The following is a 72,089-nucleotide window of genomic DNA, read 5'->3' on the forward strand; positions in this document are numbered from 1 at the left end:
GAGCTTCCCGCAATTAGCTGCTGTGTGCTCTGGAACTGTGCTCACCGCCAAGAATCCTCACAGGTTGTTGTGGGCTGCCTGCTGCTGCAAAAAACCCTCTGTGGCCTGCAGAGGTAGGAGCCAGGGACCAGGGGCTCAGGGTGCCCCCGGCAACACAGCTCTAGGTGGGTGGGGCAGGCCCCCAAGGCACCACAGGTTGTGGTCAGTGGCCCCCACCAAGTCAGAGCAGCATGCACTCCTGCACAGCACACACAAACGTGCCAGGAATGCCCCGTCCGGATCACGCAGGCGAACAGCTCCTGGCCCAACATTCCCAGGAAAACTCCCAGCCTCAGCCTGTCCCAATCAGCCGCTAGCAGATCAGGCTGAGCAGCCCGCCACCCAATCGCCAGCCTGGCAAATCAGCACGTGCAGTGCAGAGACCCAAGGCGGCTCGCGCACTCCCGGGTCTCAATGAGCAGCCTGTTAGAGCTGGAGCACATCAGTCAGGCATTTCCCTGGCTATGCAGCACAAGCAGTGTGGAGGGTGAGGACCCAAGGCCACATGTGTGAGCACACACAAGCACACCTGTGCCAATTCCACCAGACCAACGCAGTCCCGGACTTGAGCCTCTGTGGGAGGGCCCAGCCCTGAAAAAATGGTGCCCTCCCGTACACTACTCATGTGCAAGCTCCACACCAGGGGAACAGTGGTCCCAAAACCCTCCAGCCCCCGTGCCAAAGGCACTCAGTTCAGTCCTTCCCGGAGGCTCTTGGGCCTCGCTCACAAAGCCCCTCCCTCCACCAGGAACCAGGTGAGTGCTCACCAGCGAGCGAGTCGGTTTCCCGGCTCCACTGGTTCTCCAGCTGCCCTCAGCCTCACCAAGTTGAGCAAAGAGAGTCCTCACTATTTTCTACTTCCATCTATCGTGGGACTCCTCTTCCCGGCAAAGTAACTCTGGGCTGGTGAGCGCGGTGTGGGGCTGGAGGGTCTCTCCCCCAACCGGAGAAGCCTCTCCACCACTGAGGTGTCCCTCACAGGGTTCTCTGTCCTCTGTCTGTAGGCCTGGAGTCAGCTTGCCTCACACCTCCGCCCCTCCTACCAGTCTCGACATGGCCTCCTGTTTATATCCTTCATTTAGAGGTTCTGTTCATCTAGTGTTCGGGGGACTTCCAAGGTATAAATTATTTGTAATTTCAGTGTGATCCCAGGAGGCAATTGGCACAGCATCCATCTATTCCACCATCTTACCGGAAGTCCCTCAGCTATTTATTTAGCTATGTGATCTTAGGCAAATTACTTAACTTCTCTGAGCCTCATGTTCTTCATCTGTAAAGTAAGGATATAAACATCTGCAAGCTTATTAATGAAGTCTCTCTCTCTCTGTCTGTCTGTCTCTCTCTCTCTCTCTCTCTCTCTCTCTCTCTCTCTACCTCTACACACACTCACACACACACACACACACACACACACACAAATACAGTACCAGGAATGATATCCAAAGCAGTTTGTAATTCCAATCCTTTCCTAAAAACAATTTATATTAACATACACAGTTGAATATTGATTAGTAACTTGCCCTATTTTTAAGACATTTTCAGAAAAACACTTATTTACAAAGGCTTAAAATATAGTTTATGATCAAGCCAAAATTTGTATCACAGGAGTAATTTAATTTCAAAAAATGTTTCTTTAAATAATCCGTGAAATGTTTACTAAAGCAGGAGCTCTCTAAATGCCCCTGCTGAGCCAAGAGTGGGTCTAGTTCTAAAACAGGGAACAAGTGGGCATATCTGGATGGAGTTTCCATAAAGAGGCATTGGAACCATCCAGTTCTGGACAGCCCTTGCAACAACTCTAACCTGTAAGAAAAGAATGTGGCTTGATGGGGAAGGAGATTTTTTAAAAAGGGAAGGAATGGAAAGATAAAAAGAAGGGCACCTAACATCTCTCTGCATTTGCTACATTTACTGATCTTTCACCAGGAAAAGAAATTATCTTACTTAATACACATCCAAATTGGGAAGGCTTTTCCCAGCGATACATTGCAGTTTGGGCTCTGGGAAGATTGCCTCTTCCCATCCTCTCCAGAAAGCTGCCTTGGGACTAATTGTGACAATTGCAAATTGACCCTTTTCTCACCCCCCAAGAAAATTCTCTGCTTTTAGCACGTCTGCCTCCCTTGACCTGCCCTCATCTTGAGAGGTTTAAGCCAGAAACATTGCTCCAAGGCAGAGTTCTTTGACTCCATGACTTGGCATTTGCGTGTGCCCCGCCCCCCTTTTTTAGCCAAGTGGCCTTAAGGCTTCATTCTCAAAATAGCTTGCCAAGAGCCCCTTGTTTATTGTACATTTCCTCCCAATTCCTTCCTTCTTGTAAACCTTCCTTCACTTTTAGTGCAGTCTTTGATTTTGGTGGGTTTAGTTATCGCAATAAATAAAAATGCCCCTCAAATAATTCCTCACTGCAATGTCATGCAAATCACTGCCCTCATTCACCTTAGTGTTTAAGCAGCTGTGTATCATTCATTGCCAAGGTACTAACAGATGATGACTGCACCGAAAGGGATTTTTTTCTTAAAGAGCTTGAGAAAGAAAAAAAGTTGCTCATAAATTGTTTAGATCCTGAAAAGGAAAGTCGGACATTTTCTGTGGCTGATTACAGTAATTAAATAAAAAAAAATTAGGGGGGGGGTGTAGTGGGGGAAAGAAAGGTCTCACACTGTGAAGAAAACTGTGTGGCTTCCGGAGATTTTATATTCTTCCCGTAAGGGCAGAAAGAGCTTAATCTAAGGAAGATTTTGAATTAGACATGAAATCATATCAAGGCTCCACTTACTGTGGAACTTGGTTAAGTCAATTCGCCCATCTGCACTTTTGTTTATTTATGTGTAAAATTGGGAACAAGATCTACTTCGCAAGACTTCTGTAAGGATCACGTGACATAACGTACACAAAATCGCTTCAGTACATAGTAAGAGCTCATTAAATGCCAGTTGGTGCTACTGTTGCTTCTCAGATTGGGCCATTCGCTCCTCCAAAATTCCAGAAACTTTGTTTTCTACAGTTTAACACCCTCGGCTGCAAAAGGATGAGAAGATGCAACTTTTATACCTGGGGCTCACTTATTTAAACAAAAACCCGCTTCAATCTTTAGATAGGCAAAATACACTTAACTGGTGGCGGGACCCACTTTGAAAGCACCCCCACCCAATTCTCACTCCAGTGGATTGTGGGAGGTGTAGTCCCGCGCTCCAGTGGCTGGAGCACAGAAAAGCTGGTAGGAAACTACAATTCCCAGGAGGTGAAGTAGCGGGACTATTTTCCAGTCGGGCGGTAGCGCCATGGGAGGGAATTGGCAATCTCTCTGCCTACGTGGGACAAAAGGGAGGGTTGGGGGAGGTGTGGAAAACCTGAACCTGAGCCGCTGCCGCCTGAAGAAGATTTGGTGGGAGGAGAAGTAGAGGGGAAAAGACGGGTGGAGGGTGAAGTGAGGAAGGCACCTGGGGCGCTGCTCGCGGCCGGCACAAAGTTCTTGGCGATGTGGCTGAAGCCTGAGGAAGTGCTCCTGAAAAATGCGCTGAAGCTGTGGCTGATGGAAAGGTCCAATGATTACTTCGTGCTGCAACGGCGTCGGGGCTACGGGGAGGAAGGCGGAGGTGGGCTCACAGGTAAGCTGTGTCCACCCCCACCCCTTAGGGCTGTGGTCGCTGGTACTTAAAAGGTGGTGATAACAGCCGTCGCCACCCGCCGCCCGAACCATCCTGAAACCTGGGTGGAGGGACAGGGGTTCTTCTCCCGCCACCACCTTTCCATTGCCCTCTCCGAGTGCTGAGAATGCCTCACTGGACCAGCAGTTGCTCTTTGGGTGGGACAGGGAAAAGGAGATGTTCTTTCTGAGGCCAAGTGCCAACCCTGTCCCTTCCCATGGGGGAGGGGGCTGATAACGAGTGTTAGAACTCGACCGGTCGCATTTAGCCTGGTGACTGGGGCCAGTTCGCAATTGTGGACTTAACTTTTTTCACAAAACCCACTATCGATAATCACCACCCTGAGGAGTGTAGGGGGTGGGCGCTGAGGGGGTGGGAGGATGGTGAGAAATTACCGCAATCACATCCTGAGGGACAGGCTTCAAGAAAGAGATTAGGGAGGTTGGGGGGAGAACGAAGGAGAGGACCCAGAATTTCTGACCTCTTCCAATTTAGCATCTTTTACTTAATCTCCAAGTTTTCAATCCTTGGGATCCCCACTCAAAGTAACTGTCGTAATTTATTTCTGTTTTGAGTGGCGCTGCCCTTTCTGTCAAAGCCATGGTTGTAAGCAAACCAATTAAACAAACAGACGTTTAACTCTTCCCGCTTAATCCAACCTGCCTTCAATTCTTTGATTTACAAATCAATAACTGTGCCTTGGTCAAGTGTTTTGAAGCCATCATATAATTTTATTTTGAGACCACGCGTCTCAGGCAGGGCATTCAAACTTTTAGGCAGTGGGGAGACCAGGTCTCTTATTTGTGACAATTACTAGTTTGGTGATGTGGCCTGGAAGTGCTGGACCAGGCTTAATTTAGGCAGCGTGATGTAGCAAGAAGAGAGAAGAATCCGAAACCCTGCATTTTAGTCCCATTCTCATCTCTTGTTGAATGACATTTGACAAATTATTTCATTTATTCAACCTTAAGTGCCTACTATGTGCCACATGGCATGCTAGGATACAAAGACAATTAAGATTCAGGTCCCTGCCTTGAAGTGCTCATAAGATCTCCTAAGAATGAGAAGGTGGGGTTAGGGGGAAGTAACCAGTAAACCAGGCAAATTATAATTATAACCAGTAACTAGTAACAGGTAAATTATAATTAGAACCAAATAATTGAAGGATTGGATAAAGGTTCATGTAAGAGATTACGTTGCTTTTCCTCATATGTAATATGGTGTCTACCTCATAGAGTTGAGAAGATAAAATGAAAGATATTAAGTGCCAAAGCAATGTATGTTGTTAAGATGTGGTAATAAACATGTGCCGTTATTTCCTTTTTTTCAAGCCATCCCCAAGGTGAAGAAAATTCTGAGGTTCTACAGGACATTTTTTTAAATCTTGCAAGACCGATTCATCTTATCCAGCTTCTAAAAAGGCCCTCTTGAAAATATGGCAGTGAAAAATTGTCTCGTTAAAATTGACATTTTGTCATTTTCTGATTTTTAAAAGTTGCAAGTGCTGTTTTGTAGAGGAATATTTCCATTTAATAGATGCATATATTTTCCAGATTTAAATTTGAGAATCAGTGTTCATAATCACCCAGTGATATAATTTATCCTGTTGAGTCCATTGAGAGCAGGGCAGGATATATTTAAAATAGATCTTACAGCTCCATGTTACAGCATAATATTTTGGTTCCCCATAATTTTACTTGACCAGAGTTTTTCTGGTGCTCTTGCCCATATTTACCCATATTTGCCCACATTAAGAAGTGTATTTCGCCTTGTACAACCCTGTTCCTGGAAAATAATAGGCAAATCAGATTCTTGAGAATCAAATCACTGTGTTGTATTAAATTTTTTTTTAATTTGTTGCACATTTCCTTTAAATAATCACTCCTTGTTTTCTGTGGGGTTTTTTTTCATTTGACATGTTTTCTTAAAGCATGGACCAATTGCACCAGTTTCTTTTCTCTATCCCACCCACTCCCCTGAGATATGCCTGAAGAAATAAATCAAGATTTCTACCACACATATATGTTGAGAATAGCCATAGGCCCAATTTTGTGGTCAGTTTATATCTCTGCATGATTGTTTTACCTGTAGTATTGTCAAGATGCTTGAAATTACCATGTGAGAGCTGCCACTATATTTCATGTAAATTAAACAATGGATAAGAAAGAAGCAAAGATGTTTTTAAAGTTTGGGGTTGTTTGGTTTGTTTTTGTTTTGGTCTAGAGCTAAAGTGTGTGCTGATTTTCATGGCTGTTCAATTACTGCATTCTTACTTAAAATTGTGAATCCAAGAGCTTTGCTCTGCTTTACCACAAATCCACATTTGGATTAGCTCTCACGGAGTTTGACTGTATGCCAACATAATCTTGCCTTTGCCCATTTTGTGTTCTAAAATCTAATATGCTACTTCTTTAAAAGATTCATTTATACATTTTGTTTAATGAAGAAAAGATAATGACCATCTAGAAGTGTTAATAGTTGTACTTTCTGTAAGATTTCACTTTTTTGCCATGTGGTAATTAGCAATAACCACCAGCAATGTAATGACTTTCACTGTAGAGTTGTTGACTCTAGTTTGTAGTTTGTTTTTTGTTTTGTTTTTTCTAATAATGGAATCGGGCAAAAGAGAACCCTGTTATGGTTATAACAGGAGACTAGTTGGGAAGTTAGAATTCACAGGTCCTTTTCTAAATTCTGAAACACGTCTAGTGGCTATCTGGTAGATTACTTACCATTTGCCAAACTTTATCTTACTTAATTGTACTTGTTCACAACAGGGTGGAATATCTTGTGAAAAAATTTGTTATACATAAGATTATTTTACAGATACAGTGATTTCTTTCATTTAGAGAATTTCACCAATCTGGATTTTTGCAGTTACCTTACATTATCCCTTGTTCCCCCGGCCTGATTAACGGTAATGGCTCTTCTGTGCCATCTAAATTTAGCACCAGATTTTACACGATTAAAAATAATTTATGCATATTTGGCTTACTAAGTAAATCAATTTGCTCTGCTTGGCAAATGGGAGCTACTACATGAGTGGAATTATGGGGCTACGTTCTATTAAGTACTCTAGTATATAGGATTTAGGAAGATCTGCTAGTTGGAAACACAGTGTGATTTGCCCTCCTCAGGGGTTACCCTATGAGATTTTCTTTTTAATAGGTTAACTATAAACCACCACACACAAATACGTAAATATTCCACCAAGTCCAGTGATTGCACTTACCCCATCAACCCTGCTTCCTTTATCTTCCCTGATTCTTTAATATCTTTATACCTCTATTCAGTTGTAATTGGTTTTATAGTGGCTTTTTTTCCCTCATCTGTACAATGGAAACAAAACTTATCTTCCCTACCTTACAGCATTATTATGTGAGTCAAGTGAGTTTTGAAACCTGTGAGCAAATATATAAATGTTTGATATTCATTTCTCTATTATAAAAGGAGTAAGATAGTAAGTGCCATTTTCTGTACATGAAAACCAAATGAGGATCTATATTTGTACCATTTTCCCTAGTAATTACTTTTCCCATATTGTATATAGAAATTGATTTGGAGTAGTAACATTGAGTATGTCCAATATGCAACAATATCACTACAAAAGCAAAACACTGATAGTTAATCATTCAAGAATTTTGATATGATAGTGATTGTGCATTTATGTTTATAATCAGAGTAATGCACAAAAACTAGAGTAAAATATCACAGCAGCATTTCTTTTTGATCTATGATTGCCCCAAACCTAGAAATTCTCAAACATAGCTTCTATAGATATAAGTATCATTTGTTGTCTTAATGAGTGGTATTGAAGAGTATGTAAAGCTTTAGTTATCTTAGTTATATTTTTCAAAACATAATACTTAAAGAAGAAATAATGATTCCACTGTTGAAAATATATGCTTCTGGTGGACAGTTGTGGAAGGACTATGGATGTAAGGTAAGCTAAAAATTAAAATAAAATATAGGACACTATAATGTTTGCCATGCTGTTACATGAGTACATCTATGACATGGATTTTATATTACCATTATGTTAGAAAATGTACCCAGTTTTCAACTTTTTGCTGCTGCTATGGAAGCACAAAAGGAAATGTGATGGTACAAGATATGTTGATTCAACAGATAATTACAAATGCCTTCTAAAACCAAACACTGTTTTAGGAGCTGGAGGTAACAGCAGTGAGCAAAACAAAATCCGTGTTCTCATAGGGCTAATGTTTTAGTTGAGGGATATAAATAAACAAATAATATATTATATGGCTGGTGGTAATGAGTGATTTCAAGAGAAAAAAAAGTAAGGTATAATGATAGAGAGGGGAGGGGGTTGGAATTTTAGATGAATTTGGAAAGGGAAGTTCTCTTTAAGGTGACCTATGAGCAGAGACTAGAGGGACAAGCAGATATTTGGGGTCAGAGTGAATATACATAATAATTTCTAGGACTTTTACTGTGAAGAGAAGCATAGAAATGGGGGTGGTAGCTGGCTACTGTGCTGGATGTTTGGTATACAGTGGTAATGAAAGAGAAGTAGTCTTACCCTCACAGAGTTTATAATCTGGTGGGACAGACAGATAATAAGTAAGCAAACAAATCTGTAGTTACTGTGGTCAAAAAATAATATCAGTCTAGTTTTTTTTTTGTTTTTTTTTGTTGAGCCATCCTGCCACCTGTTGGCAGCTCAGCTCGGTCTGGGACTCGAACCGCTGTTGCTCAGAGCTCAAACTCTTGAGCGAGCTCTTAACCAACTGAGCCACTCGGCCAGCCCTATATCAGTCTGGTTTTAATGGCTTCTAAGTAGTTATGAATAAGGGGCATTTCAAACCCCCAAAGCGATTTTCCAAGGCCATCTCTGGTGTTATGCTTATCAGATGTCCTGTTAAATGATACAAAGATTTCCTAGAAGCAGTGATTAATAACAATAGGTGGTATTCTGCTGGCAGAATTCCTGTGTGACATCTGTGGTGCAACTTTCCAAAGACCAGTTTGGATTGTTGTTGTTGTTTTTTTAAATTAAATCGTTCATCTATGAGCAATAACATTATCTGGGATGTGGTGGATACAACATTCTAAGTGGGAGAAATAATATGATAGTATAAAAGCAAAAGAAAATGGCAGTTGTTGAGGACTTAGCAAGTATTCTAGATTCATTTATTTATGGTTGAAAATATGAGACTCAAGAGATAGTGCCCTTAGCAACTAGAAGATGCTGAAAAGCAATGACCTCATCTATGGAAGATGAAAACCTGAGGTAGAGAATTAAAGGGACCTGAGAATTAAACCTTTGTTATTTTTGGTCTCCACTGCTCTTTCAACTCCAGCCTAGTCTTTTTTCTCCCTTACTCCAGTATAAAGAAGTGAAGTTTTAACACAAGGAATAATCATATATGTTGATTTTTATCATTATATTAGTTGTCCTCTTGTTTTAAACTTACCAAAATAATAGCCAGCCTTACTACTTCTAAATGTTTTTAAAGTACTGTACTAATTCATTTATTCATTTGCTGCCACACTTGTGTGTTGCTTTTCACCTACCTAGGAATTCAGATGTTGTATTTTGTTTAATTTTCTGTGGACTACTCTTTTTGTACATGGATGCATAAGTTTTAAAGTATAAGAAGGTGCTATAAATAAAGATGGTAACAATTCTCATAGTTCCCTATGTTTTAATCTTTAGAAATGTAGCTGGGTTTGATTGATAGGTCATGTATTGTTTTTGTTTTTTGGGGTTTTTTGCCCACATGCCAATGCAATCTGCCATTTGTAGCGTCAGTTATTTCCCTACATTTTAAACAAATCCTTTAATGAGCAAATATTTCAATTAGGGAAGGAAAGAAGTGCTTATATATTTCCAGTTTCCAAGTAAATGTCTTTAAAAGAATGTATAGAGAGGGGAAACAGGAAAAAAGAAGAATTATTAACTGTTTTCCAAAGCTCTTAGTATAAAGTTGGCAGCTTTCAAAATGCCAACTGTGGCTATTTGATGATTCTAAAATAAGCATTCACAGCTCTGTTTTAAGGACTTAGATCTGGTGGCAAAAGCAATAGATTTAGGAAAACCCACAATCTCTACTGAGAACACTACTTTCTCCTATTTGAATGTATTTCCTACTAAGTGTGTTGGCAGTTTACTAATTAGTTTGTTCATGAACATTTAATGAAGTTGAGATTATAAAAAATTCAGTAAAGGTATACTTGTTTGGCTTTGTCAACATGGCAATTTATGACAAGATACAGAATCCACTGTAAAGTTCCAGCAATCATTTCTATGGCCAAAATTTATAATTGAACATTTTACTTAGAGTGGAAATAAATCTTGTTTGTAATTAGGAAGTTCATTTAAATGATTCTTCTGTGGCTAGAGCAGTGTTGCCTTACACAGTGCCCTCAATCTAGTTTACAAGCAGAAAGAGCCACTTGTCAAACTAAAGTGTACTAAACTAGCACATTGATAATAAGTGCCATTTTCAAGCCATGCTGTTTTAGTGGCCTCTCCTCCAACACTCAGCCCTTGGTCCTACCTGATCATCATTTTCATTGACATAATACAAAAAAAGGAATGTTTATCAAATTTGCAGGTGTCTGAAAATTGAAAAGGACAATTAATACCAAAGATCAGTTTTCTCAACACTGGCTGCATGTTAGATTCAATTGAGAACCTTTTAAAACAAACTAAATGATGCTAGAGTATTTATGGGTAAAGTGATATGATGCCTGGGATATACTTTAAAATAGTCTAGGAGGGGCAATGACAGAAGACTGACAAAATGTTGATAATTATTAAAGTTAGGTTGTGGGCACATAGAAGATTCAATATAGTATTGTCTTATTTTTTTTATATGTTTGACATTTTTTATAATACAAAATTAAGGGGAAAATATAATACCCAGGCCCTACTCCAGATGAATTAAATTACAATCTCTGGACTTTAGTGGTTTGAAAACTTGAGCTTGAGTAGTTTCAAAAACACCTCCAAATGATTCAGTTTTGCAGTTTGGGTTGAGAATCACTGTCATAGAAGATAAAATCAGGATTCAGAAAGATCTTTATAAGTTTAGAATGGTCAGTTGAAATCAGTGAGATAAAATTTAACATGAGTAAATAAATGTACATTGCTTTTAGGTTTTTTAAAAATCAACTGTATAGGACAGAGTACCTAGGTTGGTGCTTGATTTGTGAAAAAGATGAAAGAAGCTTAGTTGATCACAAGCTTAGTATGATAATATGATTTAATAGCTTAAAAAGCTACTATAGTATGATCTTAGACTGCATTAACAGAACCATGAAGCCCACAGTATAAAAAACCTGCAATTGTCAGACCATATCTGGTATTCAGGTTTGAATGACATATTTTATAAAAGACTGACAAATAGACAAGGGAATGGTAGAAGAACTAATAAGAGGTCCAGACAATCTCATACAACAAAACAGTTGAAAGACCTAGGTATATTTTAAGCTAGAAGAAAATAATAATAAACAAGGGGAGACAAGATAGCTATAATCACATTTGAAGACCCATCATGTTCAATAGAGTATAGTGTGTTTTGTATTGCCTCCAGATTGCAAAGAAGTAGCATTGTATTTATCCTAAAAAAGACCTTGCTTGTTTTAGAGTGAAAGAAATAGCTTTATTTTTTCTAAAAGGTTAAAAAATGTTTATTGTAAAAATTTCAGGAAATATGTATAAGTATAAAGAGAAAATAATGATCACCCCATTATCCCACTGCCCACAGATAACCACTTTAACCAGGATCAGCTAATTGTGGGGCCCAGTGCAAAATGAACAAGTAGGGCTTTCTGTTTAAAAACTAAGAATTTCAAGATGGTGACAGCAAAGCATTTAACCAAGCCATAAGGGCCCTTCTGAGCATGGGGTCCTATGGGCAGGTCACAAGCCCATGAAGCCAGCCCTGACTGTAACATAAGGATATATATATATATATATATATATATATATATATATATATATATATATATATAAATCCTTTCATATTTTAGAAAGCACTTTCTAATTTATAGAAATTCCCAACAATATGGGCTGCCTTGGGAGAAGTAAAATCAAGTTATAAAGGAAAGGGGAGGCTTTCTGTCAGGGATAATATAGGGTAGATGAATGTGCTGGACATTGGGCTACATGACCTTTAGGATATCGTTCATCTCGAAAGTCAGTGGTGCTATATCTCTATTCAGCCGAAATGAATTGGTTCTTGAACAGTAATCATTACCTGCAAATTGCCTATTTTTTTTAAATCATAGAACCTTGCTTTTTTGTTATCTTGCTATGCTGTTTAGTAAAAAGTATTTCACATCAATGATGGTGGTAAATTTCCTTAAGAAGTTTGATGTTACTGGTATGACAGGATGCTCCCAAAACCCTATCAACCTTTACCAAGGCCTAGAACATTGGTACCTTACTCAATTACAGACATTCAATGGATGATTTGAATTTCTTGATATTTTTAAATCTCTTATTTTCTCATGCAGCTGAGAGACAGTATCTATTCTCTTTCCAATTTACTGTAGCTATAGAACTTCCCATGAGTAGGCTGATTCATGACCTTGGATGTTCAGGCTGTAAGATGGTAAACCTCTGTGTATAATGGAAAAGCAGCCGAAGGTTGTCAGCTTGTTTTTTTGTACTTTTAGAACCCAGACGTTGGCACATATTAATTCCTGAATGACTTGCAAAGACTTAACGATTATAGCTTAATGTGCTGCAAGATTTCCCCAAGTGACAAGAAATGTATTCTAGAACTAGCTTCCCAATTATTTGTTGCATAGTTTTATACTAATTGCCTGATTTAATGCACTTACACAAACTGAACAATTTCCTTTGTACCTAGTGTACGGCACTTACCTTGTAAACATTTCTGCTGCAAAAAGAAATGACCTTTCCTGCCAGTAATTTCGACCACTTTGTCCCCAGTCTCAAAACTTTCTGTCAGAGAACTAATGGTTTTGATATTACTCAGGAATGATTATCTGTGGCCTCTCCATTCCTCTCTGCCTCCTTACATGTCCACACTCCCACTAGTATCTTTCAGAGTGAGTCAAACTTTTCTTTATCTCTGTTCTTTCTCCTGTTCTTCTAATATTTATTACTTTTTCTAGTGTATGTAAATAAGGTAATCAGATTAGAGCTAGTTTCATTTCAAATGTGGTAAAGGTAAAATGATTTTCCTCACAAATTTGAAAATATTTTTTTGAAACCTTTTTTGGAATTTAGGTTCTTGGAAGGCAAATCTAACAGCTAAAATAGTGCTGTGCTTAGTAAGTGCTTTTATTTGACGTTATAATTGCTTTATTTTGACAATTTTGTTGAGTTATTATATATATATATGTTTATGTACGAGGTCAGACAATTAAGTTCTCGAACTAATCCTAGAAAAAGTGCTACATACCTCATTGCTGAATATCACTATGGTCACCTTCGAAGAACTCCCCTTGGGAAGCTATGCACCGATGCCAGCACGTAGTCCACCCTTCAAAGCAATTTTGGAACTCTTTTTCTGGAATGGCCACCAGAGCTGTTGTCATATTACCCTTGATGTCCTGAATGTCATAAAAATGTCTTCCTTTCAATATTTCCTTTACCTTTGGGTAAAGAAAGAAGTCATTGCGGGCCAGATCAAGTGAGTAGGGAGGGTGTTCCAATACAGTTATTTGTTTACTGGCTAAAAACTCCCTCACAGACAGTGTCATGTGAGCTGGTGCGTTGTCGTGATGTAAGAGCCATGAATTGTTGGTGAAAAGTTCAAGTCGTTTTCATCCAACTTTTTCATGCAGCCTTTGCAGCACTTCCAAATAGGAAACTTGGTTAACTGTTTGTCCAGCTGGTACAAATTCATAATGAATAATCTCTCTGATATCAAAAAAGGCTAGCAACATCATTGCCGCAAGTTCGTGAACTTAATTGCAGACCTCGTACACAGTCATACACTTGATTTCTATTTTCAACCTGAAGAAAGTTAACCTCTTTTGGTTCTGTTTTTTAAACAAAGTCTTAATTCATACAGTAACCTTTTTCATATCAGATAACTTCTTTTCTCTATAATCTGCACATGGTGCCATTGCCAAATCTTTTTTCTTGATATTTTACCCCCACTATCAAAATCCTCTGTCAGGTTGCTGATTAATATTATGCTGCTTTTGTGACCCCTGTTTTTAGTTTTTACCAATTCCTACATCCACTTTTCCACCCTTTCCTTTTAGTTGAGCCAAATTTCTCTTTATCTCTTTGTTCTATCTCCTACTCTTCTCATTTACCTCCCTCTATGCTTATGATAACTTCCTACCTCCCATCTGCCAACCTACCTATATTCTCATTCAAAGCTTGCTTGAAATCTTAACTCCTTTTAAGTGGGTAAAGACAGGAAAATAGCCAAAAGTCTGCTTTATAAATGACTTAATTTTTTTCTCAAAAATCTATATGCTAAATTAAAGAGAAATGTCTCATAAAGCAAAACCAACACTCAACCAATCAAAGCTTCCAGAAAAGGAAGGTCGATTTATATATTTCAGCCATTCCCATTGATAGAGTTAAAGTCAATAAATTTTGCTCCTGTTGTGTGCAGCAATATGTTAAAAGTTAGGGATACAAACCCAGAGGTAGAAGATGTGGTTATTGTCCTCATAGAATTGATAATCTAGGTAAGGAGATAAGCACTTAGTAAGTAGTTATAACTAGCCTAATAATTAAAATGATAGGTTGTGTTGTATAGACTTTAAGTGCTGTTAGTATCAAAGAAAAGGAAGGCATTATTGCTTGGGGTTGCCAGTGAAGACATCATAGGGGAAATGGGTCTTTTTTTTAAGATTTTATTGGGGAATTGGGGGAGGGGAACAGACAAGTTTCTGTCCTTTTGTTCTTCAGTATAGTTGTGGAGGACATCGCTTCACTGGCCCATGTTGGTATTATCATTGTGCTCTTCCCGGCTGAGGCAGATCGGTCGCTGACTTCTGGAAGGCTGCTCACGGGGGCTCTTGGCAGCTCACATCAGCTGCCGGCCACTCATGGCAGCTCATGGCAGCCCACTGCAGCTCTGCTGCAGCCTACGGCGTCACCAGTGACTCACAGCAGCCCAGCTCCATCCAGGTTGAGCTGTCATTCACCATCTTAGCTGTGGAATGGACTGCGTCACTGGCCCTCATGTGGGATCCAAACCGGGGCCCTGCTGCCAAGAGCCGGCATCCCAAGCCAACTCTTAACCAATGCGCCACTCAGCCAGTCTGGGAAACGGGTCTTGAAGAAAATGTTGAATTTGAATCAGCTGGACTGGCCTAGAAGGCATGTGTTAACATTTCTAGGTAAAACGAGAATTGCTTAGCAAAGACCATAAGGGAGAAATTAGTTGGTTGTTTAAGAAAACAGCCAACTTTGTTCTAGTGAGGAGTAGCAAATATTATCAGATCATTAAATTGGAACTAATTGATCAAAAGCCTTGAATTCCCCATTGAATTAAGGATTGTTAAAAAGAAAATCCTTTTACCTAATTATTTTAATTAATCACAGTTTTATCTTGTTTAAATATCTAAGATTTTCTTATATAATAGTATTAGCTAACATTGAGTGTTTTCCTATGTGCTAAGCATTGTTCTAAGTATTTTATATGTAATAGTAACTCATTTTATTTTTACTATGCCAGGATTCAAACCTAGGTAGTCTCTGGTACCAGAATCTACATTCTTGTCTGCTATACACACAACCTTGTAAAGGAGGTATATAAGTGCTGTAAATACATCGTGAGATTTGGACAATTGAACCTGACTTATTTTATTGAAAGATCAGTTCCTGAAGTACTGCTCACATCGAAACACTAATATCTTCATCCAGAATATATATATTTTTTAACAGAAGTCTCTATAAGGAAACTTTGGGCTAGAATTTAAAAAGTAAATCCATTGGGTTTTGGGGCTTTTTTTTTGTCATATGAAGAGCTATTGATATTATCTCTTGTAAAATCCTATGTCAACAGTCTCTTTATTACAACAGGGCTTCTCGTTGGGACTCTTGATTCCGTCTTAGACTCAACTGCTAAAGTAGCTCCATTTCGCATTCTACACCAGACACCAGATTCTCAGGTTTACCTGTCAATTGCATGTGGTGAGTATGATTTTTAAAACCTATAATTCAAACAAATAAGGATACTAATAAATTGAATCAATGTATTTATGTTCCCCGGTTGTTTTGATTTAGATGTGTTAAATGTGCAACTCTACTTTGAGAGAATATGAATACTTCTAATTGTTTATTTAAAAATATCACAGATTATTGTGATTTTAAAAAATTGATTAGTGGGAGGCACATGAAGCATGTGTTGCAGCAGGGCTGCTTCTGAGCAAATTTTGGTCATTGCTACTGCTGTTGACTCCTTTCTTCAGCTTAATTCTCCTGCTTCACTTAACTCCAGGGAAGATGAGAACTTCCACATGAAATACTTTGTTTCATCTGTAATAACTCAGTTGAGGAGAATCAAGCCCAAAACATAAACATCCTCCCCTAAGAAGGTGTAAGCCTGAAGAATTGAATCTTCTTTAGTTACACACATACTTTCTTACAAAAGGCATCATTTTTGTGACAACCCCCCTCCCCCAATCTGCCACCCCACTCCCCTCCATATCATACATATCTATTACAATTCCTTTGACTCCACTCCCACACTATACCCCACAACCCGTGACTATATATATATTCAATTATAGTTGATATACAATATTATACAATATCAGCTTCAGGTGTACAGTGCAGTGATCAAGTCTCTACCCCATCCATGAAGTGGTCTCCCTAACAAGACACGTGACCATCTGACACCCTACAAAACATTTACAACATTATTAATTATATTCCCCTGTCTTTCACATCCTTGTGGCAATATATGTAGTAACTACAGTATTGTCACAGGGACAGCTTACTGTGTTTATGATGCCATTATAATGTTGGTCTAAATTAGAATCCCAGATTTTTGGCCTTTTTAATATTGAATGACTGCTTTTTTTCTCTTTCTTTCTCTTTTTGCCCATTCTCTTCTCAAGTAGATATACTTTTTTAAAAATTCATGTGACTTTTGGATAGTTCATATCTGTGAACACATAGCTACAGTATACGATTAATTTTTAAAGATGTGTGGCTTGTTTTTTGCTACTCCCTCTAAATTCCCTCAGTGTTGTTAGTGAATGTTTTCTTCTCACTCTCTTAAATTGAATGGCATTTAAACAAAATGAAGAAGACATTACACCTGCTGACATTATGAGACGTCAGTAACTTCGGCTTTAAATCTGGTTGGTAGAAATTGTTTAGAAAAAAATGTCCCTTCTACTTTCTATTTAAATAATGTTTATATAACTTATTCCTCCAAATTGACCTGATGCAGAAATATAGTAGTTACCTACTAATGAAGCCCCCTTAGACATAAAGGACCAAAATAAAGGCCTAAAAAATTTCCCATGGCTTTTTTTTTAGAAATATCATAAAACATTTTTATTGTGAACACTGCTTCATACAATGCAAAACTATTTACAATGTGTTGTTTTCATATTGGTTGATTTTACATCGTATATATACCCAACACATGTCTTCAGCCAGTAGCTTCAGCCCAGTTGCACATTTTCCTTAGACTCCATAGCCCTCCAAGGTCCCTGGAGATTCAGGAAATCTATCCACTTACATTCTCCTTAGTAATTATGGCGCGGCAGGCATGCCACCAAAATCATCTGTAGCCCAGAGACTAGCAATCACTCATATGTAAAATGTGTAGACTAGCTTTTTCTCCGGTAAATACTAATTTGGCATTACAATCCATTTCCAGCTTAAGAAATTGTTTTCAGCTAGGAAAGCATTTTTTTTTCTCAGTGGAACTAGAGTGAGTAGTGTGTTTTTCACACTGGAACTGAGTTATGATGTTTTTGTATATAAATATAGCATACTTTGACCAGAAATATAATTTCTTGTTAAAGAGTTTATTTGCCTTCACACACCAGATTGCTACATACATTCCCAGTTTTAATATACTATAATTAGCTATTCTAGTTGTGCTTTAAAATACCAAATATTATTTTCATTAGTGCAAAGAAAATGTTCCATTTGACTACAGTTGGTCCTAGAATTATAAACTCCATAATAATTTCTAGGAAGTTCCCTCATTCTCCAGTTTCATCATTTGTTTTTTCAGGCATGATTTCCAGGCTCTGGCATTTTCTGTGCCTGGTTTATTCAGTCCACATGAAACAGCAGCATAATGGATTTGTTTTAGGTTCTCTAAGGTCTGGTTCTTGGTGTATTTCAAAAGAGCCACTTGTTCCTTTAGGATGGTAATATTCAAGGTAAAGCTCTCCACTGCTTTTTGGAGTGTTTGTTCCTTCAAACCTTCCTTGGTGGCTATGCTGTGCAAGTGTTCATGGGATTCCATGGCTGCCTTCTGACACTGCAGCCTCTTCACACACAGCGTCTGCATTTTCAATCAAGGCCTTGAGGGATTGTACCATCATGTCGTAAGTTGTTACAGCCTTCTGTAGAACCTCAGGCATGATTCCCTGCAACTCCATCGTGGGATACTGCTCGCTGAGATTCAGGACCACCCGGGGTGTGTTATCAGGCCCCAGAAAGCAAGGGTGGGTAGGACACCACCAACATGTACTGCATGAGATTGGCCACAGAGGAGAGGCCACAGAGCTTTAGTGACACAACTGCATGCTGCAGTGGCATCCCGTATAGGGGGCTGGGCATTCTTGAACACCTCATCTACAGTTTTAATCCACAGTTTTCTCAAAGGTGTACATTCCCTGGATTTCTTTTCAGAAAGGCCCCTTTTATGAGGTTTCCCTCATCTTCTTCAGTTAGAGATAGCCACATGGACAAACAAAGAGGCATGTGCTAGGACCTCTCCAGTCAATGACTGCAGGGGGACATGTTGGTAGCCTGTCCGTAAACATTCAAAGGGAGTAGTACACTAAGCAATAAATTCACCTCCAATGTCGTCATCATCTAGTACTACAAAGCACTCCACGGCCAGTTCCAGTAGGTTGATTTTAAATTCAAGGCTTTCATCAAAAATGGGAGCATCTCCATTCTAGTCCACAGTTTTTGTCCTTTGTTCTGCATATTTGGCAGGGATTCCATGAATTTGCACATAGACATAAGGAGCCACCATGTCACCTTTGACACCTGATGCTTTGGGTTTGGGACTGTTGATTGCTTGAAAACTGAACTAAAAGGAAATTGATTCCAGGTCTAGTACAAAGCCCATGGAAAAACCTCAACAAATTCTTCCTTTGTGACTTCAGTATCAGCTTGGTCCTTGAATTTGTGCAATTCTTTGAAATTAAGCTTTGTTTTGCTAGTTTTTAAACCAGGATTGAGGTTTTTTGATACACTGTACCATATTACACAGAGTTACGTGTCCAAGGGTATCTACATCAATTTCACTAAACATTTGTGAAACCCAAGAAGTCCTCTTGTTGTGTTAGCTACTTTCTAATATATCAAGTGTATGTTTTCCATAAGAAATTAGATATTGCAGTCCTGGGACCCAGAAGTTCACAACATCTGCAGAGTTGACAACAAGATCAAGTGACTCATAATTCTCACCACAGATGACTAAAAACACACGATCTTCAGCTATCTGGTCAGAAATACAATTGGTGTGGAATATGTCTGTATTTTTTCCTGTTCTCACTTCCTTGATGGTTTTAATGTCAATCTCGGCTTTTTCAGAATCCTTAGATAGTTCTCACCTCAGCCCCTGCATGTTGGGCATCCAGTAAAATATACCTATGGTAAATACTGGAGTTGGAGAAAACCTTTTTGAGTTCTGAGCCCTCAGCCATTGAATTGATACAATCACTTTCAGTGCTGACCTTCTCTTTCGGCATGCTACTGAATGACACTCGTTTTTGTTGTTCTTTTCTGTTTTGTATCATCCTTGAAGCTGCTGCTCTGGTGAGGCAGCCACCTGGTTTGCTTTCCTGGGGGAAGGGCAGGCGGCCTGGCTAGAGGTCGGAGCAAGCTCTGCCATGGGGTCCCCTGGTGGGGCTGGCCTTGCTCTGCCCCGCCTTTGGCTTTCAGGGCTCCCTTGGCACTGAGGGCTGGGCCTTGGGAGGTGAGTAGGGCCCTGCAAGCCGCAGCCCCCTCCCTGCACCACACTGCTGCCGTGGGTGCCCCATGACCCGCCAGCACAAAGCCTCATCCCCAAGTCCCCTCCCATGGTTTTTATTTGTGGCTCATTAAAGTTATACTTGGTATGGTGACTTTAATAACATGAACGCGATTCTAACTGAATTGTAGGAAATAGGCAAGTTTGCAGTTCCAATACATTTTTAATGTGTCACCTTCCATATATCCTGAAACACTAAGAAGTAAAGATAATTCTTTTGATTGAGATTTGTATAATTCACAATGCTGGAGAAATCTTAAAGGTTTGTGGGTTCTATGGAGAGATTGATATAGAAATGTTCTTCAAGCTGAAGCAACCCAGAGCTAATTTATTTAATTAGACCTTCAATAAGCCACCTAATTCTGATTCAGCAGGTAACATGGATTTAACCCTGCTACAGAATTTCTGACCTCTTTCATGAAATTTCTTTTTTTAATTCATTCTTTAATTAAAGTTTATTGGGGTGACAATGGTTAGTAAAATTACATAGGTTTCAATTGTACAATTCTGAGGGGCCGGCCGAGTGGCTCAGTTGGTTAAGAGCTCGCTCAAGAGTTTGAGCTCTGAGCAACAGCGGTTCGAGGCCAGCCTGAGCTGAGCAGCCGCTAAGCTGCCAATAGGTAGCAGGATGGCTCAGCTAAAAACAAACAAACAAACAAACAAACAATTGTACAATTCTGTAACACATCATCTATATATCACATCATGTATTCACCACCCAGAGTCAGTTCTCCTTCCATCACCATATATTTGACCCCGTTTACCCTCATCTACCACCACCCTTCCCCCGTACCCTCTGGTAACCACTAAACTGTTGTCTGTCTCTATGAGTTTTTCTTTCTTTATTTTTCTTGTCTTGTTCCTTTGTTGCTTTCAGTTTTATATCCCACATATCAGTGAAATCATATGGTTCTCGCTTTTTTCTGTCTGGCTTATTTCGCTTAGCATAATAATCTCAAGATCCATCCATTTTGTCGCAAATGTCACTGTATCATGTTTTCTAATGGCAGAGCAGTATTCCATTGTGTATATATACCACATCCTCTTTATCCAGTAATCCAGCAAAGGACACTTTGGTTGTTTCCATGTCTTGATCACCATAAATAAAGCTGCAATGAACATCGGAGCACAAATATCTTTACAGATAAATGTTTTGAGATTTCTTTGGTATATACCCAGGAGAGGGATTGTTGGGCCATATGCTGATTCTATTCTTAATTTTTTTGAGGCACCTCCATACTGCCTTCCATAGCGGCTGCACCAATAGTGACTAGGTCTTTTAATTTAAGGGTGACTCTGGGCAATGGCTTCATATCTTCTGAAATAGAGTTGCCACAGTTGAAATTCACAGCAAGCATAGGATTTTCACGTGCATGCTGTTTACAGTCACACAGCTTATAGGCACAGTACTATTTTTTGAAGTCTAAGAAATAAATTATGTATATTTGTGTTCTGGTACTCTATATATTATCTTAAAAGATACTCATTATTTTAAGCAGTAGTTACTGGCAACTTGTTTTCAGAATTTTATCTTTCTCAAGTTGTATTTACTTTTCTCCTCTTTCATTAGCTATTTTATTCTTTTTATAATATTTATAATGAAAAATAGTGTTCATGCCCACATAGGGATGAAGTAGAGAACAAGTAATACTTTTTTATGATCATCATTTTTGAAAATGGGCAAAAATAATTTTATTTTACAATTTTATTAAACTAAGCTTGTAAATATCAAGAGCACTTTCATTGTGGAGTTTCTCTTGAGTCTTTTATTCTCTTTCATAATTAATCAGGAGCCAACAGAGAAGAAATAACAAAACATTGGGATTGGCTGGAACAAAATATCATGAAGACCTTATCTGTGTTTGATTCAAATGAAGATATTACTAATTTTGTACAAGGAAAGATAAGAGTAAGTGGCATGGATATAATTTGTAGATGAAATACAAAAATATTTCTCCCACTTATTTGATGATCAAAGGCTTCATGAAAGGTCATTGCTTTATTGGCACCTTTCAGGATTAGCAGAAGCACACATATGAATGTCAGAATCAGGGCTAAAGAAAATTGTCATCAGTGGTTCGTCTTTGGTGCCCTTGTGAGTTGTCGTAGGGATATTTTCATTTCACTGTCTCTTGAGTTTGGAGTTTGAACCCTTCACTCAATCAAAACAATATTTATCACCTGAATTTGTGGTAGCTCTTTGTGAGGCATTAGAAAAAGCCTAATGATAAATTTAAAGAAAATCTGCTCACCTCTACCCTAAGTGTGTAATACATATACACATATATATGTGTGTGTGTGATACATGTACCTGCATAGACATACACAGTTGTATTCAATGAACTGTTTACATATAAAATATATTTTTGTTGGTAGGTAATGATTAATTTTCAGAAAATATTTTGTCTCCCTTAGGGATTAATTGCTGAAGAGGGAAAACATTCTTTTGCAAAAGAAGATGATCCTGAGAAATTTCGAGAAGCCCTTTTGAAATTTGAAAAATGTTTTGGTTTACCAGAGCAGGAGAAGTTAGTGACTTATTACTCATGCAGTTATTGGAAAGGACGGGTTCCTTGTCAGGGTTGGCTCTATCTTAGCACCAACTTTCTGAGCTTCTATTCTTTTTTGTTGGGATCAGAAAGTAAGTGGTTTCTATTGCTTATCATGACTTTGAACTTGCTGGAAGACCTGTCACCTCCTTGGTGGTGTTAGGTTATATATAAGTAATAGGATTGATATTAAGAGTAATTGACTTGTACATTAACATTTCACTTCATCTAGAGAAAGAATCCTTTTAAAGCTGGTTGCTTAATGTAGGAACCATTAGAAATATGTATAGAATGCCTTGCATATTGTGGGAAGTGAATGAATATTAAATGATGATGGTGATCTGACATGTGATTGTAACACCTTTTTTCCCTTGTTCTAAACTACCTGCCTTCTTCAATCCATGTTTTAATCCTTGTTTTAAACATACAGTATAAATATAGTAACCATAGTACCTAATGTCCCACAGCTACAAGAAGAATCAAACAGTATGGTTCATAGCACACATGTAGCTTTTATATCAGTGATTATGTAATTATGTAAAGTAACAGATTCAAATATTAAATCATAATATTTTTTTGAAATCTTTAAAATTACCATATTTTGCCATGTATAATGTGCTCCTGTGTATAACACATTCCCTCATTTTTGGCCCAAACTTGCAGGGGAAAAAATCTTTTGTTTTAATTTTTTAATTCAAATTTTTATTTGTTTACATTTAGGTACTTGTTTTTTGTATTATAAAGGAATTTTCACATTTATTTTTTAACATATTTTGGTACAAGAAATGTTATGTACCGGTAACAAATTTACGATATTTACACATCATAGAAGGCCAAGAACTCTTCATCATTGCAAGTTCTTCGTAAGTTCGACAAAACCGATGATATTCCAGGGTATTATTTTGCATACAGATATCATTATTGATTTCTAAAGTTACACTTTTAACATAAGCATAAATAAAAGAATTTAAAACATTTATGCAGATACAAAATTAGTACTACCCATGTATAATTCGCATCCTTATTTTTCCCTCACAAATTTGGGCAACAAAGTGTGCACTAGACACAGCTAAATACGGTATGTATCTATTCTTAGAGTTACCAATTATTGTATATTCATGGTTATGATTCAGAATTATAACTGATATTGAACGCAAGTATTTTAGTTGTTTATAGCATTTTTTCAAGTAGTTAAATATAGTTTCGAAAGACCTGATTGATAAACATTAATCAATATTGAGAAATTTAATTTATCTACTTATAACCCTTATTTGCAGTAAAACTCATTATCTCCTGGGATGCGGTCTCAAAACTTGAAAAGACTTCAAATGTCATACTGACAGAGAGTATTCATGTGTGTTCCCAAGGGGAGAGTCACTACTTTTCAATGTTTTTGCATATTAATCAAACATACCTCCTAATGGAACAGTTGGCAAACTATGCTATAAAGAGACTTTTTGATAAGGAAACATTTGATGATGACCCAGTCCTTGATGATCCTCTACAAATCACCAAAAGGTATTCAAAGCTTAATTAATACTTACTTTTTAAATAATTGTTTGACCAAAAAACAGTAGCATTGATTAGCATTAAAAGTTAACTGTTCTATATTACATGATAGTTTTTCTTTGGTATTAGTTATCAATGTGTGTGTGTGTGTGTGTTTTAGTTTATTCATATGCATTTCACAAATATTAATAGTATCCTCACCATGAAATTGAATCCTAAGAAGCAATAGAAGTTAGGTTTGAAAATTATTTCTTGAGATCCCAGTAGGATTTTCCCTGGAATGCTTTTTAAAATGTAGAAATGTGTGTGTGTTGTTAGTCTAACTCTAAATTTCTCTATGAGTAGTATAGATAGTTTTGGGTCTGAAATTGTTAAATGTATTGTTTTTAAACATAGTTTATAAAGAGCATCTTTTGTTGTTGTTGTTTTGTTTTGCTTTTTATGAAGAGGCAAGTTAGTGGAGTCAGTGGAGCCATGGGCTTTAGAATGAGAGTAGAACAACCCTTGGACAAGTCATGATCTCTCAGAACCTCTGTTTTCTCATCTGTCATTTCTACCTCAAAGAGCACCTGTGAGGAATGAGCAATATAATGTGTGAAAGCACTTTGTAAAATATAAAGCAGTAGATAAATGTTAATCATTATTAGTGCCTGCATCAGAAGCGTTTGTCCAATAGCGATTTGCCACTCTACTGGGTTTGCTGAAATTGACTCTTTTGTCCTGCTCAACACTCAGAACATTTGACTGAAATGAGTATGCCAAAGTGGAGGGAGAGAGGAGAGGATTCAGAAATAGCTAGTAAAAGCAGCTTCTGTCAAGGAGAATGAAGGTATAGACTAAATGGGAAAGTGTAAGAGGAACCGAAGCCACAGTCCTATGGATAAACCAGGATAAGTGACCTGGTAGGCTGTATGATTACTATATAGTCCTAACTGGGTATAATCATTCCTCTTGCCTATTCCTAAACCATTCCAAAACTGTATATCCATAAGGATTCCTTTGTGAGCCTGCCTACTTTTCTGGAAAATAGATCGAGGTGAACTTTTTACACCTATTACCAAAATTATGTCCCAGTGTGCATCACTTATAAATAGAACTCTAAAATTAAGAATCCTGTTTATGTTATAGTTGAGCATTTGTTTTCGTAGTTTGGGGTTTTTTTTAGATTTTATTGGGGAATTGGGGAAGGGGAACAGCATAGTTGTTGTCCTTCAATCTTAGTTGTGGAGGGCGCAGCTAGTTCAGCTCCAAGTCCAGTTGCCATCCAGCTGCTGGTGAGCAGCTTGTGGCGGCTCAGCTCAAGGTACCGTGTTCAATCTTAGTTGCAGGTCGGCATAGCCCACCATCCTATTCAGGAGTTGAACCCGCAACCTTGTTAGGAGCACGTGCTCTCACCAGCTGAGCCATCCTGCCACCTGTTGGCAGCTCAGTGGCAGCTTAGCTTGGGCGCAGCTCACTGGCCCATGTGGGAATCGAACCGGCGACCCTGTTGCTCAGAGCTCACGCTCCTAACCAACTGAACCACTCAGCCAGCCCCTCGTAGTTTGTTTCTTGATTGGCCACCATAAACAAACTTTTGGGTCGTCAGAAAAGTCATGACATATTTTTTTCTATGCAAAAATGCTTCATGACTTCTCTGACGACCCAATATTTAGCAGTTTTATTTCCCTTAAAATGTCCTCTAAGAGGCCATCTGTCAATGAGTTATTCATTACCACGATGGTATTTAAATGAGATCTAGGAAATCCATTTTTGTCTATGCATTTTTAAGAAAGCGTATTGAAAATGAAATATATCTAAATCCTTTTTTTATACTAAGTTGAAAAGAACAACAGTTTATTTAGACTTAGTCTTCAGATGACTTTTTTCTTTTTCTTTCTTTTTTTTTTAAAGAAATTTTATTGGGGAACATTGTGCTTCTCCAGGGCCCATCAGCTCCAAGTCAAGTAGTTGTTTCGATCTAGTTGTGGAGGGTGTAGCTCAGCTTCCAGTCCAGTCACCATTTTCAATCTAGTTGATTGGGGCCGCAGCCCACCATCCCATGTGGGAATCGAACCAGCAATCTTGTTGTTCAGAGCATGCACCAGCTGAGCCACTCAGCCGCCCCCAGATGACTTTTTTCTAAAATGAAATATCTTTATTGCTTTGACTTATTGTTTTTACAAATATGCATAACTTAACACAGAAATATAATGACAGTAGTTATGTTCAGTGTATATCCTTCCAAGTTTTTATTGCATGAATTAAAAAATATTTGCAAAAAAACATGAATTAGGTTAAACATATGTTCTACAATTTGCTTTTTTTCCACTTAAAATAATGTATCATGAACATCTTTTTATTGGTAGAAATAGACATACTCTTTTAAATAATAGTGAAATAGCCCACCAAATTACTCTTTAAGTGGGGTAAAAATTAATATGGTTTTCTCTTCATATCTATCAGAATTATTTTGAAAGACATAATGAAGTGCCTCCTATTCAAATAGTATATGCTGGAAGGATAAATTTAGTTTTAACTTTGTTGGCTTTGAGTTAGAATTTGCATAATTTACTTAATACCCCAGATGGCATTGCTGCTTAGCTCAAGTGTTTAGTGCCTCTAGAAAAATTGTACTATTTTAAGCAATTATTTTTTATTTATATATTTATATATATCACTGAACAAGTCATCTGTGTTTACTGACACCTATCCTGTGCCCAGTGCTGTTCAAGCAGTGTTGTTTTATCTTGCCTCTACTTTGGATTTTTTAAAACATTCATTTAAATTTTTGCTTCTCTTAGTTTTAATATTATCTTTTATGCACTGCTTTTCCTGTCTACATTTTGATGCCATACATTTTCATTTTATTTTGTTTGAACTGGTTAACTGTCTTGATTTTCTGATAACCAGATATAACAATTATTGTCTGCCAAGATTGATTTTAGCACATGACTATATAATAATCATATAATCTTACAGCAAATCAGCCCTTAACAGATGGTTTGAAGACCTACGTCATCTCTAACTTTTGTGCATTGTAATCCACTAATAATATAAAATTGGAAAAGAGAATAAACAAAATGAATTTTTTAGGAACCAGTGTGTTTCTTCCATTTCATAATTTGTTGAAGAATATAGCATGTAGTGTTTAATCTTTCTGCTTTACAGTGCATTTAGATTAATCAACATAGGCATATGTACACTTAAAATTCATTATTTAAGCTGCCCCCGCCTTTTTTTCTTTCCTGCAGAGGTCTGGAAGATCGAGCCCACAGTGAACAGTTTAATGCTTTTTTTAGGCTGCCCAAAGAAGAAACTTTGAAAGAAGTACATGAATGTTTCTTATGGGTACCATTCAGCCACTTCAATGCTCATGGCAAAATGTGCATTTCTGAAAACTATATCTGCTTTGCCAGCCAGGATGGCAGTCTATGTAGTGTAATCATTCCATTTCGAGAGGTAATGTAAAGTTGTTTACATATCGGGGTTTTTTTGTTTAAAAATGTTATCATTCACAGAGTAAAATGTCCTTTAATTCTGTACGTTATTAAAGACTCACTATATAACATCCTTTTAGTAATTTTTAAATAATCATTATTTAAAATTCAGCATTATTCTTCAGAATAAGAGTACCATTCTTCAATATAAGACTATTAGGATAAGAGCCTTAATAGCTTTTGTTGAAAGTGAAACTAGAAAAAAATGAAAAATTTAGAAACAACATGAGGGTTTGTTAGGATGACACAAAATGGAACATGATAACTCAGACACTTATGACATGAATATTTGATATGCACAGTCAAAAAGAATAGAATTGATAGCTTTTGTGTAAGTCAGAAATAAGCTATTGGCAATACAGCACTGAATTTTTACATTTGTTTTGTCATTTTTAAAGGCAACATGTTAGTTACACCTTTTCCTTAAGAGGTGAAATAACACTCACTGAGTTTACTGGTATCAGTGGTACAACTAGTACCCAAAGTCTGTTTCTTAATTAGCCATACCACGGACCTAAACTTTTATCCACAAAAGAGTAAGCTAAACACATTTTGCCCGAAGGTATCAGCAACAAGGGAAAATGTGATTCATTTATACTATGTTTTACCCCCCAGGTCTTAGCTATAGATAAGACAAACGATTCCAGCAAATCTGTCATCATTAGCATCAAAGGAAAAACCGCTTTTCGCTTTAGTGAAGTTAAAGACTTTGAACAACTGGTGGCAAAACTCAGGCTCAAGTGCGGGGCAGCTTCAACTCAATATCATGATATTAGCACAGAGGTAATTATATAGCAACCAGATCATTTGGAAAAAAAAGGTTTGTGTTTTTTGTGGTCCCTTACTTCAAATAGAATTCATAGTAACTTTCCTATTCATACTTAGGTTTAATTTTTTAAAAGACTAAAACCAAAGAAATTATATTCTCTCAGTCACATCATAAAGCAGAAGTGAAAATTAAGGACTTTATCCTTGTTTAGGAACTCATACTTTATTACAAAACTATTATTATTTGATCTTTCTTGACTATATTTGTTGTTTATCAAGTATGTACATCTTGTACTTTCTTGATGTACTTTCAGCATGTCTTTTTAACAACTCAAACTATATTTCAGAATTCAACAAGGTCTAGGAAAAGAAGTCTCTCCTCTTTCTGCTGTAGAGAGACAGCAATTTTAAACCAGTCTGAATATATTTTATATTATATCAAGTGGGTCAGCCTTATTTATATAATCTAGCCCAAAACAAAATAGTGGCATATCTGTTTACTAGTAAAATATTAGAGGAAACAAATATTTTTGGCAAAGGGTGGTTAAGAGCCTGATTTTGATGTTTACAGTGTTTTTCATGGAAATGTAGATAGTGTCAAATTAATATTTTCAGTGCCTAGGAACCTCATGTTTTTAGTAGATTGATAAAACGTATAAGTATTTATATTGTAATTAAAAATTCAAAGAAAAATCAACATTGGCTTTACTAGTTATATTATTTTATTTGAATTGGATTATAGAGGCTTTTACCGCTCCAGAGACTGAAAAGATTATGCTCAGTCAATTATAGATTATGCTTAAGTCAATTATAATGCAGCATTGGTAACACTAACATTCCCTTTGATAATAGAAACTCACAATGAAAACATGTAATATAATATGTATGTATGTATGTATGTATGTATGTATGTATGTATATCTCAGTTCCAGACACAGAACCTTCATGTTGGCCATCAAGAGTTTTATTGCCCCAACTTTCTAATCTTCCTTCTCTTCATGTATGTACCCAGGATATTCCCTAGTTTGATATGAGGACAGAAGTAAAATTTGATCTGTCTTGCTAATTTCTCTAGAAGTTGGGCCATTTACAAAAATGAACTCAAAATGGATCAAACACCTAAGTAAATGTCAGAGCTGAAACTATAAAATGCTTAGAGAAAACAGGAATAAATCTTCATGACCTTGACTTAGGCAATTTTTTTCTTAGCTATGACACCAAAAACACATGAGAAAAGAAAAAAAAATAGGCAAATTGGACTACATCAAAATTACACTCTTTTGTAGTACAAATGACACCATGGTAGTCTCTTAGGATCTTTGTATGTCTGTGGTATCAGCTGTAATGTCTCCTCTTTTGTTTCTAATTTTATTTGTTGGAGCCCTGTGTCTTTTTTCTTGGTAAATTTAGCCAAAGTTTTGTCAATTTTGTTTATCTTTTCAATAAAAAACTCTTAGTTTTGTTGATAGTTCATTTCTTTTTTTTTGCTGAAAATTATTTCATGTTCTTGATATACCACAATGTTTATCCATTCACCTACTGAAGGATGCCTTGGTTGCTTCCAAGTTTTGGCAAATATGAGTAAAGCTGCTATAAACATTCCTGTGCAGGTTTTTATGTAGACATAACTTTTTAACTCATTTGAGTACATACCTAGGAGCACAATTGATGAACGTATGGTAGGACCATACTTAGCTTTGTAAGAAACTGCCAAACAGCCTTCCAAAGTGGCCATACCGTTTTGCATTCCCACCAGCAATGAATGAGAGAGAGAGTTCCTGTTGTTCCGCATCCTCAGGAGCACTTGGTGTAGTCAGTGTTTCTTGAGACATTTTAATAGATGTGCAGTGGTAGCTCGTTGTTGTTTTAATTTGCAATCCCCTAAGGACATATGATTTTGAGCATTTTTTCATATGATTATTTATATGATTATGTCATCTTTATGTCTTTTTTGATGAGGTCTCTAATTAGATCTTTGCCTATTTTTAACTAGATCTTGGTTTTTTGTTTGTTTGTATTGTTTGTTTGTTTTTGAATGTAGTTTCCTTTAGTTCTTTAACACCTTCTTTACATTCTTAGTTTACAAAATCCAAGAACTACACCCCCTCAGGGACATTTTTGTTGTTGCTTTTTTGTTTATACTTCGTGTTTTTATTTTTAAGCCTGGCTTAACTTAGATCACCCACTAAGTCAATATAAATTAGTGGTCAGCCAATGATGGCTCAGAAGACTTCCTTAAATGTCTTGAACCATGAGGTTTTCCACCTTTGCCAAGGGGATCTTTGTGCAAAGGCATACCTCAAACTTCCAGTAGTTTATACATCAGCCTTAGCTTTCATTTCTTACTTCCAACGTCGGCCAGAGTTGAGTGACTGATACATTCTTCTGTCCCATTTTTTTCCTGGGCAGGTTCAGAGCCCTGTACATACATACATACAGTTAGATCCCCCAGAATATGTTGGCACCTTTCAAAGTTCCCTATGGTCATCTGATTCACCAGGTCTTCATTTTCAATTTCAGCCAGGGTCTTGTTTGTCCCATAATGAAATAGCCTTAGACAGCTGTGATGTTATCAGCAGATTGCTCTGGTTTGCTCTACTGCTGTGAGAAAGGGGCCTCTCTTTCACAGAGCTGAACTCTGAATCAAATCAAATGATAACAACCTCCTGGGAATGGAGATTTTCCAGGGTGCTGCTAGTGTGGTCAAAATATTGACTGTGTCCAGGGGTTGGAACTTTTAATGAAGCTCCAAAGGATTCTTTGCTGTGATAATGCTGGCTTTCATCACTACCACACTCCTGAGCTTGGGAGGGTGACATAGGAATAGCCTCAAGTTAAAACTTCACAGACTCGGGTGTTCTTTTTGAGGTTCATTAGTTTTACTTGAATTGATGCTTTTCAGTTTGTTCTGTGCCTTTGGTTAAGTTCCCATGTTCTGAATGTTTTTTTTAATGTTTTGCCAGTATTTTGTTGCTTTTGTAGGGGAATGGGTTCACTGAGGTCCTGAGTTTCCCGTTCCAGACATTGATTTGTTGACATCTCTAATTTTAATAGAAAAACAATGTCTCCCTGAGATATTGCTTTTAATTGTGGTTTATAAATAACAGATAAAACATTAGCACCTTTTCTTGCAAAAACTTTTAAGCATACATTTCAGACAATTACATTCTTTTTTTTTCAGGTCCCTATTAGTTCTGATTCTACAGACCCATCTGATAATATTGAGGTACGATCTTTGACATGTCAGAGAGAATGCAGGAAAACTGTGAACACCGAAGCCTTAATGACGGTATTTCACCCTCAGAATTTGGAGACTCTTAATTCTAAAATGGTAAGGAAACAAAATATTTAAATCTATGGACTAAAACAGTTGACAAAAATAAAAATCTTAGAGCAAGTGGCTAGAAGGTGCCACTTCTAAACACTCTTCTTTTGGGGCTTGAAAAGGTTTACCTGCTGGAAAAACTGTGTATTGTGTTTGGTTCCATTACACAAAAGGATTATTATCATGAATTAAGATAGAAGATGAAAGTTGACTATTGGGTTTTATTTGCATCGATTTCTAATAATCCTAATCGAGGTGATTTGGGGAGAATGATGGTTCAAAGCTTTACCTTCTAAGTGTAATGCTTATTCCATTTTTATATGAGTTTAGCTAAGAATTAAAATAGTAAATTAAAGCTGTTATGTTCACATGGATTGAAAAGATTGTTGTGATGACAGTGGTCCAGTGTTTGGCCCCTTTGTGAATACTGCTTTTGACCTTCTTTTCTATTCCATAGGTATTGTGTCATGGTGAAGACAGTTATCAAGATATTTGAAAGAAGTTAATTTCTCATTATGTTTAGTTGCTTTGATTTTTGTTGTTGTTGTTATAGTTGAAAGAAAAGATGAAGGAACAGTCATGGAACATCCTATTTGCAGAATGTGGGCATGGTGTTAGCATGTTTCGGACCAAAAAGACTCAAGATCTGGTTATAAGAGGGATTCCAGAGTCCTTAAGAGGAGAGCTCTGGATGCTTTTTTCGGGTATTATATTTATTCACTTTATTTAACAGACATTAATTGTGCCCCTTCTAGGAGTTATGTACCAAGCTAAATAAAAATAATTATTCTTATTCATCATAAATCCAGACCAATCAGAGAGAGTACATTAGTTATGTGTATTTACCTATACGAGGCCTGACAATTAAGCTAGCGAACTTGTCACTGTGCACTTACACTGGCAGCACTGTCCAAAGAGCTCAGCAAGGTTTCATAACCTTGGTATATCAATGCGTCACAGCTGTGTGCGTGATGACGTGTGGCGGTGTCTTGCTGAGTGGCATTCATTATTGTTGTTGCATGTTTTTGTGTGCCATCGTGAGACTGTCTGAGCTTGAAGTAGAGAAATGAACAAACATTAAACTTCTTGTTAAACTTTGGCAAGAGTGGAAGTGAAATAAGGGCCATGTTAGTCCAAGTTTATGAGGATAATGCCATGAAGAAAATGGCAGTGTGCAAATGGATTAAACGTTTTTCTGAGGGGAGAGAATACATCACTAATAAAGAGAGGTTAGGGCGGCCAGTAACTAGCAGAACTGATGAAAACATTGCAAAAATTGTCGAATTGTGGGACAAAGTCGCCAGCTGAGTGTGAGAAGCATAACAGACCAAGTAAACATCGATAGAGAAACAGTTAGGAAAATCTTAACGGAAAATCTTGACATGAGAAAGGTGTGTGCAAAAATGGTCTCAAAGGAGCTCTTGCATCATGACAATGCACCAGCTCACACGGCACTGTCTGTGAGGGAGTTTTTAGCCAGTAAACAAATAACTGTATTGGAACACCCTCCGTACTCACCTGATCTGGCCCCCAATTAGTTCTTTCTTTACCGGAAGATAAAGGAAATCTTGAAGACATTTTGATGACATTCAGGACATCAAGGGTAATACTACAACAGCTCTGATGGCCATTCCAGAAAAAGAATTCCAAAATTGCTTTGAAGGGTGGATTAGATGCTGGTATTGGTGCATAGCTTCCCAAGGGGAGTACTTCAAAAGTGACCATAGTGATATTCAGCAATGAGGTATGTAGTACTTTTTCTAGGATGAGTTCTCGAACTTAATTGTCAGACCTCGTATATGCATACATCCACTGTCTGAGCAGACATAACTAATTATTGGGGGTCAGATCTCTATCTCTAGTGTCAAAGGAAAGTTAAGGGGGGAAAACAGTTCATGAAAATGTTATTCTTTTGGATGAAATTGGGGTCCTCATGTTAGATTCTACTGTGACGTTTTTTCTTTTGTTTGTGGTCACATACCACTTAAGCATAAAGCTAAATTTAAAGGTATTCCAATTCTTCCTGTATATACACAAGTAATATCTTTATTATATTCCTCTTCTTTTGTATGTCAATGCAATCATCTTGACAGGAGCTGTTAATGACATGGCTGCTAATCCCGGCTATTATGCTGACGTGGTTGAGCAGTCCTTAGGGGCCTGTAACTTGGCTACTGAAGAAATTGAACGTGATTTGCGTCGCTCCCTGCCTGAGCACCCAGCCTTTCAGAGTGACACTGGCATATCTGCCCTGAGGCGGGTACTCACTGCTTATGCATACAGGAATCCCAAAATTGGATACTGCCAGGTATGACTTCGTTATGAGTCCAACTGTGTCCTTATTCCAAGTGATACAATCACATCAAATCCAGCTCTACTAGCTTAAAAATTGTGATAATAAGGACAGAGGGTGGGCGGTGATTGATAATGGATATTTTTAACCTAAGTAGAATGGTAATGGAAATACTTAGCAGAACTAATGTTTCATTAATTCATTTTTCTTTTATATTTAGCAAATGTTTATTGAATTCCTGCTTTGTAAAAGATATTGTGGTAGGTGCTGAAGACTGTATAAAGATGAATCAGATAAGGGTCTTCCCTTTAAAAATATATAGACTGGTAGGTATTAAAGCATATTCATTGGCAAATGAAAAACAAATGAGGCAGATTATTAGAGAAATGTAAAGTCCCATCAGGATTTCTAATAGGGATAAATTATTTTCACCTGGAGGAATCAGAGAACACTTCGTGAAAGAGAGAGCATTTATTTGTAGGTCTTGGAAATTGGTGAATTTTGTATGTATGGAAATGGAATGAAAGAACATTCCAGGTGAAGAGATGAATGTAACTAAACACAGGTAGAGGTTGATGTGGAATGTATTGGGTTGTCGGAAAAGTCATGATGCATGTTTGCAAAGAAAAATAAAAAAAACACGTCATGACTTTTCTGACAACCCAATACATAGGACCATGTCTGTTTAGTAGAAGTGTATGGGGAATGAAGTGAAGTAGTTGGAGAAAAAAATCAATGAGGTATATAGATAGGGATAGGTCGGTAGTTTGAATTTTATCTTGTGGGCAGTAGCAGAATCATTGAAAAAAATCCTATATTAATTAGGGTATGGTGGACTGCTAACAAATAATCTCAAACACGTAATAGCTCAAAACATAAAAGTTTACTTAAAGGAATAAACAGAGGAGAGCAAGTATTTAAGTAAGTAGGCAGCTCTCCTCCGTGAGATTATTCAGGGACTTAGGCTAACAGCAGGCTCTGTCATCTTCAAAAGATGGCTTCCAAGGTGCTCTTTCACCGTTACTACTTAGAGGGAGGAGGAGAGAGCATGGAGAAACAATTTGGGAAGATTTGATCAGGTAGGCCTGGAAGGTGCACACATCTTTTCACCTACATATTATTGGAGGATCTTGGTTTCATGGCCACACCTATTCACACAGAAGTCTGCAAAATGTTGTGTGGTTGAGCACACGTATGTGCAGATACTGTGGAAGAAGGGGAGATGGATTGTGGTGAATAGCTAGCACTCTCTGCCACAGATTCATTTATAATGGGTGGGGCACCAATAAGTTGTACATATCAGTCCTATTTATTCATTGAAAGTTATCGATACAGGACAGTTTTTTTAAAACGCAGTTTAAGTGAATGCAAATATAAATGGCGATATTTACTTTTTATTTTTCTGAATTTTAGGCAATGAACATTTTGACTTCAGTGTTGCTTCTGTATGCAAAAGAGGAAGAAGCTTTTTGGCTTTTGGTTGCTGTGTGTGAACGAATGTTGCCTGATTATTTTAATCGTCGAATAATTGGTAAAAACAAAAAACAAAAAAACCCTCATAAACATATACAAATGTACTTCTTTTCCAAACAATTTATATGCTTGTTGCCTATGCAGTTACCTATCAAATGGAAGACCTGATCAATTAGGTTTTAAAATATACAAAATGCAAGCAATATCAAAGTGTCACATTCACTGACATGCTCAAGAGAAGAGCTTTTTGTACTGAATAATGATTGGGAAAATTAATATGTTACTTTTTTAAAAACTAAAGTACCTGGCCTGTTTCTTAATAAAATAGAAATTTTAAGTTTACTGTCTCCATATTGTTAAAACAGTGGTGATCTGAAGAACTACTGGAAATTTTTTAATAGATGACAGATAGATTTTAATCAGCTTAAAATCTTCACATTTATATGAATTGTACAGATATTTTCAAGATTTGAAAGAGGGATGAAGTTCTTGGTTTCTTAGTTGTAATATTTTCTTCAGTCATCAAATATTTATAGATCTGTGATCACCTACCTTAAAACCATAGGTGGTCTAGGGCCGGCCGAGTGGCTCAGTTGGTTAAGAGCTCGCTCAAGAGTTTGAGCTCTGAGCAACAGCGGTTCGAGTCCAGCCCGAGCTGAGCAGCCGCTGAGCTGCCAACAGGTAGCAGGATGGCTCAGCTTAAAAAAAAAAACCATAGATGGTCTCTTTTATACCCACATAAGCCTTCAGTATCATGGCTAGGTCATTGATTGTATTGCCTTTCATTATAGTTATTTGTGTATTTATCTTACGTTGTACTAGATATTAAAGCTTTCTGAAAATGAAACCATTTCATTAATTGGTATATCTCTGATAGCACCTGCAGGTTTCTACACATAATAACAATTCAATAAATAATTGTTCACATGAATTTGAATTGGGTTTCTCAAGTGTTTCTTCACACAAGCCACTCTGTTAGCAGATAAAGAGATATGTGAAAAATAGAAAAGGCACTGAAGAGACACATAATTTAAGGAAGAGAAAGGAGATATATCAGCATACTGATAGAAATGGGAAATATCGGAAACAAGTCCTTTTGAAAGGTGTTCATTTTCAAACTTCTTTTTATGTTCTCCAGGTGCCCTGGTGGATCAGGCTGTCTTTGAAGAACTTATCAGGGATCACCTTCCCCAGCTGACAGAACACATGACTGATATGACATTCTTTTCCTCAGTTTCTCTCTCATGGTTCCTCACACTTTTTATTAGCGTGCTACCTATTGAAAGTGCAGTGAATGTGGTGGACTGTTTTTTCCATGATGGAATAAAGGCCATTTTACAACTGGGATTGGCAATACTTGACTATAATTTAGACAAATTGATGGCATGTAAAGATGATGCTGAAGCTGTGACAGCTTTAAACAGGTACTGTAGGAATCATGACATTTAAATCTGAAGAGCCCCTTAGAGATTATGTTGTTCAATCCCCTTATTTTACAGATGAGGAAACTGAGCCCTAGAAACTTGAAACAATTTGCCTGAGGTCACAAAGCTAGTTGAATGAAAACGCTAGGCCTTAGGCACTCCTATGTTTTCAAATAGAATATAACAAAAGTGAATGACTTTGAAGTAAACCACTAATATCGTTGATCCATTATGCTGGAACTTTCATAATCCCAGTTTGAGCTATAAAGTGTCTCTGTGTAAAAGTAATTTGAAGAGGGAAGGGTAGTTGATAATGTTTAATATCCAGTGGGGGAAATTGTTCTGGGTTCCAAGTGGTTTCAATCAGGTTAGCTGAGCTTTATTTTTGAATATTTGATTGGGTAAATGTTATAATGGTACATCGAATCCCATTATGTACAGAATAAAATATAAATACTTTAGTATTTAGAACTCACTGTGTTAAGGCCTCAGTGTACCTAATCTTGTTTCTCATTACATGCCTCTGCATACCCTATATTGCATCCTTACTAGTCTATGTGCTATGTGCCTTGAACTGAATCTATTTTTTCACCGTACTTCCCTCCCTGCATCTGAAATAATTTCTTCACCATCCCATTCTCCACTCCTATGTGTTTCTAATTCCAAATCATTTTCAAATCCCACTTCTTCATAAGACCGTCCTTTGTCCTCTTAGTTGAAATTAACCTCTAACTACGGAGAAATTAGCTGTCATTTTCTCTGCATTTTACTTCCACTAATTCTTGTATTACTATTACTTTTGAACAGGTTCTTTGACAGTGTCACTAATAAGGATAGCCCATTGCCTTCAAGTGTTCAGCAGGGTTCAAATGTGAATGATGAAAAAAGTCGTATTAGAGTGGATATTACAGATTTGATTAGAGAGTCAAATGAGGTAAGATTTTTAATACCTTAAATATAATTACATAGCATGTTTAAAATGATCAATACTATAGTTATATCTCTAGTGGTATATTAAGAGTAATATATAATACAAGTAAAGATATAATTTAAAATACAACTTCACTTTAAAAAGAAGTTCTGTGAACTGTTCCTAGGTTATATAGCCTCCTTTGCTTCCATTTGCTTTTCATTAAATGAAACTGTATTCACTTACTTTCACAAATAATGACCACTTTTATAACACTATATAAAAAGGTGAAAATTATTCTCTCCTTAGACACTAAGAATTTTACCAATGTTATTGTACTTAGCCTAGACACATAGTAAATGGAATTCTCTCCAGTGAATATATGGAAAAACTGAAATGTGGGAGGTGAAAATTTGCATGACCACTGAACAAGTTAGGAAAATAGCTAAAAATAGAACCAAGGCCTCTGAGAATTGAGTCTGATGAAATTCAATTGTAAGAGAAGTGAATGTTTATGAATGTGTATCCACTGAAATCATATTTCTTACAGAAATATGGCAATATTTGTTGTGAAGATATATACAGCATGCGCTGTCGAAATAGGTTGTATGTGATACAGACCTTAGAGGAAACAACAAAGCAGAATGTGGTGAGTATTCACTCAATGGGGGAAACCCAACTGAAGTAACATTTTTTTTCCAACTTCCCTTAAAAAATTATCATTCTATGTAAAGAAAATGAAAATAACTAAACTTTTTTTTTTAATTAAAGTTCATTGGGGTTACAATTGTTAGTAAAGTTACATATGTTTTAGGCGTACAGTTCTATAATACATCGTCTATATATCACACTGTGTTCACCACCGAGAGTCAGTTCTCTTTCCGTCACCATATATTTAACCCCCTTTTCTCTCTTCTACCACGTTCCTCCCCCCACCCGCTGGTAACCACTAAACTGTTTTCTGTGTCTATGAGTTTTTGTTTGTTTGTTTGTTTGTCTTGTTTCTTTGTTGCTTTCAGTTTTATATCCCACATATGAGTGAAGTCATATGGTTCTCAACTTTTTCTGCAGCTTACTTTTTTTCAGTCAAAAAATATATGGTCATTGTATATCAGTACATACAGATCTACCTCACTTTCTTTAATGTACTGAATATTATACCATAGTATGGATATGATGTACTTTATTTAACTATTCCTGTGGATATATATTTAGTAAGGGTTATTTTTTGCTCTTACAATACCTTATCTAAAAATCCTTGCATATCTATTCTTACACATTTGTAGGAATATTTCTGTAAGGTAGATTCATGAAAGTGGAAGCTGGGTCAAAGAGTTTACCCATTTTAAAATGACAGGTCCTGGGAGGCTGGCCAAGTGACACGTTGGTTAAGAGTTGGCTTGAGAGGCTAGCTCTGAGCAGCAGGGCCCTGGTTCAGATCCCACAGTGATGCTGCACCCTCTACAGATAAGATGGTAAACAACAGCTCAACCTGGAGCTGGGCTGCCACGAGTCGCCGGCAATGGCGGAGGCTGCAGCCCCTGTGGCAGTGGGCTGCCATGAGCTACCGTGAGTGGCCGGCAGCCAGCGTGAGCTGCCAAGAGCCGCCGTGAGTGGCCGTCCAATGCCAGTGAGCGACTGCCTCACCCGGGAAGAGCGCAATGATAATACCAACATGGGCCGGTGAAGTGACGTCCTCCACAGCTAGACTGGGGAGCAAAAAAAGGACAGCAACTTGTCTGGTCCCCTTCCCTGATTCCCCAACACTATTCCCCTCCCCCAATTCCGCAGTAAAATCTTGAAAAGAATTAAATAAATAAAATAAAATGACAGGACCTGCCAAATTGTCCTCCAAAAAATATGTACCAAATTATAACCCTACCAACAGTGCATAAGAATTCCCCCTTTCCCACGCTCCCACTAGCATCAGATATTAAAAATCTTTAATTTGCACCAATTTGATAGATTAAAAAATAAAATTGTACTTTTTATTTCACTGATCACATGTTTATTAGCCTTTTTAATTTCTTAATTTCCTATTTATAGGCTTTGCCCATTTTCCTGTGAGGTTGTTTGTCCTTTTCTTATTGATTTGTAGGAACTCTTTATATATTAGTGGTATCAATTATTTGTCAGTTATATTTGTGGCTAATATTTCCCTTCAATCTTGGTTTGTTTGTTTTTTAATTTTCTTTAGGGTATGTTTCAGAGTATATAAGTTTCAAATTTTTACGTAGTTCAGTCTTTTATTTTTCATGTGTTATGTTGGTTTCATGTCAAACTTAGCAAGTGGACTTTCCTATTTAAAATTGTATAATTTGTAAACAGACTTTGTCATATTGGCTTATAGTACTGGTATTGCTTAGATTTAAAAAAAAACATTTAGATCTTTAATACACGTAAAGTATGTATTTTGTTTATAGTGTGAGATAAGACTCTAATGGTATTTTTTTCCAACTGAAGCAACCCATTGTTTAAATACCATTTATTGAGTAGTCCATTTCTACTGTACTGTACTCTGCCTTTTTCATATGCTAAGTACTTATATACATACATGGGTTTATTCCTGGAGTCTCTTTTTTTCCTGCAACAGCACCACACTGTTTTAACTACTATGGCTTTATAGTCCGTTTTGAAATCTGGTAAGGCTTTTCAAAATTTTTTAATATCCATTTTAATGATGTCTTTTTCAAGGTTCTTTAGTAAGCATTTATAGTTTTCATCATACGGGTCTTATACATTTCTCATTGGGTTTATCTACTTCTATGCATTTGATGGTTTTGTTGCTAATATGAATGAGATGTTTTTTCCTTTACATTTTCTAATGTGTTTATCGCTGTGTATGTAAAAGCTGTGGATTTGCATATGTTGTTTATTAAGTGACTATGTTACTAACTCTCATTAGTTCTAATATTTTTTGGTTTAATTTCTCAAACTTTCTGAATAGACAAGTATATCATGTCTAGTCTAAAGAGTTTTGACCCTTCCTAATATTTATACTTTTTTTTAGGTTTTTGTTTGTGTGTGTGTGTGTGTGTGTGTGTTACTGTATTGGGTAGCATCTTCAGAAGATAATTAAATAATAGCAGTGGGAGTAGACTTCCTTGTCTTATTCCTGAATTTAATAGGAATGCCTCCAGTATTTTATTATTAAGTGTGATGGTTGGTTGCTGTTGATTTTTTTAAAATGTCCTTTGTCATATTAAGGAATATCATTCAGTTTCTAAATTAAAGGATTTTGGACATTACTTTAAAATTAATATTGACTGTTAACTTTGAGCAAATGACTTTTCCATATCTTGAGATTATATATTTTTCTGCTTTAGTAATGGAGTAAATTATATTAAATAACTCCTAATATTAGACTTCTGTTGGATCTTGAATGAATCCTATTTGGTCATGTTGTTGATAATTTTGGTAAATACTTTAGCTAGGTTCTTTACATTTCTGTTAAAGTGACATTGGCATACACTTTTCTCTTTGTGTGTGTGTGCTAGCTTTAGTTTTCATCTAAGAGTTGTGCTCTCATCATAGAATGAATTTTGGAATAAGTCACATTTTTCTATATTCTGGAATAGGTTTGATCATATAGGAATTATCTGTTACCTGAAAGTTTAATGAAATGAGCCTGTAAAACCATCTGGATCTACTACCTTTTGATGGGAGGCAGATCTTTAGTTACCTTTTTAGTTCTATCTATTCAGAGCTTCCTATTCATGAGTTAATTTGATCATTTATATTTTCCTACAGAATTATTCATTTTATATAAATATTATGGAATTTATTCAACTAATATTTTATACCTTCTATGTGCTGAACACTTTTAATAATCCCTGTATCTATGTTTATATTATCGTTTTCCTTCTCAAAGATATTTATTTGTACTTTCATCCCACTTGCCAGATATTTGTCTATTTTGCTTTTTTTCAATTAACCAATTCTTGAGTCTACTGTTTTTTTAATTTCCCCATTCATTAATTTTAGTCTTTTTACTCTCACTTTTAAATTTCTTAAATACCAAAATCATTGTACCATTATACTTATTCTTCGTGGAGTATGATAAAATTACATATTTTCTAAGGTTGTTACTTCTTGGATTATGGTGTTTTTTTTGGCCCAGAGAGGGAATGTACATCTCCCAGTGCCTTTGAAGTGTTTAATGACAACCCCACGTGATGAACTGACAAATTGCTTATGTGGCAAGTGAGGAATATGTGAAATGAGACTTAGAATACTGTTGCTTACATTTATAGACATTAAGTGGCTGTCCTTTGGCAGTGATTTCTGGTATGAAAAGATGAAGGTCAAAGTACGTAACAGAATTTAACTGTAGTCTATGTACAACCTTTTTAAAGGGCAAAATAGGTTCATTTACTTTTGTTCTCGTTACTTTTTACAGTTAGAAGAAAAATATTCTAGTAGAGGGAGATTTCTAAATGCATTCAAAGAGAATTTATATACTGAAGTGTTAAATTCTAAATTGCTTTTAATCTTTTTAAAGTTGCGTGTTGTGTCTCAAGATGTGAAATTGAGCCTTCGTGAATTGGATGAACTTTATATCCTCTTTAAGGTACTAATAAAAAATAATACTCTTTTAGTAGACTTTTACCACAATCATGCTTAAATATTTTATCTTTAATTAATTTAATAAACATGTTTAAAAGAAAGTTATGAAATTATTTTTTCTGATTTAATGACTCTCCTTTTTTGTTTGTTTTTAATAGAAAGAGCTGTTTTTTTCTTATTATTGGAGTTTGAGTTACCCAGCTTTAAAGCACCATGACCCCAGTCTGCCATATTTGGAACAGTATCAGATTGACTGCCAGCAATTCAGAGCATTGTATCACTTGTTGAGTCCCTGGGCTCATTCTGCAAACAGAGACTCACTAGCTTTATGGACATTCAGATTGTTGGATGAAAACTCTGACTGCCTTATAAACTTCAAAGAATTCTCCTCTGCAATTGGTAGGATGGTGTCCAATAATTTTCCTTTATTTTTTCAAGGATTTTATTGGGGAATTGGGGGAGGGGAACAGCACTGGGGAATCGGGGAAGGGGAAAAGACAAGCTGCTGTCCTTTTGTTCTTCAGTCTAGTTGTGAGGACATGGCTTCACTGGCCCATGTTGGTATGGTGATCATTGCGCTCTTCCCAGGTAAGGCAGATCTGTCGCCAGCCTCTGGACGGCAGCTAACGGAGACTCTTGGTAGCTCATGCCATCTGCCAGCCGCTCACGCTGGATGCCAGCCTCTCACAGTAGCTTATGGCAGCCCACTGCAGCAAGGGCTGCAGCCTACGCCATCACCAGTGACTCACGGAAGTCCAGCTCTAGGTTGAGCTGTTGCTCAGCATCTTAGCTGTAGAGGACACAGTGTCACTGGCCCTCATATGTGGGATCCGAACTGGGGCCCTCTGGCGTCCCAAGCCAGATCTTAACCATTGCGCCACTTGGCCGGCCCTAATTTTCCTTTTTAAAGCAAAATATAAAGGTACCCCTAGAAATACTTGGCACTCCCTATTATTGCAGGTATAGTCAGATTTTTATCAGCCTGAGTTACATATCTCCAGGGTCAGCAACAACTGGGCCTTTTATTTGTTTGTTGCTAAATCTAAGTATATTGGTCTCATTTTGCCCCTACCCTTCCAGAAAAGCAAGCTGTTAGATATGGATGTTTTAATGATTAGCATGAAGAAAGAGAATGTCCCAATTTTCCCACACTCAGGCAAATGGATATATTTCAGGAGGACATTCTCCCCCAGTAAAAATCCAACCACATAGCCTAGGAAAGTGGTAAGAGAAATATCCAACAAACATGTTGTGCTTGTAGATGGGCCACAAGTTCTATCATTTTTTTTATTTTCCAGACACCCCATCATGCTTTCTTATCAGGGACTGCCCCTTGAAGAGGAGTTTTCTCCTCAAATGAGGCATAAGGTCGCATTCAAAAGACAAAAGAAATCTGCAGTTGCGGAAAGGGAGATAAGCAGAAGAGCATTTATGCCTCTGATAAAGGGCATTTTGCTTACACACTAAGAGGACAGAATCTGGCTAACTGGGTGGTTGTTTAACTGTTAGTTTAAGTAACAGAAGGTTTCTGCATTATAATTCCTGGCTAATATCTATCTGCACCTTAATTAATCTGTGTTGTTGGAACTGATTGAATGTCCTTTGGATATGTGACTATTCGCTATTGAATTTTATTAACAGACATAATGTACAATGGAAGTTTCACTGAGAAGCTTAAGCTGCTTTTTAAGCTGCATATTCCTCCAGGTAAGAGTTTAACAGTCTTTAATGATGTACAGGAGTTGATTCCATTTTAAGAAGTATAATTACAGATATAATTCCATTTTAACAAATAACATAATTTTCTTTTATGGTCTTAATCCCTTCACCTTTTCACCCAACCCCCCAAACCTCCTCCCATCTGGCAACCGTCAGTTTGTTCTTGTTTCTGTTTTGTTTGTTTATTTTGTTCTTTAGGTTCCACATAGAAGTGAGATCATATGGTATTTGTCTTTCTCAGTCTGACTTATTTCACTTAGCATAGTAACGTAATCTCCAATAGGATATAAGGTTATTCCTTTATTGTGGCCCATGGATCGTACTACCAGTACTTTTGCTGATGTATAGGTACAGTGAAATCTATTGAAGACAGTCTGTGTAGCAGAGGGGTTCACAGCTTTCCTTCCTGTTAATGGTCAATCAATTTAATGATAAATGGTTTTATATAAGAACTACCTATCATTTGCTTATTGGTATAATGTTGAATTTTTATTGTCTTTGTTGTCATTAGAGAGTAGAATTTAACTTTACACAAAGTGCCAAACTTGTGAAACACTACAAATTATTCAGAAAAATGAGATCAGGCAGCAGGGATAGTGAACATTTGGAAAAGGAAACAAAATAAAAGCTATCATTTATTCAGCACCAGCTCTGTCAAGGCATTTACTTCACATGCATTCTTTTTTTTTAAAAAAATAGTTATGAGTTTATTTGAGCCAACTTGATGACACATGCTAGGGAGCAAGATCTCAAATGCTCCCTACTTCACATGCATTCTTATATTTAATTCTCACAATATCCCTAAAAGGTGGTATCCTTCCAGTTTTGACAATAAGAAAACTAAGTGTCAGAAAGATTAAATTATTTGCCAAAGATCACACAGCTAATAAATTACATAGCTGGGATTCAAACTGAGGTCTGACTGACTCCAAAGCTCAGGTTTCTTTTCTTTTTTTTTTTTAGCTGAGCCATCCTGCTACCTGTTGGCAGCTCAGCGGCTGCTCAGCTCAGGCTGGACTCGAACTGCTGTTGCTCAGAGCTCAAACTCTTGAGCGAGCTCTTAACCAACTGAGCCACTCGGCCAGCCCTCAGGTTTCTTTTTATTCTATACTGCCTCAGTGTTACCTCACCATTCCAGTTTACTGAAGTGTTTCCCACTCACCTTCAGAGGCTGCCTTTTCCAGGCCTGATCCATATCTTTGGAAAACAGTCTTGGACTTTAAAGGAACATTGCAAAAGCACCTTTTATCTTACATAAAGCGATTCACAAATTCAATTCACAAAAACGAACAGCTTTGTGTAAAGCCATACCTGGGCTCTCTTTTCAGAGTCTTCCCAGGATAGCCAGGAACCATTCTTTACCAGACCAAAAATGTAAAAGCCATCTTTAACTCTTCACACACACCGATCACAAACACAGCACTAAAAAGCAAAAGACAAACAACCTAGTAATTTAATTATGAAAGCCTTTACATTGTCAAGTCAAATTGCTATTAGAAAGTCTAATGTTGTCATGGAATGAATATGCTTTCAGTTGAAGGATCAAACATAGAAAAAAATACGATGTATCTGTTAGAGCACTCAACTTCATATTTTTCTTATTATTTAAGATGTTTTTAAATAACCGAGGTCACATTTTCAGAGATTTCCAAATGCCAGATTTTCTTATTTCAACTCATAATGGCTCTCAGAAAACTACTAAAAAGCAAGTAGGAGAAACAATGGAACTCAAAATGATCAAGTACTTTTGTTATTTGCTGTACAGTAGAGTAGTACCACTTCCACATTTCTTCACATGTCTTTCTTTTACAGAAAGCCTTTGTTTAATGCTCTGCCCCCAGATTTACTTGACCTATTAGTAAATGTGATATGGATTATCTGTTTTCAGCTTATACTGAGGTGAAATCTAAGGACCCTACAAAAGGAGATGAACTTTCTGAGGAAGATTTACTTTATCTCAGTCAGCTCCATGGTAAATATCTGTTCAGAAATGTATTTGTTTTGATTAGTCACTCATAGAGATCTTCGTAGCTTAAATATTCTTTACCCAGCTATCTCTAGTAAAATTTGGGTTAATTATACCTTATGTTTCTTCTGTGTTACCAGAGCACTTAGCGTAGTGCTAAATGCATGGTAAATACTCCATAAGTATTTGATTGACTAAACTGCATTTTGGGTTTTGATGTATGGAATTTTTTGTTTACTGGAGAATTAGAAAGAAAATGCATTTTGTTCCTATTTATGTTGCAGAAATTTCTAAAATGTATCACATCATTTTCATGCCTTGTTAAAAATACAATGAAGACAATGGACTCTTTGATAACTGAAGGTCATAGCTATTATTCAAACAGTGAATACTTATTATAAATCACTGTAGGTGTAAGAGACAGGGATGATTCTGTCTGAAGACATAATTTGGAAGTGTTATGAACTTATTTTTGTGTCCTTGGTTTCTTTTCCATGAATATGAATATCTTATAGAGAGATAAGTCCTGACTAATGTATGTTTATGGTTACTATATGTTAGTGTTTGAACAGTAAGTTTGAAGAGACCTTACAGATCATCTAGTCAACACTTAATTATATAGATAAGGACACTGATGCCAAAGAAGGAGTAATGGCTTGTGTAGGATTTCACAATGAGTTATTGCCACAATCCATTCAGGACTATTAGCACAGTCTTCCGACTTCCAGTATGTTTTTTTCTCGAATAATGGAAGTAAAACAATTTAATTTGAGGAAAGTCACAAAGAAAAAAATACCACACAGAAATAAATCCTTTTTTCCTATGGATGTTCTTTTTACTATAAAAGTTTTTCAATACTTTGTCTTCTAATGATAGGAGGTCACATCAGCTAAAATTTGTTTGCTGAATTGAAGAAAAGAAATGTGCTTATAAGTATTTATATGAAACATTATTTTACTTACAAAAGGCATTTGTTAAATATTTCACAAAATGCAATTGTCCTCTTTTCCTCTAGTTTCCAAGCCTGAAAATGAGAAGGAAGCAGAATCAGTAAAAAACAGCCCTGAAAAAGGTACTATGATCTAGAAATATTTAGTTTATGAAGTTATTCTTTTTGTAAATAGGGTTAACTACACACAGAGGAAAAGCAGATTGCCTTGAAAGGCTATTGATTTGTCCTGAAAGCTTTTTCAGTTCCTTCGTATTAGTTTAACAAATTATTCTTTCTTCTCTTGATACTCAAGTCCCCGAAGTTATAGAAAATATAATAGTAAATGACCCATAATTGCTTAATTTTATTATTTTAAAGATAATTACTTTTAATTACTAAAGTAATAGATAATCCTTGTAAAATAAATTTAAACAATATAGAAGTTTTCATACCTCCACCTAACACCACCCTGAAGTAAATGTGAAAACATTTTGGTTTACCATATTTGCCGGCGTATAAGACGACTCGGCGTATAAGACGACCCCCTAACATTTCCACTCAAAATACAGAGTTTGTTATATGGTTGGCTGTGTGGGATTTTGCGAGTGTGGTAAAATCGCATAACAGCAAAATCGCATAACAGCCGAGCATACACCCAGCAGCACTGCTGATGCCTGAACCGTATGTGGAATGAAGTGGGCGGGCATCGGGAGGCCACTATGGCACGGGGCAAGCACTATGGGCAGTCTATCTGAAGTGTACCTGGCGTATAAGACGACCCCCCACTTGGAGGCATATTTTTCAGGGCCAAAAAATCGTCTTATACGCCGGCAAATACAGTATGTCCTTTCCAGATCTGTTTATACACAAGCATGTATAGACATCTCTTTTAAAAAAAGCAAAACATTCTGTAAATACTGTTCTACAGTTTGCTTTTTTTGATTTTTGATATATCATGGACAACTCATTCAGCCTTAGGCTTTAAACTAAAGGAACATTGCGGAAGTACATTTTAGTTTAATACAGTTGGATCTATCTTATTCTTTTTAATGGTTGCAGAGTATTCCATTGTTTGGTTATAGCATAATTTATTTTAATAATAGCCTAATATTGATGAACATTTAAGTTTCTGATTATTTATATTACAAACTATGCTGCAACAAACATTTTTATACTTAAATTTTAGCATACTTTTACACATATTTCTTTAGGATAAGGTAAATTCATAGAGGTATGAGAATGCTGAGTCACCAAGAATATGCACATTTAATATTTTAATAGCGGCTGTCAAATTGCTCTCCAAAAGTCCATCATTCTTTTTAGGTTTTTGAGTAACAGTTAGAAAAATAATTGCTGAAGATCCCTTTATTTATGACAACTTACCCAGGTTGTTCAGTACCCCCACTAATTTTCTAAGGAATATTAAATAATTATTAATAAAGCCACTTTAATATCATCTTGATTAAACTCTTCAAAGGAATGAATAAGTAGTGTTTTGAATTTTTGAGAAAGAGCCACCATAGACCACTTTAGTATTTACATATTAAGAACATCATATAGAAGCTATTTTAAACTTAGTAGTATGCATGAAAATGTCTACATGAAATTTACATCATCCAGGGTGTACTGTTTAATCTAAAATGCATCCTTCTCCATCTCTCCTCACGTCTTCCCTAGTTCCCAGCCTTCCCAAAGTAAAAGTTTTAGTTTAGTGGAAATGGAGAAGTATCCTGAGAACCAGTAAGTGAAATAAAAGGTAAATTCAGATCATTTCCTGGATAAAAAAAACAGGTAGAATCTTATAACTCAGTGAAATATCTTTCAATCATAACTATTCTTTTTGAGATTTGGGCAAATATAGTGGACTGTTTCTTATGAAATGATTTTATTCCCTTCATTCAGGCAAAGGAAAAGTTGATATTCAAGCATATCTAAGTCAATGGCAAGATGAGCTTTTCAAAAAAGAAGAAAACATTAAAGATTTACCAAGAATGAATCAGGTATAGTACTTCCAAAAAAAGATCCTAGGTTCTTGTTTTTATTTTTATGAATGTGGGTGTATCCCTCTCTAAAATAACTTACATGTTATTACAAAAATAGTTAAATAATCTATGTATCATCTCTGTAAGTTTTACATGAACACAGAAGAGGGAGATCAAATTTTTTTAACGCTTAAATGCATCTAGTGTTTCAGTATAGTTCCTCTGCTATGACAACATTGAAAAGATGGATATATACCGAGGTGCCAAAAAAATGTAAACACGTTTTAAGAGATCTCGTACATTTTTTGGCACCCTCTGTGTGTGTGTGTGTGTGTGTGTGTGTGTGTGTACAGCCAAAAAATGTATACACATTTTAAGAGATGTTATCTATGCTCAAGCAGTAGTTCACCGTAATCAGAAGCGTCTGGATGCTGATGGTAACCACTTTGAGCACCTCCTGTAATTGCAGAAGTCAAACCTGAATTTGTAATCATCTTTTGTTATCGGTATATATATATATATTTTTTTTTTAATTGGGGAATTGGGGGATGGGAACAGCACTGGGGAATTGACGGAAGGGGAACAGACAAGTTGCTGTCTTTTTGTTCTTCAGTCTAGTTATGGAGGACGTTGTTTCACTGGCCCAAGTTGGCACCATCATTGCACTCTTCCCGGGTGAGGCAGATCAGCCGCTGGCTTCTGGACAGCCGCTCACTGCGGCTGCTGGCCGCTCACACTGGCTGCTGACTACACACGGTAGCCCATGGCAACCCACTGCAGCAGGGGCTGCAGCCTATGCCGTCGCCGGCAACTCACAGCAGCCCAGCTCCAGGTTGAGCTGTTGTTCAGCATCTTAGCTGTAGAGGGCAGTGTCACTGGCCTTCATATGTGGGATCTGAACCGGGCCCTCTGGCGTCCCAAGCCAGCTCTTAACCATCGTGCCACTCGGCCAGCCTGTTATCGGTATATATTGAGTATTACAATTTTAATACAGTTTTCCTTTCTTAAAATGTGTATACATTTGTTTGGTACCATATGTGTATGTGTGTGTGTGTATTGATATATATGTATGTATGTATTTTGGTGTTTTCTATTGTCAGCTTTATTAGCAATGTACATTTATTCAGTAAACACTTTTAGTGCCTACTAGATGACACACTCAATGCTAGGTGCTAGGAATAAGAAATTACTAAAATAGGTCATACCCTGGTTCCTAATCATGTATTTGAACCTGCTCAAACTATACTAATGGCTAGTATTGACAAAATTCTAAACCTGTCTCTTTCTTACACAGTATTCAGTTGGTCTTTGTTCATATATATATATATATATATATTAAATGAAAATCTGTTGGTATAGATACTAAGGATTCCCAAAACCTTACCAAAATGAGAACTATCAAATAGCTTAGTAGACTACGTAATTTGATAGTTGAATAAGTACTTTTTTAAATGAATCAATAAGGAAGTATTTATTCTAACATTTTTATAAATAGTACTACAGACTAAAAAAAAGAAATAAAACATGTAAGTTTGATAGAATATATTGGGTTGTCGGAAAAGTCATGATGTATTTTTTCTATGGTTTTCGTTGCAAAAATGCGTCATGGTTTCTCTGACAACCCAATATTTTTATGAAGGACGTCTTCATATTTGTTATTTATTTACAGATAAACTTTTCTGGTAGGATGAACTGACAGGACTCTTGTGTTGGAATGTCATGGATTATCCAGGGGAAATTAGCAAACAGTCCAGTTTATTTCTCCACTTGGGCCTCACCTCAGCCTTTAAAGAGAAACAAGTCCAAATGGGCCCCTTAGAGCTACCTTGTACTACTATTGTAGATAGGTCCCAAAACATTCTTCCCTAAATGTAAGTCGTCCCTGTTGAGTTGCCCACTCTAGCCCTTTGAGAAGATCAAGGGGATCTCTTCTTAATCCTTTCATTAAGATTGTTTAATGAATGAATGATCTACATGTAGGGAAAAATAGGACTTTACCTAATTAAAAGTACCTCCTAAAGCTGAAGGAATGCTGGCAGGTAAGCTGTCCAGAATGTATTATATGTATAATATATGTATATAATATACTGTTGTTAGGCAACAAATGAGATGTCTTAAATGGAATTTTCTAGATGAGTATCTAGGTTGATACTCATCTTCCTAGAACAGAGGTTGGCAAACTGCGGCTCGCGAGCCACATGCAGCCCTTTGGGTACATACATGTGGCTCTGAAGTAAAATTGAAAATGAAAATAAAACTCTCATAGTTTCATTTATGAAATTTTTAAAGGATATTATTCACATAATGGTGATTTCATTTGTTTTATGGCTCTCGAATAATTTTTAAATTGTTGTGAGGGACAGGATTGGCTCTTCCGTCTCAAAAGTTTGCTGACCCCTGTTCTAGAACCAAGATTTATTTGAGGATTAATCTATTCTTGTAACTTCTGTGGTGAAGGTTAAATAGTACAAATTCTAAATAGGAGACTATTCACTTCTAAGCTCCCTTTATATTTGCTAAATCTAATATCAAATGTGATATTTCCAACTTGTGTCTTCTAGTCACAATTTATTCAGTTTTCAAAGACACTTTATAACTTATTTCATGGGGACCGTGAAGAAGAGTCGTTATATCAAGCCATTGCTGTTGTGACCAGCCTTTTGCTCAGGATGGAAGAAGTTGGAAGGAAACTACATGGCTCTACATCATCAGCCAAAGGTTTCTCTGGTACAGTTGGTGATTCTGGAGGAGCCTGTGAGGAGAAACCAGAGAGCAGCTTGGAGAAAGATCCCACCTTGCCCAGGGAAGAACCTCAGTGGTCATTTGCATTTGAACAGATTCTTGCGTCTTTGTTGAATGAACCAGCATTGGTGAGGTTTTTTGAGAAACCCATAGATGTAAAAACCAAACTAGAAAATGCAAAAACCTCTCAGTTAAGCTCTAGAACCAAGATGTAAATCTCTTAACAGAAATTGCCTATCAGACAAGTTTACTAAGATTCCTGTAGCTGTCAGCTTAATTCCTGGGAGTAGAAATCAGGGATTTATCTTGTTACCAATGTGTTCAAAGGTTTAAAAAAGTTTATTGGAGGAACAATGATTCATTCCTTTGTAGTAATCTCTAATTTTGATACTCTCCAATACAAATGTACTTTTTATATTTTACAAGATATGCTATATCTGGGGAGTATGCTAAATGGTGCCACCAGAGGGCGCCACCATATTGCTTTAGTAAGAAATTACTTGTTTGTGTTGCTATTTACATATGAATTAACTGATAATTTTGAAAATGTGTGTTATATTTGAGTATTAGTGATGACAATATGTCATATTGATAAACGCTACTTTCCAAATTTCCTCAGTCCTATTAGAATGCTTAGAAAACCAGGCTTTTGGATTTATAGTCTTAATTATCTACAAGATTACCATACTGGGGGCTCATTTTCAAGTTACCTAACTGAAATAGTATTAACTTTTTAAAGTTAACCTCATTCGGTCTTCTAAAAGTAATTTTTTTAGTAACTTCTGAATTCTCCCTACCTGAGCAGTTCAGAAACTGCTGACTCACACTTCTAGCTGTTACTGATAAAAACAAAGCAAGAACTCAAAACTCTGGCAGGGCTAATATAAGGGAAAACAATATTGGATTTGGATTTAAGCTGGATAAAGCCAGCCTTTTCAGAAGGATTAAGAAACAGTTCAGTTAACTGTATAGGTCTCTCATTAAACTGAGAAATTACTTGAAATTCTTTGGAGCACGGTGGTTTGTGGCATTTATCTCAGAATAGCCTGTGACTGCTTTGGTTCCAGCTTTAGATTTTGGATTTTCACCAGATATATCTTAAGTTACGTTAGATAGACTGAATTATTGTATTAGTCTGGCAAGTTCATAAAGTATATTTGTCTATAATGATTGTTAAGGTAATGTATAGAATTGCTGGTATCTATCTAAAAAGTTTTGACTATCTGATTTAGATGTATAATTTCTATATACTTAATGCTGCTCATATGTCAGTCATTACAATGCAAGTCCAAGTGGAAATAATAGGCTTTGTTAGCACTTTAAAAAAAAGTAAATCACACCTGTTTAACCTTCTATGCTGTTTCTGACAAGAGCAATTTATTAATCAATTGACTTCAGAATTGTGGGAAGAAATCCATTGCAGCTTCTTTCTTCACCAAAGACTTTGGTTTTAATCCCATTGACCTTTTGGATGTGAAACAGCGAAAGGGTAGATATTCTTTAGAGTGACCCAAGAAGTCTCCTTTTCTGGAAAGACATTGGTATACAAGTAGTCTGCCTTTGGCAAGACTCCACTGTGAACAAGGTCTAACACAGAGGGCTTTGTCACCATAGAATATGTTATTTTCAGAGAGACTAAAGAATTTATATGTAGAACCTTTGAAAATTTCAGTAATTGGGCTTGGCCAACCACTTAGTAGTAGTATCTTCAAAATGATTTGCTCAACCTTGTCTTTTCAAGGAAAATACCACTTAAAGAGATAGTTGGTAAATAAGCATATATTCCTTTTCTTAGAAATGATTTGCTGAAACATGCCCAGATTGTAGAGTTAATAATTTATATGTAAACTACCACACATCTGCTATTATGCAATGATTGATAAATTAGACTGCAGTAGCTCTAGGAAGACACGAGGCTCTGCGCTTATGTACAAAGGCACTATTGCACATACTTTGTTTACTATTTTGTCAATTGTATTTACATAAAAGATTCTTAAGCGCATATGTTATTAATATTTGGTATGATTTTTAAGTCAGAAGATTAAAGATTACCTTAGTATTGTAGTCTATATTAATTAAAATTGAATGCTTAAAGAGATTTTTGAGTTGCAAAAAGATTATACAGTCAAGTTAAACATTTGTTTTGTGAGTCTGCAGGAGAAATAAGCTAAACACATAGTTTTATAGTGGCTACCTTTTTAAGCAAATGGGTTGTTCTTAATATTAAAAATCTTATGTAAGGGCCGGCCGAGTGACTCAGTTGGTTAAGAGCTCGCTCAAGAGTGTGAGCTCTGAGCAACAGCCATTCGAGTCCTGGCCCAAGCTGAGCAGCTGCTGAGCTGCCAACAGGCGGGAGGATGGCTCAGCTAAAAAAAAAATCTTATGTGTCTGTGTCAAACTGAACCAGTATGTTATACATTAAATTAAATATGTTATAAAGTAGCTTTACTTGTCTTTATAAAACTACATATTATAAATCTATTATAATAAACATGAAAAATGGTTTACATATTACTATTTGTTACGATAAATTTTTATTTACACTTAACTCAGTTATCACTTAAGGACTTCCGTCCCATGTTAGTTAAGATTCAGTTGCAGAGAACAGAATTCACTCTAATTAGCTTAGTCAGGAAAAGATTTATTGCCAGACATTAAGTGGCTTACAGAATTATCAAGAGGACTGACTCTAAATTGAGCTTTCAAGAACAACATCCACAGTTACAGCACAGAACCAGGCCACCAAGGGAGTTGCTAATTCTTCTACGATTAGGAAACTGCTACTTCCCACTGCCATGATGAAAAGCCAACATTACAGCTGCTACCTCCAGATCCTTGCCCCACCTGCTATGATTTACATCAGCAAAATAGATGCCAAGCCTCTCAGTACCCACAGCTAGCGACTAAACTGCAATTAAACAACCCAACATCTTCACAACCACATTTACCAGCAGAAATGGCAGTACCATAGCCTCCACCTCCCTTCTGTTGTTCAAGTCTCACGAGTATACATCTGATTGGCCTATAATATATCCAGAATCCTAGTTGCCAGGGAATCTGAGAAATCTCTGTTTTAGCTTTTTAGCCTCTGCAGTACAGGACGGCACACTAAGAGGCTGGAATGGACATCGGGCACTGTTTGTTTTCTATTGCTGTGTTACAAATTACCACACACACGTTTATTATCTCACCCTTTCAGTTGGTCAGGACTCTGGGCTCAGATTAGCTGGCTCCTCTGTTTAGGATCTCACATGGCTGCAACCAAGGTGTCAGCCAAGGTGGTTCTCATGTCAAGGCTCAACTGGGGAAGAATCCACTTCCAAGCTCACTCAGGCTGTTGGCAGAATTTATTTCCTTAGGATTGTGGTCCAGAAGCCCCAGCTTTCTGCTGGTAGTCAGCTGGAAGCCATCCGCAGTTCCTAGACGCTTCACACAGCTCCTACCAGCTGCCCTTAGCTTCTTTAGGCTGCCCAAGGTTCCTTGCCAAGTGGGCTTCTCCAAATTGGTCACTTACTTCATCAGTCCAGCAAGGAACCTCTAGAGCAAGTCTGCTGGCAAGACAGCATCTTAGAGGGCCGACCGAGTGGCTCAGTTGGTTAAGAGTTGGTTTAAGAGCACGAGCTCTGAGCAACAGGGCCGCCGGTTCAATTCCCACATGAGCCAATGATGCTGCGCCCGAGCTGAGCTGTCACTGAATTGCCAACAGGTGGCAGGATGGCTCAGCTGGTAAGAGCACGTGCTCCTAACAACAAGGTTGCCTGTTCAACATGGTGAGCTACACCTGCCCGCAACTAAAGACTGAACTCGACACCTTGAGCTGAGCTGCCACCCGGATGGCTCAGTGGATAGAGCGTGCACTCTTAACAACGAGGCTGCTGGTTTGACTCCCACATAGGATGGTGGCTACGCCCACCCGCAACTAAGACTGAATACAGTACCTTGAGCTTAGAGGCCACGAGCTGCCGACGGGCAGCGAGATGGCGACTGGCGCCCTCCACAATGAAGATTGAAGAACAACAACTTGTCTGTTCCCCTTCCCCAATTCCCCAACACTGTTCCCCTCCCCCAATTCCCCAATTAAAAAAAAATTTTAAAAACAGCATCTTACATAAAGTAACAGAATCTCACAGTACTGATCTCATCCCCTTTGCCATATTCTGTTGGTTAAAGGCAACTCACAGGTGGCGCTCACTCTCAAGGGGAGAGGCTTACACAATGGCATGAATATCAGGAGTCAGATAGTAGATGCCAAGTGGTATTTCAAATGGCTGTATCAGCTAACACTCCAGTCAGTCATAATCAACAGTTGTGGTAAGTCTGCGTCCTCACACACACTTGGAATGGTCTGCCACTTTTCATCTTAGCCACCCTGGTGGGCGTATAATGGTATCTCATTGCTGTTTTGATTTGCACTTCTCTGATTTTCTTTAAAATACACTATTGAGGTATAATTTACATACAAATCAATGTACCCATTTGAAGTGTACATGTTGATGAGTTTGACATGTGGTGTATCCACCCACACCCCAATCAAGGTATAGAACATTTTCAATACCCAAAAAAGTTCCCTTGTTCCCCAACCAGGTCAACCGCCCTTACCCACAGGCCCAGGCAACCCTTGATCTGCTTTTTGTCATATGTTAATTTCATCTTTACTAGAATATCATAGCAATTGGGTCACACAGTACATTCTCTTTTGTGTCTGCCATTTCTGGCCCAGCGTAATATCTGTAAGATTCATCTATGCTGTCGCCCATATTGGAAGTTTATTCTTTTTAGAATTTCATTAGTATGAATAGACCACAATTTGTATATCCATTCACCTGTTCATTGACATTTGAGTTGTATCCAGGTTTGGCTGTTATGAATAATGTTGCTAGGAACATTTGCATACACATTTTTTTGTGAACATGTTTTCATTTCTCTAGGATAAATACTCAGGAATGGGATTGGTGGGGATTGATGGAACATATAAATATATTTTTAACCTCATAAGGAACTTCCCGAATGTTTTCTAGATTAGGTGAATCATTTTGCATTCCCATCAGCAGTGTATGAGAGCTCCAGTTGCACCACATTCTCGCCAGCATTTGGCGTCCTTAAAATTTGACTTTTTAATTTTGGCCATTCTGGAAGGTGTGTAGTAGTAGTTCATATTGTAGTTTTAATTCGTATTTCACTGATGACTAATGCAGTTCAGCATCATTTAATGTATGTATGGGCCATTCTTATATCTTTTATGAAGAGTGTTAGCATCTTCACTGATTTTTAATATTTTTTTCCAGTTTTATTGAGAAATAATTTACATAGTATAAATTTTGTATAATTTTAAGGTGTATAGCAAGATGGTTTGATTTACATATATTGTAAAATGATTACCACAATAGATTTAGTTAATGTCCATCATCTCATCTCATACAGATATGATAAAAACAAAACACATTGTTTTCTCTTTGTGATGAGAACTCTTAGGATCTAGACTCTCTTAACTTTCCTATATATCATACAATAGTGTTAACTATAGTCACCAGGCTGTACATTACATCCCTAATATTTATTTGTCTTATAACTGGAAGTTTGTACCTTTTGACCACCTTCCTCCAATTCCCCCTTTCCCCCACCTCCTGCTTCTGGTAACAACAAATCTGATCTCTTTTGTGTGCGTGTGGGTTTTGTTTTGTTTAGATTCCACATAGAAGGGAGATCATGTAGTACTTGTTTTTCTCTGTTTTATTTCACTTAGCATAATACCTTCAAGGTCCATGCAAATGGTAAGATTTCCTCATTTTTTATGACTGAATAATATCCTATCCTATTTTGTGTATCTGTGTATACACACAAAAAAATGTATACACATTTTAAGAGACGTTAAATACTTTGGTCAGTGTTGCTCAAGCAGTAGTTCACCATAATCAGAAGTGTCTGGACGCTGATGGTAACCACTTTGAGCACCTCTTGTAATTGCAGAAGTCAAACGTGACTTGTATTCATCTTTGTTGTCAGTATATATTATTACAAATTTAATACAGTTTTTTTCCTTTCTTAAAATGTGCATACATTTTTTTGGCACCCGTGTGTGTGTGTGTGTGTGTGTGTGTGTGTACACATATACATACATACATACATACATACATACATATATGCACACAAGCATACATACCATGGCTTCTTTATCCATTCATCCATCAAAGGACACTTAAGTTCTTTCCATATCTTGGCTGTTGTAAGTAATGCTGCTATGAACATGAGGGTGCAAATATATTATTGAATTAGTGTTTTTGTTTCCTTTGGATATATTCCCAGAACTAGAATTGCTGGATCACGTGGTAGTTTATTTATAATTTTTGAAGAACCTCCATACTGTTTTCCATAGTGTCTGTGCCAATTTACATTCCCACCAACAGTGCACACGGGTACTCTTTTCTTCACATCCTAGCCAGTATTTGTTATCTCCTGTTGTTTTGATGATGACCTATTAAGGTGTGAGATGATATCTCATTAATTTTCATTTCCCTAGTGACTAATGATGTTGACCATCTTTTCATGTACCTATTTGCTGTCGTTTCATTTGTATATCTTTTTTAGAGAAATGTGTATTTATGACTTTTGGGGGTTTTTTTTGGCTATTGAATTGTATGAGTTATTTATATATTTTGGAAATTAACCCCTTATCATATAGATGGTTTGCAAATATTTTTTTTCCCATTCCATAGGTTGTCTTTTCATTTTGTTGATAATTTTGTTCACTGTGCAGAAGCTTTTTAGTTTCATGTAGTCCCAATTGTCTATTTTTTATTTTGTTGCTTGTGCTTTAGGTGTGATTTCCAAATCATCACAAAGTTCCATATCAAAGAGCCTTTTTCCTCTGTTTTCTTCTAGGAGTTTCATAATTTCAGGTCTTACATTTAAGTTTTTAATCCACTTTGAGTTAAGTTTTGTGAGTGGTGTGAGATAGGGTCAAGTTTCATACTGTTACATGTGAATATCCAATTTCATTTTACTATCTATATCAGTTTACCTTTCCTTGTCATTTCATATAAAGAGAATCATACAATGTTTAGTCCTTTGCATCTGGCTACTACTTTAACTTATAATGTTTTTGAGGTTCATGCATGTGGTAGCTAACTATCAGCGGTCAGTTCCTTTTTATTGTTGAGTAGTATTCCATTGTATGGATATATCACAATCTGCATCAGTTCAACAACTAATCTACATTTGGATCATTTCCACCTTTCGGCTATTATCAGTAATGCTACTATGCACATTTGTGGTGCAAGTGTTTGTGTGGTCATGTGTTTTAATTTCTCTTAAGTATGTACCTAGGAGTGGAATTTCTGGGTCATATGGCAACTCTATGTTTAACATTTTGAGGAACTGCCATTTTTAGTGTTGTTCTTATTTCTGTAGTAGTGCTTTTATGGATTATTTGTAAGTTTTCCCATGATTTTAGAGAACTTTATGTTTAATTTTCTGCACCTTTTTGGAATTTAAGTAGTATAAATCCTTAAAGTGCTTTCTAGGGGAAGAAATCATTTTCCTAGCTTGCTGAGTACATTCAGAGTGGCATAACATGTTCATTGTACTCAAATACTCAGGCAGCCTATCTTTGGAGAAATAGCATGAACTGAAGGTTTTGTAAGCCATTGCCAATGGAGACTACCAAAAGTCATCACTCCCGGCAATTCTAACAAAGCTACTCCTCATCTATTCACAGTTTGGTATATACAGAACCTTGTGGGCAGCTTCCCTGAGTTGATTAGGAAATAGGGTATCCAGGAAAGCTGGGAAAACAAAAAATTGGAAATATTTCAGCTACCTCTAGGAATAAAGTCACAAACATTAGCTTCTCTCATAACTTACCCAAATGGATTTTATGCCAGATCTCCAAGGGTTTCTCCCAGAAATTTTTGGGGCTTGTGTCTGCATTTGAAAAGCAGACTTTGTTATACTGAAGTTTCTTTCACAATGCTTATTAAAATTCAGCTATGAAATTTTACAATTTTAGGTTGTTTTATCATATAAGTACCTGATCAAATTTCATTCCAACAAACCTATGAGGTTGATAGGCTCAAGACAGTCCCCATTTTAGAGAGGAGGAAACTAAGTCAATTGTCCAAGATATTACAGACAGTAAATGACAGAACCTGAAAAGGTACCAGAGTCAAGCCTCCTGATTCTGGTGCTCTTTCCTTCCCACAGCACTGCCCCCACCTCAGAAAATATTAAATATCCATTAATCAAATATGATAACTTTACATAAAGACTAGATTTTTATTTTAAACTTTTCCTACCTATAGAAATTGTCATCAGTTTTCTGAAAGTGTTTTGATAATAAACACATTTCCATGGATCTGTTTGAGCAGGGGAAATGTTCACTGTTAGCCCAAGACAGAGCCCTTACTCCCAGGCTGACAATTCAATACATAGTCAGGTCACTTTGGGTGACCATGAAAGAGCTACACACAACTAGAAGCTCAAAATGGATTTCAATTGAAGTTGAAGTTGCTCCCCAGGTCCTCAGAAATCAGAGGAAATTAAGCAACTACACCCTCTGCCCAATGTAGACATAGGCTAGCTAGGACAAGACTCTGACATGTGGGCAAATCTTCCTACGTGGTGGGGGTTCAAGAATGAGTTTTCATGCTTGAATCCCACCGCTTACCCTTCTTCTCAAAGCTACCCGTTCTCTCAAGGGTTTTCACTGAGAAAGCTATATACACAAGGACCAATTAGCAGAAGAGCAAGTGAAGTGTCATTTATTAATAAAAGCTTGATTCGAGAATTCAGCATATGCTTGGTAACCCCTCTCTCCCTCTTTCTTTCTGTTTCAGGGTTCTCTGGTTTAAAATAATGGATTGGAAAATGCACTTTAAGCTACTCCCTCCTCTCTGAATATGAGAAGCTAAGGTCTTCATAACATATTTGGCCTGACCTAATCATCCAGAGCAGGTGGACCCAACTACTATATATAGTCACAGATGTGTATCACTTTTCATTGTTATGAGCCTGCTCATCAATGTAGCCTAATGATTGATCTCAAACCAATTAGATTAGTAGCTCCTAGGTAGGAAGATCTAAGAAAGACGTATATCAATCTGCTCTCTACCATGGACCAAGGCTGAAGCATGAAGAGAGGGTTAAAAATGTTCCCCTTCCTAACAATGACAGAGAGAGAGAGAGAGAGAGAGAGAGAGAGAGAGAGAGAACACTTGCTGTTCCACATATGTCTATTGGGAGGAGTTGATTTTAATGCTGGCTTCCTTTCTTGGGTTTCCATGGTGATGAGAGAGTGAAGAGCAAGTGACCGCAGGAAAAGAAATTCAGTGCTATCCAGAGATCCAGTGCTCCAGGAGGAAGTAACACGATTCCACTTAAAAGAACCAAGCTTGCCAGCGATTCAGCATGACACAGGGACTAGGTAAGGGGTCGTGAGCTCAAATATCATTGAGCTCACGTCCCCTTGTTATCTCAGCAGTGCTTGTGCTGTTGCCAGTATGTTAGAATGAGAGGAGACCAGCCTCTGATATTGACCGTTAAACCTGCATTCTCTACCCCCAGAGTCATGTCGGGCAACACATAGCTATTATACTGCTTCCCTCAGTGCCTCAAACAGGTGTTGCCATCAGGACCCATGCTGATGACACACATCAACACCTCCCAATCTTTGTACTGACTAAAGACAGAGTTGCCCTTTTGAGCCCCGGATGGTTATGTCCAACATGAAATGAGTGGCTAAATCAAGCTGACTCGAGTGCAGGACAGCAGTTAATTTTTCAGCAGTGCATGCAGCTTGGCTAGGGAGATAATTTCATCTCTCCTCAAACCTGTCACCTAACATTGAACTGTAATATTCTCAGCATGTGTTGGAGATGTGGCTGTCGGGTCTCCAGTCCTGATAGCTTGCTACTCTCTTTTAGGAGAGGAATCGTAGTTGATAGTTTACTGGCCTCAGGAGAAGCAGGAAGCTTGTCGGAGTGCAGTCATGTGGCCTCCAAATAATAAGCCGAATCCTCGGTTATAGAAGCTTCACATTTAGCCAGAGCTCAGGGCCCTGAATGATGGCAAGGGTTGGTGGACACACATTGGACTCAGTGCAAGATTCTGGGGTTCATTCTTGACTCCTGCACTGGCTTGGACACCCAAGCTGCACTGGCTGCTGTGCAGCCTTGAGCAAGTCACTTCCCTTCCCATCATCTTCAATTTCCTCATTGAAAAATGAGACTATACCATGGGGAGTATTAAGATTCAAATGAGATCACGGATGTAAAGCTGCTCTGAGATGCAGAAAAAAGCCTAGCACCTGTGTAAAGCAAGCTTATTAATATTCACAGGATACTGAAGGACAAAGATGTATAGTCTAAGATTCTTAAAAGTATATATGGAGAAAAGCAAGTGTCTTCACCCCAGTATTACCCATAAGCATCAGGTGAGTATGTTGACAGTGCCTTCCCTTAGGACCAAGACAGTGGGCTTGAGGACATCAGGGACCTAATAGGCAAGTCAAGGGACATCAAAGATGTAACTATTAACATAATAGCATGTGTCAAAAAAGAACAATGATTTTATATATGCATAGACACACACACAGAACACACACACACATATATATGTACCTCACATCTGTAATGTGCCAAGTACTCTACTAAGTCCTTTACATTTTAGTATCTCATTTAATTCTTACAATAACCCTGTGAAATTAGTATGATTATCATCCCTATCTTATAGATGAAGAAACTGAGGCTTAGAGACTATTTTGCTATTTTGCTCATGGCTGTTTAGCTAGTAAGGAGGAGAACCAATATTTGAACCCAGGTCTGATGTGACTCCAGAGTCTGTTCCCATAAGCACCAGATACCAAATTGCTGGCCATAGAATCCTCTGGGTGGATGGGCCTCCTGATCCCTTTGCCCAGTGCTGTAGGTCCAGGCTCAGTCTAGAGCTCAGCCACGAGGGGGCGCAGTCTCGCTTGCTATTAATGGACACCAGTTGAATTGCTAGGGACTTGGAGCAGCTGGCTGTTCTTTCTCAGGAGGGGAAGACTTCTCAAAGCATCCAGCGCCGGGTTCTGCCTTGTTCTTGGGCTCTCCTTCAATCCCTTTTAATTCACACTTGGCCCCGGGCCCCAAGTGTCCCCAGTGATGAGGACAGAAATACCCTTGCCTGACAGTTTATGTGCTTTTCTTCCAGGTAGGCCACAAGAGACCAGGCGAGCTGCTGGCGCTTCTGGGACTCTCAGGGCTTCTTTGGGAAAATGAGCACAGGGGTAGGAAGAGCCTAGTAGTTAAGAGCCATGACTCTGTAGTTACATTGTGTGGGGTCTCCCCGCAGCCTCCCCAGCTCCGCGCTGTCACTTCACCTCTCTGAGCCAGTTTCCTATCTGTAAGCGAGGCTAGCACCACCCACTCTTCTGGGTGTTGGTGAGTCTTGTTTGGGATAAACGTGCTGAGCTTAGTGCCTGGCACACCACGGGAGAACTGGGCAATTGGTAGTTCCCCCCACTGGGCCCAGACTCTTCAGGCGAAAGGAGCACCACACGCAGCCAGGGTCCTTTCCACTCAGAGGCCACAGAGCACTGAGGGGCAGGGACAGAAGTCCCTCCTTGGCTCCTTGCCTCTGTTGGCCCTGTGCCTGCAGCCCAGCTTCTGTACGAGACTGCCACTACCCAGCAGGAGGCCCGCAAACGCCTTTCCCTTGGTGATACCTCAGCTTTTCCTGGCCCAGCATTGTTTCTATCCTCGGACTCACTTCCCTCCAGCCAGAACTGAAACCTTTCCTCTGCTGCCCTTCCACAGATTTAATTCTTCACCAAGCCCTGCAGATTCCACCTCCTGAAAGCAAGTGGCTCTGAAACCAGTCGAGCCTGAATCCTGTCCCACTTCGAATTACTTGTGTAACCTGGGGCAAGTGCTGCCATCTCTCAAATCTTGGCTCAGCCATTTACGCATTGTGTGACCTTGAGCAGATTCCTTAACCTCACTGAACCTCAGTTTCCTCCTCTACAAAATGAAGATAATAGGGTTGTTGTAAGGATTAAATGAGGTAATACGTGTAAAGTGCCTCGCACTTAGAAGGCGCCACAGATTACAAGCTGTGTGATTTTGCGCAAAGTTTTTTTTAAAACCACTCAAAGCTTCAGTTTCCCTGACTTTACCTATCCCTCAGGGTTGTTATATTAAAGGAGTTAATCCATGTAAGTTTCCTTGCCATACACCTAGTCCACAGTAAGAATTCAATAATTACCAGCTGTTGTAACTTTTATCCTCCTAGCCACCCTATTGCCTAACCGCCTCTGGACAGGGAGAGGCCCCGCTTCCACCTCAGTGGGTGTCACCACCTCCTACCCAGCCACCCCCAACTGTTGCCTGTGTGCGTTTGTCTTCTGTCCTTCCCAGTCCCCTGTTGTAAAATGGTAGCTCAAGTTCCCTGTTCTGACCTGTCAGGGGCCCGGTGTTAGTTACTGTGTTTTTGGTTTACTCCCAGCTGGCAAGGCTTATAGCCACCTCCATGCAAGCCCACAAGCCCACGTACAAAAACCTTGCTAACTCGTAGTTTTATCATTCATAAATGGGCATAATAATTGTGCCTATCTTCTAGATAATTGTGATTATAGTACCATAGAAGATCATGGCTGTAACATGAGTAGCAAGTGCCTGGCAAAACGCGCTGTGGCTACCACTTACTAAGCACTCGCTCTACGCCAGACTTTTGTACCTGGGTTTGTGTGCTGGCGTGGAGGTTGTCACCAGTGTTGCCAGCTTACAGTAAGCCAAAAACACAGAAACTAACACCCGGCCCCCGACAGGTCAAAACAGTGAACTCAGGCCACCGAACAACCTTGTTTGGGAAGAGGATTGGCAACCATTTTACAACAGGGCCTGGGATTGGAAGGCAGACAAACTGGCCACTAAATAACTACACAGGTACAGTTGGGGGCAGGAGTGAGAGGTGGGTGTTAGTAATGCCCACTGGGGTAGGGGAGGGGACTTTCCTTGCCCAGAGACAGAGCATAAACAACTTTTAATGAGCATGTGCCGTGTATGTGTGTGTGTGTGTGTGTGTGTGTGTGTGTGTGTGTGTGTGTGCACGCGCGCGCGCGCACGTGATATAATAAGAAGCTACCGAGGTGGTAGTGAGAGGGCTGAGAGCAGAGAGGTGACCTTGACCCAGAGGGGAGTGGGCCTATGGATAGAGCCAGCATGTGGCAGGTATGAGATTTGGAACCCAGGTACTTCTGCCTCCAAAGCCTGTGCTCTTAATCATTACAATAGTATTACCTGCCACAGAGTAGATGCTCAAAAAATATTTGTTTTAATGAAGGAATTCATATTGCTGCCTCTTTCTGCAAATTTTTCTCCCTCCATCTCTGCCTGAGCCCATCCTTCAAGGCCCAGTTTAAATGTAGCCTCATGCTCAACCTATATGCCCTCTCTCTGTTGCTCTGGGGTGGGGGAAACAGGGAACATCAGTGCTGGGGTGAGGACGCATGGGGCACTGGGATGGGCCAGCTGGGATGGAGCCACAGGAAGGACTCTGAGTTTTGCACAGAGATAATTCTCCTGAGTTTGTGCACTGGTTTTGAAGTTGCTACAAGGACTGGATACACCTAGCACAAAGTAACTCACATTGGGCCCTCACTAGTCAGAACAGTGAATTCCAATCACTTAGCAACCATGCGTGCCGAGGAGCGCTGGAAGTCATTCAGGGCAGGGGACAGAGAGGAAAGGGAGACAAAATGTCTGCCACTGACCCACAGTAAATGTGTAGTAAGGGAGAGGAGGCGAGAGAAAGAGAGAGGAGTTCGTTCTAGTGGAGAAGTACTGCTCCAAGGGTTTTAGGGTCTTTAAGCCCCCGGGGATTTAGGGATTTGTAATTCTATGCTATATAATACCCTAAAACCGAGGATATTGGGATTCCAAGGATTTTAAACCCCAACAACCTATCATACAAGGACTCGAGCTATTTTTGAGCTATGAACTGCTGGAAGCTTAGGACTCACAATGAGGATTTTAAACGGAACACTGAACATGTTAAAATATTAATCCCTCTTAGAGTTCAAATCAATCTTGTTTTAACCCTTGGGACAGTGGTTTCCAAATAGTCGTCCCCGCAATCTAGGGATCCCCGCAGGCGTCTCACAGAAGGGAAGGACACCAGGAAGGACACAGGAATTCAGTGTCCCCATTGTGGCATCCACCGGGACTGCTCCAGCTTTATTTGGTTTATACATTGGGTTTCTGCATTTGATTCAGAAGAAGGGTATTTCTGCTAAAGCACAAAAAAATTGAAACCTCTGTCCTTGGCCTTCCATGTATTATTTTTTCTTTTTTTAATGGGGGACAAACACTGCAAAGATCCTTTGACTGGTAAACCATCAAGTGGTGCCAGGGAGATCAGGTGGAAGTGATTGACAAATCAGTCACTAGTTGGGTAAACCAGTCATCAACTGACTTTAGCCTATGAGCTCACTTCTGTTATAAAATTAACAATAAGCACTACTACAGCTACTGTTACTCTGACTGCTACCACTTTTTGAGTGCTTTTGCTGTGTGCCGGGGGGCTGTGCCAAGTACTTTTCATATACTCTTTCATTAAATCCTCACAGCAACCCTGAGAGGAAGTAACATTGTTTTTCCCATTTTACAGATGAGGAGACTGAGGCTTAGAGTAGATAAGTAATTTGCCCAAGTTCATACAGCTAGCACATGGTAGATTCCATCTCTTACTTACAAGCTGAAACAGAATGGACTAAAGGAATTATAGTGGTCAAAGGTCAATTGCCTGGCAGTATTAATTAAGGGACAAGGTTAAATTTTGACCAGTAGGTGGCGCCACTGTGAGTTCGGTGGCCTGCTCAAGGCTGTGTCCAATTCAGCAAAGTCCCAGCAGGCTCAGAACTTAAGCAGCCTGTCTCAAGTTGAGCAAGAAGAGAAAGAAAGATGGCCAGCATTTTGCTCCTGAATCAGGTGACATTTCTCTGTCCTGTTTGTAGCTAAGCAAAGATACAGGAAGCCAGCAAGTGTGTGTGTGTGGGGGGGGGCAGAGGCGGTTCTGCCAAGAACTGCTTTAAGAAGACCTGAGAATCTTCTTTCTTCAATGTTTCTGAGTGCCTCCTTCATGCCCGGCAGTGTGGTGTGTGATCAAGGCAAAAGGGGATATCAAACACAGACCTATCTCACTGCATAAGAAGAGGGGCAGATGCTATGGTAGGGGAGGCACTGAATGCAAATGTGGGCACCCAACTTGGAGTTTCTCACACATGTAAAGGTGGAAAGGCATTCCAGACAGAGATTTAAAGCTACAGAGGTTAAAAAGCATGCCACATTCAAGGACAGGGAGCGTAGGCTTCAAGTGTTGAGAGATAAGCCTGAAGAGACAAGCAAATGAAGGGGAGTAAGAAGTACAAACTTCCAGGTATAAAATAACTTACAGGATATAACAGGCAGCATTAGGGAAATAGTCAATAATATCGCAATAACTTTGTACATTGACAGATGGTTACTAGACTTATTGCGCTCATCACATTGTAAGGTAGTCAAATCATTATGTTGTACACCTGAAACTAATATAATATTGTATGTCAACTCCATATATTTTAATAAAAAGTAAATTTTCAGAAAAGAGAGACAGTCAAGAACCAGCCGATTGGACAGCTTGGAATATCAAGTTAAGGGCTTGATTTGTGAATATATGAGTAGAGGAGCCATAGATTCTCAAGAGGATCTGTGACCAAAAATAAACAAGTTCAGCTGTTGATGAGGCAGTGAAAAACCATAGTAGGGCCTTGAGCAAGGGCACACCATGATCTGATTGGGTGGCCAGTATGCAGGAGGAATTGTAGGGGGACATGCTAGAGGCACGAAAATTAGTCGATGAGTGATTGGCACAGGGGTAAGGCATGTGGGCCTGAGCTGTGCTAGATACAAAGGGAATTGAAGAAGTCAAATTGATACGACTTAGTAGCCCCAAAGCTCCCCTCCACACATGTACACACTCATCTCCAAGGCTCAAGTGAGGCTGCACCTCTCACCACCCACCACAGCCCACAGCCCTAGTACCAACTTTCAAGTTACACTTTGGGGGCCTTTTTGCTCACCTTCCAAGCTGTCTTTGAAGTTTAGTCTAACGATTTCACAAGTTGCCAGAGAAAGCCTGGCCCTGTGCTGGGCCCCTGGCCCTACATCCCCATCTGTCAACTGACCTCTGAGAGGCCTTCAGCTGGTCTCTGACCCTGTGCCCATGGCTTCACAACATGGACAGAGTTAAGAAATCAGCACAGTTCCAGGAAAAAGGCAAACATCATCTAGTTTATTTTTCTCCTGAGTCATCTCATGCCAAAACAGACCCCAATGGATAGCAGGCAAAATGGGGGGAGTTCCCCAAGACAAGCTGATTCTCTAGATGCCATCTTCTTTTCTTGCCAGGTCCATCAGAAAGGCATCCCAACTTTGCTTGGATCTGGTGTTGGTATCCCTGAAGGGAAGCCAGAAATCAGGCTTTCCATGGGGAGACAAGACTTTGTGGCTATCTGGAAGGCTGGGGAGTCAAAGAGCCCCGAAGAGTGACTGTTCCCCTGCTTATGGGCGTGCTTTGTCCTGATATGCTTTCTGGGGGCTTCAGAAAAGCAAGTCTTCCTTCCCCTAGAGCTCTTAGGACTCTCCTACTGTGAACACAACAGCAACCCAGACAATGAGATGTCAGAAGCCCGGGCTCACAGGCCAGTTGGGTACAACCAATGTGAGCTGCTGACTCAAGGACCCAAATTTCAATCCAGAGAGCTGTACCTGGACATTCCTGGCTAATCAATGCCCTGGAGCCTTGCCAGGTGTACAGAACCCTAATCTGACTCTGATTGGCTCAGTTTGGATAAGTCAGGGGCGGGGGAGGAGGATGAGTTGGGGTCCTATGTGGTGCTGACCCTGATACCCTCACACGCCCTTCTGGCCACTTTTCATCTGCCTCCTTTTTCTCTTCCTTTTCTTCATCCTCTTCCTTCTCCTCCTCCTCCTCTTCGCTGTTTGAGTCCTCATACAGATTGATGGTTGCCTGGACAGGGAAGTTCTGCAGTAAAATCTCCCCATCACTATACAGGTAATCAAAGAAGCGGGATTTGGGCCAGAAGAGCCTGTGGACAGAGAAAAAACTTAGACAGGTCTCATATGTGCAGGTGAGGTCAGTAGGGCCAAGAACGAAGCCAGCCCCTAAACTTCTCCTACCTGCAGTAATGGGGTGAGAGGGAAAGGAAGAAAGAGAGCTTTGTAACAGAACATTCTGAATTGTTACAAAATGGCTCCAGGCAGGAAGGTAATATATGGTGGACCTATAACTGTGGGGAGCTCCAGCCTTAGCATCTATCAATTCTGATGCTGATCCCACCCCCACCTAAGAAGGTCTTTGGCCAAGAATTCGCTAGAATTCTCCTGTGTCCTCCATCTCCTACTCAGGCTTCTTTCACTGACCTGTCCATAGGGGCTCATTCTCAGGGGTCACTGACAATGCCTCCAGGGAAGATAATCTTGGTCAAGTCCCTTAACCCCTCTGAGCTTCAGTTTCCTGGTCTATGAACTAGTGATCATAGCAGTGCCCTCCCCACCAATCCTGTTGTGCAGGGCTGTTGTGAGGATTTAAAGAGCTAATGAATGTATGTCAAGTTCTGAGTTTGGTGCCAGAAGCTTACCTGACGGGGTGATGGAACTCAGAGTCAGCTTTGGTGACCTCAGCACTTGTTGCCCCACCAGTGGCCTGTTCAAAGCAAAAGCTAGCATGTGGCTCAAAGTACAGGGCCAGATAACTGACTCCACTGTATCTGGGGTCAGCAACCTGCAGGTAAGATGATCTAGAAGAGACCTCAGACATCTCTTGGGTGCAGCTCCTGCTCCCCAACCCAACAAAGGGGTCTGTCCTGGTTCTGGTTGAAAAGCAAGTGGATAGAGCACTGAGGATCGTTGGCTTGCCTGCCTCCATTCTAACACCTGTTTGGAGACTGCCCAGGAGACAGAAGAATTTTACTGGAGCAGCAGATTTGGGGGTGAGCCCGGGAGAAAAGCACTGGGACTCAGTGCCAGGAGAGCAGGATTCTAGCACCAGCACTACTACAGGCTAGCTGTGGGGCCTGCCCAAATCCTCCCCTACGCTGAGCCTCAGTCTCTTCATCTTTCAAAGTGCACAGAAACCTTGGGTCTGCCCTCCTCCTAGAGCTGCTGTGAGAATCAAATGTGAGCATGTGAAGATGGTTTCCCAGATCTGCAGCCCTGGGCTGTGATCAGAGGTTTTCTGGGAAGGGACGTGGTTACACACATGGGAACATACATGGCTGCATGTGAACATGTGTAACAGGGGCTCAAACTCACCAAATCCCCAAGTTTCCTCACTGTGCTTGGGGAGTCATTTGTAGAGCACAGCCAGGGCCTCCAGAGACAACTGCGTCTAGGACATAGAGGAGAGATCCGTCAGTGGAAGAAGAGACAAGAACATGGGCTCCCTGAGATAACCAAACAAGTCTCTAGAACACTTGGCTTGGAAGTCATCTACTTCCTTAGGATGTTTTTCCTAAGGACCCTGAGCCCGGGTCAGGACAGATGTCATTCCTCTTTGCTTCAACAATGTTATCATTGCTCTTATCGCAGTTTTGTAATTGTCTGTTTACTTGCCTTTGAACTTCTTAAGGGCAGATTTATGTTTGATCATATCTGAATCCCCAACACCTAGCACAATGTAGGCATTTCAGTAAATATTTGTTGAATGTGTTAAACGTTTGGAGGAATGAATGAGGGTTGGGTGGAAAATATCTTGCCCTCTACCTCCTGCTCCAGGAATCTCAGAGCCCTACCATCTTCCCGGGCTGGAGAAAGGGGCCAGAAGTCTTCCTGAGCCCACTTCTCCCCCACTAGACTTCCAGAGGTAGGGAAAAAGCAAATGGAAATCTTACGGTGTGGTCAGGAAAGAGACAGTCCCCCAGTCAAAGGCCTCTTGGGACTTTGGCCCTCTTCCCTCCCCCCTCTACACCCCCCATGTACCTCTCAGCGGACTGAGCAAATTTGCCCATGAGGGCCTGGCTGCTCAGCTTTCAGCTTTGGCAATGCCTCCTGTCCCCAAGTCCCTCCTGTCGCTCAGAGCGATTGGTGAGGTGAAAAGCCAATTGAGAGATTCCAGCCTGATATACTGAGCGACACTGTGAGGGCGGTGAGGCCTTGTTTCCTTCCCTTCACAGAGAACCGGGGCACCCTGGACATCTCACGTGCCTTCCTATCCCAGACACCCCATGAAGCCAGAGTTCAGGTTGCCAAAAGCCAAGCACCACTTACCTTTCACTCCCATCTGCTTCTTGTCCAGAAGAGAGAGGGGGCGATGGGCTTAACAGGCCAGGGGGTGCCAGGGGGACCTTTGCTGGGGCTGGGACTAGACTTAGGGCCAGGGCTGAGACAGGGGCGGCAGCAGTAGCGGGAGCCGCTAGATCCATCCTTAGGGGGTCAAGACCCAGCAGGCAGGGAGGGCTCCTGTTTCTCAGAACCTGCTGCACTCTTGGCCTTTCCTGGGAGACCCTTTATAAGACCTGCCTGGACTCATAAATTATTCATGGCCGTGCAAGGGTGGGGGAGCTGGGAGGTGGAATGAAGACTTCAGAAAGGGGCTCAAGGAGGGAGAGCTGGCTTCCTGGGTGTGAAATCTCTCCCAGTTGAATAAACAGAAAATCAGTGGGGGGGGTGAGAGGTTATCATTACCTCCAAGTCAGAAAGAAAAACACAGAAGGGACAAATCACACACCATTTGTGCAAATCCCCCAGGCAGCAGCAAAGCTGAGGGGAGGACAGGTGGGAAGCTCATTAGGACCTGAAACCACGGAAAGTTGTCAGGCACTAGGGGCTGGACAGACAGGCTTTTAGCAAAGCCAGTTCCCAGCAAGAAGGGGTCACTGACCTAGCGAAGGAGAGTGAGGGACTTGCACATTATTTCATCTCAAACCCCAAATATATTTGCCAGGCCGTCCTGACATATAAGGTGGCTGCCATTAAGCATACCACCTGGGTTAAGAAAAAAAGCAGGTTCTGGGTGGAGCAGGTCTAGGTGCCAGTGGGGTAAACCTCAGGTGTTCTTTTCATGCCCTCCCCTTTACTGGTCAGTTCATTGGTAAAAGTGCCTGAATGCCCTCTCCAGCCTCAGCAATAAGTGGTCCAGTAAAGGAACACAGGCAACATTTTCAGGGCTCCCAGAGCAGATTCCAAATCTCAGAGCTGTTTCCAGGAGCCAGGGTGCTGGGGGAAGGCAGAGTTGTGCCCAGTTGCTAAGCTGCTGGAGACTATCCCTGGCCCTGAGGCCTAAGTTATCTCACCTGTAAAAGGAGGGCGTGAGCCCCGTGGTCCCCAACGGCCCTGAAGTGTCTGAACATTCTGTGATAAGAGCTGTGTAAATGGGTACTGACCTAGGGCAAATCCAGGGGCTATAGCACAGCCCTTGACCATAGGAGTATTCTGGGCTTTTGTCAAAAAGCTTCCAGTTATAACTACAGGCAGACTCCTTATGCTTTAGAAGTCCGGAAAATATGCTTCCTGAACTCAGTGTCCAGCATCAGCATGCATTTAGCTTCTTGGATATTCATCACAGTCTGGTTTGGGATGG

The 72,089-nt window shown here is 38.8% G+C and overlaps 2 protein-coding genes across 5 annotated transcripts; one reads left to right on the top strand and one right to left on the bottom strand.

Moving 5' to 3' along the window:
• The first annotated feature begins 3,358 nt into the window (after window positions 1-3,358).
• Window positions 3,359-53,769, top strand: TBC1D8B (TBC1 domain family member 8B). 4 transcript variants are annotated; one of them, XM_019661481.1, is made up of 21 exons: window positions 3,359-3,650; window positions 15,685-15,795; window positions 21,631-21,749; window positions 22,256-22,481; window positions 23,667-23,907; window positions 27,132-27,339; window positions 27,993-28,160; window positions 31,327-31,476; window positions 32,024-32,174; window positions 33,564-33,778; window positions 35,177-35,294; window positions 36,375-36,660; window positions 37,468-37,594; window positions 38,121-38,219; window positions 42,072-42,140; window positions 42,295-42,535; window positions 43,778-43,843; window positions 45,744-45,827; window positions 46,837-46,893; window positions 48,655-48,752; window positions 51,296-53,769. In XM_019661481.1, the coding sequence occupies exons 1-21, from the start codon at window positions 3,521-3,523 to the stop codon at window positions 51,689-51,691; spliced, it is 3,360 nt and encodes a 1,119-aa protein (XP_019517026.1). In that variant the 5' UTR covers window positions 3,359-3,520; the 3' UTR covers window positions 51,692-53,769. The 4 variants fall into 4 exon arrangements, with proteins under 4 accessions (XP_019517026.1, XP_019517027.1, XP_019517029.1 ...); XM_019661483.1 differs by lacking the exon at window positions 3,359-3,650 and adding an exon at window positions 7,607-7,632; XM_019661482.1 differs by lacking the exon at window positions 27,993-28,160 and having other exon boundaries at window positions 3,367-3,650.
• Window positions 53,770-67,795: 14,026 nt separating this feature from the next.
• Window positions 67,796-70,969, bottom strand: RIPPLY1 (ripply transcriptional repressor 1). The gene is made up of 5 exons (XM_019661499.1): window positions 70,778-70,969; window positions 69,824-69,899; window positions 69,151-69,215; window positions 68,392-68,598; window positions 67,796-67,946 (listed from the first exon to the last, which is right to left on the bottom strand). Exons 1-5 carry the CDS (start codon window positions 70,930-70,932, stop codon window positions 67,871-67,873), a joined length of 579 nt encoding a protein of 192 aa, XP_019517044.1. The 5' UTR covers window positions 70,933-70,969; the 3' UTR covers window positions 67,796-67,870.
• Window positions 70,970-72,089: the final 1,120 nt, after the last annotated feature.

The sequence above is a fragment of the Hipposideros armiger genome, unplaced genomic scaffold, assembly GCF_001890085.2.
Source record: "Hipposideros armiger isolate ML-2016 unplaced genomic scaffold, ASM189008v1 scaffold_350, whole genome shotgun sequence".
NCBI classification, from domain to species: domain Eukaryota; kingdom Metazoa; phylum Chordata; class Mammalia; order Chiroptera; family Hipposideridae; genus Hipposideros; species Hipposideros armiger.

Bases quoted from the DNA above. Each gene is read 5' to 3' on its own strand.
- TBC1D8B (XM_019661481.1), top strand. From the start codon at position 3,521: ATGTGGCTGAAGCCTGAGGAAGTGCTCCTGAAAAATGCGCTGAAGCTG. The intron at 31,477-32,023 runs GTAAGGAAACAA...TTGTTGTTATAG, and splicing joins AGACTCTTAATTCTAAAATG to TTGAAAGAAAAGATGAAGGA. The intron at 42,141-42,294 runs GTACTAATAAAA...TGTTTTTAATAG, and splicing joins AACTTTATATCCTCTTTAAG to AAAGAGCTGTTTTTTTCTTA.
- RIPPLY1 (XM_019661499.1), bottom strand. From the start codon at position 70,932: ATGGATCTAGCGGCTCCCGCTACTGCTGCCGCCCCTGTCTCAGCCCTG. The intron at 69,900-70,777 runs GTAAGTGGTGCT...TCTATGTCCTAG, and splicing joins GAAGCAGATGGGAGTGAAAG to ACGCAGTTGTCTCTGGAGGC. The intron at 68,599-69,150 runs GTAAGCTTCTGG...CTCTGTCCACAG, and splicing joins GAGTTCCATCACCCCGTCAG to GCTCTTCTGGCCCAAATCCC.